This window comes from Rosa chinensis, chromosome 5, assembly GCF_002994745.2.
Source record: "Rosa chinensis cultivar Old Blush chromosome 5, RchiOBHm-V2, whole genome shotgun sequence".
NCBI classification, from domain to species: domain Eukaryota; kingdom Viridiplantae; phylum Streptophyta; class Magnoliopsida; order Rosales; family Rosaceae; genus Rosa; species Rosa chinensis.
This window is the reverse complement of record NC_037092.1, coordinates 60,737,552-60,809,640: the sequence shown is the minus strand read 5'-3', so window position 1 is coordinate 60,809,640 and position 72,089 is coordinate 60,737,552. Positions and strand designations below refer to the sequence as shown.

Below are 72,089 nucleotides of genomic sequence, written 5' to 3'. Positions count from 1 at the left end.
TTTGTTTCATAGATAGGACTACACATCGTTTCTTCTGTGGTAGAATCTGTGTTGATACTTGAGGTACAGTAAAATCAAGAGGTATTCTCTGCTTTCAAAATGCATGTAAGAATTGTGTTGGCTGCAATGATGTTGATGTTAGAGCCATATGTTTACTTGCTATATTTCCCTACCCTTGTTCAACCTGGGCATAGAAATATACCTAGTACATATCTGCTGCATATTCAGTTGACCTACCCACCAATAAACTGACAGATGCTAAACTCCAGTCACATGTCTTCTTTTTATTAATGAGATGAATACATTTGTAATGTTATTGCATTATTGTATTATTAGTTAAATATTTTCCAATTCTTTCCTTTTATTATGGATATATCACCTGATGCAATATTCCAAATGGGTACAATGTCCCAATTTTGCTTGCCTTTCAGTTCTTGGTATACTCATAGTACTTAAAAATTTCCGTCCAGGTTCTGGTCATCAAGGTCCAGCTCAAAATATTAGAGCGTGGATCAAATATGCAACTACTTCTTGTCAAGTGAGGTAAGCAACAACCAAAAAGTAGTTTGAAAACCGACAAGCAATTCATTTTCATGTTACAGTCATGGCTTGAACAGTTGATTTAGAGGTTGGTAGTGGTTATTGTTCTTAACATATACTATTGTTGAAGGCTGATTTGAGGCATTTAGCCTAAATTAACGTGTTAGCCTAAATAGGTCTAACTATACAGCTGATTACCAGAGCAATTTGTCCTGTAATTCAATATAAAGTCGTCTACTCCTTTCATTTAAATAGGCAATATAATGGATCTTCTTTTCCTAAAATTTTTCTTTTTGAGTTTGTAAGTAATATGTTGTTAAGCCTAACCCACCACCACCCAGACTACTGCGACCACATCACCACACAAAAGGAAAACTAGAAAAGATGGAGGGCAACTTCTTACATATTACTTTTCCACTGAATCCTCTTTCTCAGATCCCATCTGGATTCTTACCTACCTTAGATCACGTCTCTGTCCTTGGCTTGTTGTACTTCAGCCCCTTTGCGTCACCAAAAAGACGATTATGTCTTTATGTTTATGATAGTACTAGATTAAGGACCGAATTAATTTCAAATGGCCCAACCTGTCCAAGTATATCTAAAATTTTCTCATTTTTTTAACAGTATTTTGGTTTAAATATGATGGTTATCATTAGTATATTTTCAGCCATAAAGATGCTTTTGATTTTATCTGCAACAAGTGGGAGTTTCTTGATATCTGCTGTCCAGCTTGTGGGGATTGTCATTGATATAGGCTGATTATTCGTCATTTGGTCTAATGGTTGATTATAGGCACATGATGCTTAAATTTTGCTCTAATCTGTAGAGCTGATAACCAGATTGTAGAGCTCTAATCATTATCCATTTCAGTGAACTAAGGTCAGATAGTGATCTACATGCAGATCACTATTGATCACCAGATTGGATAGTGATTTGCGTGTATTTTATTAATGAAGTCTTAATAGAGTGAACTAAGGTTCTTAGTTTAAGTTAATGATGAAACTGCTTATGAGTAGTATGTTTGGTTGTTGTTGTTTTATAAGGTTGTTATGTTGCTTATTTATCAACAGGAGCAAAACAGCTATATATTTGACCTCGGAAGCAGAAGAGTTGATGGAAGTTATAATTTATCTGTTTTTAGACCGCCAGCTTCAAGGTCTGTTTGTGCTTTTGCATGAATGCTTGCAGGCAGCTATCAGTTACTTCACAGACAATGAATGGGAATCTAGCTGTGAGAAGATAGCAAAATCTCTTGCTCGCAGGTAATTGATTCTAGTGATTGATTTCTTTTGATTCACTATATGTAGTGTGATTTAATTTTGGCCAAGTGTAATGGTGCTAACTCGTTCTTCCTAGTTGAGCAAGAGTTCTTAATCAATTAATGGCTTTTTGCACCTTTTGTTAATGATCCACTATTATATCTTACACCTGCCCTGAATAGTGTTTATTGTCAAGTTTTCTCAGGGTATGTACAAAATTGGTTATGGGCATCAGTGACTGTAATTGGTGTCAATCAGTTTAACACTCTTATGGGAATTTTGTAGAAACTGTGGAGTGATGTAGTGAAGGGATTTGTTCAGACAGATAGCGTGCATACATATGATAAAATTTTATCTTCATATATCATGGTTGTTGGTTACTAGGCATTTTTGGACTATTTTAGAACGCCAAACTGGAAATATTTTTCAGGTTTTGGGTTGCTATTTTAGTACTTTGCTGAGATTACTATGCTATTTAAATCTGCATGTTCATCTTTGTGATGGTTAAAAATACAGAAATAAAAAACAAAAACACGAAGAAGGAAATAGAAGGAGAGTTAACATATGAGTTTTCCTGTCTCAATATTATCTCCCTTTTGCTGTTTACTTTTCTTCAGTTCCCCACCTATAGGGTTGCTGATTGTGTGATATGCAGAATCCCCAAGGATGTGAACTGCTTAAGAATTGTGGAATGCATTTCGGGAGCCAATTCTCGCAGCAAGCTGTTTAGAAGTGTGGTTGCCTATCAAATCCTTCATGGTTGTTTTGATTATAAGGTAGTGAACCTGACTACAATATTGTTGAATAATATTAGGCAATATACTTTTACTCCAAAGTTTACCAACTACTTGGTCCAACAAATCAAGTTGACCGCTAATAAAGAATAAAAGACACTTCTCAATGTTATAAGACTTATAGGTTAATGAAATATTAAAATTTCCTGTTTCTGGTTTATTACTTTCATGCACATATTTTTGTAATCTATTTGCAATGTCTTGAATTGTGGTATAGTCATATCCTACCCTCAACCTTTTAAACTCATTCAGATAGGAAGGTACTTTTCTTTATTTTTGTTCTTTTTATGAAAAAAGAGGTACTTTTTTTTTTTGTAACAAAAAAAAAAAGGTACTTAAAGATATCTGGAAACAGATCAAATTTATTGTTTTATCATAAAACCTCAGATAGGAAAATTTATGGTGTGTCATAGGTTGGCATATCTTGTAGACATTTTGGTTGATTTAAGAAATGTAATGTACTAGGATCCATATACGGAAGAGTATTTAGAGCCCAAGTATTAAAGCATATAATCCATTCAGCATAGTTTAAGCTTTTGGGTTATTGAATAGCTATAGAAGAGATTTGTGGTTCACATCTTCAGTAAATTGCTTTCAGATCAATTTGAGAGGTGAGAGAAGAAAGCAATAAATACATGTTGGCATGAACTATGAATAACAACTAGTGATGTACATGTATTAAAGTTCATTGTGTGCATGTGTGTTGCTTATTAAATATCGCTCTTTTAACTCCAAAAGACGTTATTACCAGCTTAAAATTACTGCAAATATGGTATATTGCATCTTAAGTGCATAACACACTGTTCCCTGATTTACTCCATCTCCTCAGGCCCAGGATGAAGTAGAGATCCTAAATTTGCTAGTCTCAATCAATGTGAAAGACAAAAACTGTGATTTCTTCAAGGTGTATGTATACTTGGTGTTGACCGAGAATTGGCTCTTGTCTAATCAACTGAGTGAAGACAAGCAAGTATTGAATGAAATGTGGCGCCTGTACTTACGAAACTGTTCTTGCCTGATCGCCAGTACAGATTTGAGATCTTTTGCCTCTAAGGTTTGAACTCACACTTAATTTGTTTCTCCTTAGACTTGGTGAGTGTATTGAAAGTATTTTTTTCTTGCAGGTCCGTAATAAGGCTGCATATCTCCTGCAAGGCACCATCACCCAATGAAATATCAGAAAGTTGAAAGTATGTATATCATCCACTGGAAACTAAAAACAAGAGTATAAGGAAGTCAAATAGATGCATGTACTATCATCCACTCTTTAGTGATGTCTGATGGTTAATCATTATGTTCTATGAATTTGTTCTCAGCAAAGGGCGGTGATAGGAAGAAGCAGGTAGAACATGCCCTTGATTTGTTGAAGTGTGTAGATTGCTAATGACTGGGAGCTGTATTCACGACTAGCTTTTTTCTGAGGATGTATTTTGAACCATAATGGGGCTTGCCTCTAGTAGTAGTTCCAAGGGAATGTTCTTTTTGTTATGTATTGGTCAATTTTGTAGATGTATGATACTTGTTTGGAGACAAATGCAGAGTAAGAAAGGCCTATTCCCTACTAAACATGAAATCGCCTTCAAACCCCTAAAGTATGTGGGATTTAAGTTTGCTAATCAAAAGGATATGAATCTAATTCAATTGCCTTTCTGGCGTTTCCAAGATTGATTTTATGTTTCAGAGTGTATTAAAAGTCAGAATCAAGACTATAGATTGATATTAGCGAATGTCTTTCTCGTTCTCCCCTCCACTTTCAGAAGGGTTTATGGTTCAGTTTATGTAACCTCTAAATTGAGTTAGTATGGGTCTCAGTTAATGTTTAATTACTCATAAGTTTTAACCATATTAAAAATGATGAGAAGTCCTGAGATCATTGATCTTGTTATATCTATTGCTGGGTTTTTCTAGTTGTTTGTATTACCAGTACGGCATTTATTTAGATTGTTACATCACTTAATTACGGTGCATCTTGTTGTGCTTCTACATGGTAAGTTTTATATTTGTTAATGAACTTGCCAATCTTTGTTCAAAAGCACAAAAAAAAAATGAAATTTTTACATTCAAATTGGAAAAAGAGCTTTTAGCATAGATATCAATATAACAACTTTGATAAATATTTGTACCGGTGACACAAATTAGAAATTTGTTTCTTCCATCATTTATCCTTAAGTAGTCTCTCTGGCCATACATCCAATCTTTATCCTAAATATAGTGTCTCTAGAACCTCCTAAATAATCCAATTGAACTTGGACTAGGTTGACCAAAAAAAAAAAAAAACAAGGCTCGGGACGTTGAGATATTCAAAATCAGGTATGGATAGCTATCCCCACTTTAGATTCGGAAAGCCGTTGGGAACCGAACCTCACTCCAAGCCTACATTACCACTTTGGTCTCATTTCTTTTTGGGTATCCCAGCCACAGTTCAAAATTAAAATTAGGGTTTTCCTTCTCCGAATTCACTCTCTCCTTCCCTTAATTTTCCCAATTCCGAATTGGGTCTCTCTCACACTCCTCCGAGTGCTTCTTCTTCTTTCTACCCAATTGAGATCCCTCAATTTCAATTCAGGGTTTGAGAGGCGCCAGAATGGGCACGAGATCGTCTTTCAGTACCGTAATGCGGCCGAAGCTCGCTGACGTCACCAACTTGCCGGCTCCTCCGAGAATTGAAAAGCCTCCCGAAGTTTCCATGGGTGATAAGGACCGTGTTGAACAGCTCATGAGGGTAAACTCTCTTTCTCACTTTTGGGTCCTCTTCAGTTGTTTGCGGTTTCGTTCAATTTTTCTCAGTTGGGTTTTTCTTTTTTTTTTTGTGCTGTGAATTTGTGTGACCAGGAAAGAATGGCTTTGATCAAACTCGTCAGCGAAAGGAAGTATCCTCTTTTTTTTTTTTTTTTTTTTTTTTGTGCTGTTTTGTATTACATTTTGCGGGTGGTATGTTCTGTTTGGTGAATGAGATTACTCCAATGAGAAAATATGAATTTACAGAGTGATGGGTTGAGATGTATAAGAACACCAATCAAATGGAGATACTGGGTTTTCCTTGATTCCTTTTTTTTGAATAGTAAAATCATTGAATTGAGTGGAGCTGAGTTGCAGAAACTGCGGGTTAGTGTTCAGAAATTGCAGCTGCAAAATTGGAATCTTGCTCGATCAAACAGCGTAATGTTAGCGGTATGGTTGTTGTTTGCATTGATTAGTGTCTTAAAAATCTTTTGTACGAGTAATGGTTTATGTGGTTGCCTATGGTATTTACTCTCTTTTGTTGATTTTGCAGGAGCTTAATTCAGGAAGAGACAAGGTGGGTTTGTCTATGACCGAAATACAGCACAGTCTCGCTTTGTGAAGTTCTGCCTTTTCATCATATCTGTCTTTTATTTATGTGCTTTCGGTTATACCAGGTAAAAACACTACAGCATGAACTTCTATGCAAGGAGGCTTTACTTAAGGCAAAGAATTTTGAAATGCAGGTCAGCCCTTAATTTGGATTGCACAGTTAGACTAAACCAACTGTCAACCTTGGACTTAAATGAACATCAGTAATTATATTTTACTTGTGTGCACCTTGCTTTGTTGCATGAGTAGTGTTTCTCCAGAAGAATATTTTATAAATCAAAACTCGTATCTAGGTTCTGGATCTGTTACTCGAGGAGCACTCTCACTGTTTACTCTATTAACCCAATGCTTCACTTTGTACAGTTTCTTATGCTCTTTTAATTGATTCGTTGTATGCTGCCACTCATAACTAGCTGCAATTATCACTGATAAGAAAGTAATTCAGTTCAAATTCCAAAACCTTTTGATAAACCTTTGATTTGGCCCAATAGCAGAATTGGAAACTGTCCCATGCATAATTTAGAGTTTGCGCATCAGTTCTAGAAGTAAGTATATGGTTGCATCATGCAAAGTGTGTTTGTCTTCTGGCACTGTGTTGTACTTCTCTTCTTAAAATACAATAAAACTGAAAAATAATCAGAAACATTCTGCAGTTTATGGCAAACAATGCAAATTGAGGAGAGTGAATGCCAATATTCTAACTTTCTGCACCTTTTGATAAAAAATTAAGAACTATACTTCTGCGTCCACGGTTATGATGTCAATAATACTCCTGCAAACATCCCTCACTCCTAGAAATGTAGAGCAACATGGATGACTTAAAAAAAAAAAAAAGTGTTAATTATTTAGTCGGGTATCTGATTTAAATGTTGCCATTCAGCAAACTTCTGTTTGATTTTTAGTAATACTCTCTCATCTTTCAGGGAAAATCAGAGATGAAATGTCAAAATGCTGGCTCTAAGGTACTTAAGTTAAACATTCAATTGCACATTTGTATGTTTTTAAAGCAACCTTAAGAGTTCCTTGCCCTTTTGTTACTGAATGCCATTTATTTTTTTATACTATAGTTCAAGGAAGCAGAGGAGGCAACTTTGCATGAAGCGGATAATGATGACAAACCACGTATTGGCAACAAGAGGCGTGCAACAAGAAGTCAATGTAGACTTTGCTGATGTGATTTTGTTATCTGTGTTGTTTGCCTTTTCCCTACCTTTTGCATTCTCCAGGTTAACATATGCACAATTTCTTGCAGCTCTGGGTGCTTCTACTAAATGCCAAAAGGTAGAACAATCCCTCACTTTACAGGGAAAAGAAGAGATGAAATGTCAAAATACTGGCCGTCAGGTATTTAAGATACTTGGTAGCAAATCTGGGGTTGTTAAAGCCTTCATAGTTACTTAGATTTATATTACTTACGACCATACATTTCTATTACTCACAACCTCCTTTTTTTTTTTTCTTTTTTTTTTTCAGCTCAAGGAAGGAGAGGAGCCAGCTTTGCAGGAAGCTACTAAGGATGACAAACCATGTGTTGGCAACAAAATGCGTGCTACAAGAAGTCAATGTAAACATTGATGATATAATTTACTCGTCTGAATATCTATAGCTTTTCTCACTTTCTTTTGCACCCTCCATGTTAACATATGTACTTGCTATCTCCTGCAGCTTTGGGCACTTCTACTACATGCCAAAACATTGAACAGAAAGACAAGGTTGAGAATAGAAGGTTAGTTGATATCTTGTGTTATGTGCAGCTCTCCGGATAGCATATATTGTTGAATGTAGATTCAGTTGTGTGCACTCATTCATATGCAGTCTGCCTATACACTACATCCCAAAAGAAATATTTGTGGGATGCACCTTTTGGTAGATAATCTTTGATTCTCTACTTCTCTACTCTTCAGATATTAACTATTTCATCACATCTCTAGAACATAATGTTTCTACACAAAAATCGTACTTTTTATCTCAAGTTATTATATTTTGATGTTTCTGCTCTTTAAGTATTAATTATTTTGTCACAGCTCTAGAACATAATGCTTCTACACAAAAACCGTACATTCTATCTCAAGTTATTATATACTCTCCCCAATGCATATTGTTTATTGTTCAGGCGGAGTTTGAGGAGGCAGTCTTCTAGATTTAAATCCCATGAGGAAGAACAGACAGAAAACTTGTTTGAGATAGAAGAAGCTAAATTTCCGGAAAATCCAATGCTTGAGGATGATCCCATTCCCTCCATTTCATCTACCAAGCAAGAAGAGAAAGAAGATAGCTGCGCTGCAAAGAGTGAAGGAGTATCACAAAGATCTTCAATTGGAAGACCATTGTGCAAGGCAGTTAAGAAGGATACCGAATTTCCCGAAAATTCAATCCCTAATGGCGATCCCACTCCCGTAATTTTATCTACCAAGAAAGAGAGAGAAGAAAGCGGTGCCCCAAAGAGTGAAGGAGTATCACAGAGATCTTCAATTGCAAGACCACTGCGGAAAGCAGTTGAGAAGGTTCAGTCCTACAAAGAACCTCCACTCCATGTCAAAATGCGGAGAACAGAATGACCAGGTCAGAGTCTAAATGCTGATTATTTATACCCTTCAGCTGAAAAGAGGTTGTACAAGTACAACTAGAACTCTTCTAATCGTTGCTTGTGGTCATGAAAGCATAATTAGATTAAATGAGAAAGCTGTGATTATAATATCTCGTATGGGAAACTCTGTAATGAACTAGACTGTATCAAAATCTAGGGTGTTCGTTAAAGTTTTACTCCTTGTAAGTTGCAACTACTATATGTCAACTGGCAGAGAAAAATAGCTATGTTAGAAAATTCTCGTAAGGAATGGAAACCACTTTCAACTTTCACGAATTAAGAGAACAAGTGGGATATATTGCAGCATATGAATTCTGGATTGTGCAATATTCAGGTATATTGGAACTCATGTACTTACCTCTATTGCTCTAAAACTCAAAATATCTATTTTGGAACTCACTTATTTCGTCTAAAAGAAAACGTCCATAGATATAGAACAAGCATTTTATTCTCCATGTGGTTGGTGGTCACAATACTTTTCTTTGGGACGATTTCTGCACCATTTGACCTCTAACTCAGAAACTGGAGCAGGCTAATAGAAGGATCAAACTGGAGTTTGCCTCCCTTGATATCTGATGTGGGGCTTGAATTTTCCTTGGCTAATATGGTTCCCAATTCCAGTTCTAGTGACAAGCTGCACTGGCTTCCAATTACATTTGGAACCTATAGCTTAGATATTCAAAGAATGAGTTTCATCCTTTACCGGCAATCAGAGGCAAATTGACCACTCTTGAAATAGTAATTTGTTACATCCTCCAGCTCGTTTCGTTTGCGTTATTTCAAGGGTTGCTATTAGTTTACTTTTTTACTCGCAGTTGGCAACTACATCAACTGTCCGAAGATAATCCAATATTAATATTAGTGTGTACGCAATTCTCTCATTGACTACGGAAACCAGTTCCAAGAGTTGGAAGAACAAGTTTGTATCCTTTACTCGATGATTGCAGCCTATACATTCAGGTCAATATTAAGATGAAGTGGAACTCATTCATTTCTTCTCAATAAAATCCTCTAAGACATGGAACATGCTACTTATTCTCCATTTGATTCTGGCACCATTTGTGGCTACTTATTCCCCATTTGATTCTGGCACCATTTGTGGCTCTAACTCAAAAATAAGAGTAGGATATCATTGAAGCTTTTGGCCGTGGAACTAGCCTTCCTTGGTTTCTGATGTGTTGCTTGAACTTTTCTGATCGATGAATTTCGGTTTTCATCATGATCCAGACTGTTTATCTTTTTATTCCCCAGAACAGTAAAAAATAAAATGCCGAAAACTAGTTCCATTGGAAGCCATACATTATTTTCAATTTAATGACATTGATTTAGCTAATTTTTTTTTACAAGAATCTTCCTCAAAGACATACGTAACAGATCTACAGATTTAGATTATGAGACTCATCTTAACATTAGTATATGCATCAGTATGTTTTATACCAAATAAAAGAAAACATGATGATGATAGCATGGTGATACAGACAAGATCAAAATGTGTGATAGACAAGTGAATCTTTAATCAGATTGCACTGCATTTTATAAAAGAGCTTCATTTTCAGAAGGGCTCGTGAGCTTGGAACTAAGCTAATGGAGTATAGACGAAGACGACATACGTGGAGCCCCTGTAATCCTAAACGCACAAACAAACATCTTTTTCCCTCGAGAAAATATTAGAAACGGGGGGGGGCGTCACATGCAACCAAAACGGAGTAACCGGGACAAACGGGGCCGTCATGTTGTCACATTTTCGAGACCTTAAAACCGCGTGAGATCACGGACTGTTAATGGTTTTAGATATTTGTAGGAATTAATTAATCAATAAGTTAAACATAATGCACCCAAAATTCTACACCTTTTTTAAAGTCACTTGAGCACTCAACCTTTTGAAGTGTACGTATGTTGATTCATTCAACTCCCTCTATTGTATTACTTAGTCCTATATTTTATTTTATTTTTGAATAAACCTAAATTGAGTGCCAATTTCATTCATCACATGCCAGAGCGGTCATTACATATCATTCTGCTGCTGCTTTCAACTAGACATATCAAGAAGTGTGGTGGTACCCACAGTGGTACATAGAAATAGGTCCACTCATTATACATCAAATTTGTAGATAATAGCGTAAATCCTCCTTCAGTATGACACATAAAGTGCCGCTGGAATAGATCCCTAAAAAATTTAGGAAATTATTGAAAGTAAATAAGCTACTAACATAGGATCCCTGAAAACTCTCTTGTTTTTATGGGCCTAGGGCAAAACCCAGCCCAAATCACAAAATTAGAGAACAACCAAAAGAATAGTGGACTCAAAGCCTAGCAGGCTGACTTAACTCAAGCCTGACCCCATTCCTTTGCACAGCAGCCAAACATGCCCTGCTCTAGCGCCGTGTCCGAAGCCAGCTCTACCAGAGCCTGTCATTGCCGATCGCGGGTGCCCTCACCGGAGCGCCTCCAACCACCCATGAACCCCAAATTGGAAAACCAAGCAAACCTGAAATGAGTTCACTTGAAAAACCAAATCGATGCGTCCATCAGAGGTCGGTGTCCCTACTTGGAAGGAAAGCATATTGAGATTCAGCCTCCTCCCACTCTAAGCTGCCGCACACAACCCATAAATTGAACAACCAACAACTAGTCACTGTGATCCAAAGAGAATGAACCAACCAATTGCCGAACCATCTGCCAATGCTTCGAGTAGCTGCGATCCCAAGAAAATTGTCCTGAGCCTTAGCCCTCATCACCCGTTCGGCAGCGAACCACAAACGACAGGAAGACCAGAGGCCAGCCCAGCCCCCGTGTGCTGCCGGACGAGTACGATCGAAATAGAATGACGCTTTAGAACCCTAGGGGCACGTGCAACGCGTTCCTTTCTTACGTTTTCTTCTGGTTAAAATACATTTAGTTACTCATATTGAGATTATGTTGAGTGGTATATATTCTTGGATTATAGAGGTGAAATAAAAAGGTGTACACCTCAATTTGTTTTGTTTGCTTAATTATATTTGTTCAAAGTAAATCTTCAAGAAAATGTAGGATAAAGACTATATTTATATATATGCTGAGTAATATCAAACCGGTGGGATGCATGAATGTTTGCATTGTGGTGTGTTTCGTGATTCAACTTTAGTCTCTTTAAGGCAATTTGTCGAGTATATTACTTTATTGATACTAAATAAAACATGGAAAAATACTATTAATTTTATGTGTCGATAAAACTCCAAAAGGAAGCAATCACCTTCATTAGAGCATCATTAGCAGACTCTATATTTTGGCTCCTAGCTATTTTAGAGAGCATGTTTAGTTTTGGGTGGTGCTATTCACACACCCATTTTCTCTATTCACACACCCCTCTATTTTTCTATTACTTTAATTCAATTCATTTTTACAAATTACCCTAATTACCCTCCCTTGCAATTCTGATTTTTTTTCTTTTTTCTTTTTTTCTTTTTTTTATTTGACAAGTCAATCATGAATCAATTATCATCTAAATTGCAAAGTTTGTCCTCATACGAGTAGGAGGGGTGAGACGCAGTCTGGGGTTCCAATATTGCACCTAACTTATTAAAATTTCTCGTCTCTTATAAATTGGCAATAAACCATTTTCAGATGCATTCTGCAAATTTGGAAAATTTCTAGGTACAAAAAAAAAAATGTAGTTAGTTCAAAATTAATTGAACAAAACTTACCTGAGGGGCTAGACAAATGCAGAAACACGCATAATCAATGGTATAAAACCTTTAATATAATGTATTTTAGATAACTGTATTGAAAGAACACTCACCCATAAATAAAAGTTCGACAGTAGGTTGAAAAAAACACTAGACTTTGGAACATTATTTTCAGTATGTAACAAGTAGATCCTATGCAATAAAATCTCAAATGTTTCAAAATAGCATCCAAAGAAAATACGATAGCAGTTCAGTCAAAAGATTGTTGTTACGTAATGGCACTACAAATCTACAACAAAACATAAACAGAAAGAGCACAATGTTAGTCAATGCAGAGTTTTATAATGGATATCAGTAGTCACAGAAACTTTCTTGATTGCTTCCTCATCACTCAAAACTTAACTTCTTCGTGCAAAATCTAAAGATCATGGTCAAAATTATGATGTAAGCAAAAAATTTGAATCATCAACCCTACATAAGATTTTAAGAACATTAGCTAATGACCTAGAAAAACAGTTTACCTCATTAAAATCGTCAACGTTCAGGAAGCAACAAAGGTGCTTCTCATTTCAGTTAATATTTTAGCTGCCCTACAAAAATAAATAAGACAAAACACTCAATTTTCTTGATTACTTCCTTATCACTCAAAACATAACTTGTTCATGCTAAATCTAAAGAGAAATTAGGAAATTTGATACTAATTTGTCACACCCCAAACCCAAGGTATGACTTAAGGGGTTCTCAAACAAGAGAAATTTAGAATAAGACCAAATTTAACACAATTTAAAGTGGAACCTTAAGGCAGAAACAGTTCAGTTTTGGAGATTTACTAAAAATTCATTTGTGCAGCAATGAACTTGAAATTTTCCAGAATCAAAGTAAACACATTAAGGTAGACCATGCTAAAATTTCATGGAGTATGGAGTTTGGGAAGTAAGGTAAAACTTGAACATAAACTGACTAGCAAAATAAGGGTTTTGATGTCTTCGTCTACGGGAAAATAAGAGTCTAGAATTTGGCGATGATTGACTTGCAAAATAAATAAATAAAGAAAAAAGAAAAATAATCATAATTTCAAGGGAGGGTAGTTAGGATAATTTGTAAAAATAAATTGAATTAAAGTAATAGAAAAATAGAGGGGGTGTGAGAATAGAGAAAATGGGTGTGTGAATAGCACCACCCTTAGTTTTTTTTTATCTATTTTAGCAACTGCATCAGATTCCTATGTGGCTCTTCATCATAACATTTGGCTATATCGCTTCAAAATATAGAGAGTGAGATGAGGCTCACATATAATTTAAAACATTCCTTTTAAGTTATTTTATGTAATTTATATATATATATATATATTTAATTAAACTATTTAATCTTCATTTAAAAAATAATATAAATTTAAGGAAAAAAGATGTGAACCATACCCGACCTTCTTTCCATTAGTAACTTTGGTACCTCAACTTAAAAAATTGTCATATTAGTACCTGACATTCACTCCCTGACCCAACATAAGTACTTGGACGGCGTTTGTCACTTGGAATATATCGAAGGGTATTTTTTTAATTAATTTTTTTTCCTCTATCTCTCTGCAACTTCCTCTCCATACGTCCCGAACATCCCAAATTCCTGGGATCACTCTCACAATCTGCAACTCCCAAACTCACATGATTCAAGAAGAAAGAAAGCTCATAACTAATGGGTTTCAATGGGTCTCAACTTGCTTCTCCTAATGGCCATGGTGGCCACCAACATTCTCTCTCTCCACCTCTCCTCCACCATCCAGTTCCCCAAACAAGCCACCCCTCCCAAAAACTCAGTCCCTGATCACCTCCTCCACTCCATACACGACATCATCAACAACCTCACGTGTATCCTCCTCCTCGGATCTCCTGCTCTACTCCCATCTCTCCCCAATAGCCTCCTCCTGCCACAACCACCCTGACCTCATCAACAAGTACATGGAAGGTATATAAATAAAAACAACTCCTTGGGATTTAATGGGTTTTGTCGAAACAGATGCGAACTTTGAGTACCTCTAATTTTTAGATCAGACTAGAAGCTTCGAGCTTCTTCTATCCGGATCGACGACCCGGCGACTAGGTCCGACTGGAACTCCTCCTTCGGGCCACTTCACAGCGGCGGACTAGCCCAGATCGAACTTTCTTCTCGTCCTCCTGGTCATCTTAGATCATCCATATGTCAAACGAGCAAGGAGAATCAAAGCCCAAAATCTTCAGTTTTTTCGGTGAAGTCTCAGCTTTTTCCGGCAATCTTCGGGGCTATTTGAGGTATGGAAATTCACAGAGTATGTTGCTGTAGTCAACGAGGACTTGAAATCTATGTTAGCTCCGACTGAGTTGTAATCCATTGCCAAAGGTAAATCTAAGTTCTTGGATTGAAATTGTCCTTTTCGAAATTTCTTGTTGAAAGTTTGGTTGGATGGAAATTGATTTATAAAAAAAAAAAAAAACAAGTACCTCTAATTCGTGTGAGAAGGCCAAGCAGGAACTGGATTATCGTCCTAGAAGCTTGAAGGAACGAATATATATAGTCCTTGAATCTGCAGATTGATCTAGAGAGAGTGAAGAAGAATATAAGAAAGTATAGAGAGAGGAAAAAATGCTTAAAGAAAAAAAAAATCAATTAAGATACAAAGAGACGAAAAACCCTTTGAAATATGACAGCTGGCAGTCTCCGTAATGGAGTTAATTGCAGTTAACGGTTTCTGGTACTTATGGTGGTTCGGGGAGTGAACGTCCGGTACCAATCTGACATTTTTTTAAAGTTGAGGTACCAAAGTTACTAATGGAAAGAAGGTTGGGTATGGTTCCTTTTTCCCCTAAATTCAAAACTAGCTAAAATAAAGAGCACTGATGCAGACATATTTCTAAAGTGGCTAGCTAAAATGACTAGCATTGCTAAAGATGTTGTTAGCCCCTATGGTCCATCCATTTGCTACTATATATATGTCATATATAATGTCATACAAGCAAATCCACACTATTACACATTTAATCTTGCTTGAACTTTTAAGCTGTTCCTCAACTAATTTATTAGGACTAAATTCAATTTAGTCCCTAGAACTTTAGGGCAATCTTCACTTTGGTCCCTCACCTTTTTTTTTTAATCACGGTCATTCTTGTTCTCTCAAATGTCATCAGCCTCGTCCAAATTTTAAATCTCCCTCCATTTGTGACGTCAGCTACCGTGCTAGAGTCGACACGGGGACCCACAATTCAGATTTTGAACCTCAGTTTTGACGAAATGTCCGAATTGGCCCTCGTTACAGTTTTCCCTCCATTACTGCCTCGATTAGGAGACCAGAAACTCAAAACCTAATCCCTAATCTCAAAAAGGACCTCTCGAAAACTAAACACACACTCTCTCACTCTCTATCTATCTCTCATCTTCAACCTCTCGAAACCCAGATTAAATTACCCAGATCAATCAGTGAGTGGATTAGAAATCGAACGCGGCGGTAAACGACATGGCCGAGGTGGACGATGACTGGATTCCTCGATTGGAAAATGGAGGCAAGGATATTCCCAATTACGGTAAGTTAGGGTTTTGTGAAGGTGAAATTTAGGGTTTTTGCTATTCATTACGGTGGTTTACTGTGTGTGGTTTTCAATTTTGATTTCTAGGTTTATAAATTTAGGGTTTTGTAGGATATGATTTAGGAAGTTTCTGATTTGGGGTTTTCGAGAATTAATGTTTATCTATTTCTCTTTCATATGAATAAGAAGATTTGAATAATAGAAGGTCCATAATAGAATATGCATGTGAAGCTTGTTGGGTAGCTAAAATAGAAGGTTTTAAAAGTGGTCCTCTAAAATGTTGTTGTGGTCCTACTGAAGAATTCATTTTTTTATGGTTAGAGTGGTTGGAAACCCTTGTGAACTGGGTTGATGAGGATTTATGACTTAGGTTTAGGGCAAAATTTTAGTCATTTGTGTTGTCGTGTACTGGTTTTTATAGTGTTGTACGTACTGACTGTTTTGCTAAGTCATTTGGTTAATTTAGTTTGTTTTTGGTCCTTTGTTTTGCAATACAGTACATCCAGATTATTTTACCATGAAGGTATATCATGGTGGATATGTAGATCACCTAGAAAATAAGTATGTTGGTGGAACCATATCTTATTACGATCATGTGGATAAGGACATGATGAACTTGACTGAGGTTGATGGGATGGTGAGGGGTATTAATCCTGATTATGTTGGGAGAAGGATAGACTATTGGTACTCAATAGGATCTGAGGATGATGCAATCACGAAGTTGAACACTGACAAGGATGTGATCACAATGTGCTACTGTGTGCTAGAGATAAGGGTGGTGATACTATATCTTGACCACAAGGATTTGCATGATGATCAAGAAGAAGAACTTTATGACTTATTTATGTATGAGGAACAAGTACCAGAGCGGGGGTTCAGTCAAGCTGCAACCAGTGGGGTTGTTATTGAGGAGCTTCTTGATTCACCAAGGAAGCCCAGAACATCTGTGAAGGTTGAAGAGTTGCCTCCTTCTCCTAAGAAGCAACCTAAGGTGGCCAATGCACAAAAGGGCAAAAGATTTAAAAGGTGTGCAACAAGGAAGAAGTTACCTCCTGTGATTATTAGGCAGCCTTAAGATGATGTTCCTACTCAACAGAGCAGAGCTCCAACCATTGATCCCAGTGATAAGGGAAAGAAGAAATTAGAGACTGAAGAACTTGAGGACTTTGAAGGTGGTTCTGATGCTGAGGGACAAGATGATGGATGGGTTGAAGAAGAAGAATCACAGGAAAATGATAAGTTTTCTGGAGAAAAGGATTCTGAGGATGTTGATTATAATCATGTTGCAGATGATGATCAGTATGCAGCATATGGAGTAGATGATGATTTTTTGTTTGATTGGTTAACAGAAGAGGAGGTATGTGTCAGGTCTGAAGAATAAGGATGTTCTATGGAGGATAAGACTGTTAGGGGGAGTAATGAGGAGGAGGGAGGGACAGGTGTTTGTGATTTTGATGACAATGAGGGAATGTATAGGGCTGTGGATTTAGACGAGGAAGGAATTGGTCATGAGTATAATTCTAATGATGTTAGAGAGGGAGATAGATTCTAGAGTTTAACCATAAGGTGGACATGAGAGACCCTCACTTCTGTAAGGGTATGAAGTTTTCTACCCCAAGATACTTAGGGCTGCTATCAGAGATAGGGCAATTCAGAATTGTTGGGAACCTCTTTTTTTTAAGAATGACAAGGTCAGATTGAGGGCTATATGCAAGGCAAATAACTGTCCTTTCGAGTTATTTGCATAAAAAATGTAGCATGAAGATATCCTTATGATTAAGACATACCATGGAGAGCACAATTATGCAAGAGTATATGAAAATGGGGCTGTGAAGACCCCCTACCTCGCTGATAAGTTTGCAGACCAAATAAAGCTAGATCCTTACATTTCAACAGGTATAAGTGTGCAATTTTGATCTGAGACTTGTGCATTTGGCTTATTATGTTTTTCAATGTATGCATTACTAGTACGATGATTTGGATGTTTTATGTTTCAGAAGCACTTGCACAGACCATGGCAGCTGGAGTGAGAGCTAGAGTTTCTTTTCAATAAGCTTACAGGACAAAGAAGGTAGCTCTGAGACTTGTTGAGAGGTCAATGAAAGAGAAATATGCTAGGCTACAAGACTATAAAGGAGCTTAAGAGGGTGGATCCTAACATAACAGTTGACATTATTTGTGACTACTAAAACCCTGAGTAGCTCCCTATTTTTAAGAGAATGTATGTGTGCTGAAGAGCTCTTAAGAGGGGTTTTAGGGCTGGTTGTAGACCAATTTTTGGATTAGATGGGTTCCACCTTAAGAGTGCATTTGGTGGTCAGTTGGTGGTAGTTGTAGGGTTGGATCTCAACAACACCACTTATGTTGTTGCATATGCTATGATAGAGATGGAGAGTAAAGATTCCTAAGATTGGTTTCTGAGGATTTTGGTGAATGACCTTGACATTATGGGAGAAGGAAATGGGTATACCATAATTTCTGACAAACAGATTGGCCTGCTTCCAGCTTGTGAAGCTATTCTCCCTCTAGTAGAACACAGGTTCTATGTCAGGCATCTTTGGACAAATTTCAACAAGTTGTTCTCAGGAAAAGTCATGAAAGACCAGCTTTGGGCAATTGCAAAATCAACTACAATGGCTTATTACTGGAAAGAGATGGTTTTGATGAAGCAGATTGACCCAAGAGCTTATGACTGGTTAACAGGTAAGTGTCATTCACCCAATTTTGATTGATATGATAGCATTAAGACTGTTAGGGTTAACAGTTAGTCTATTATTATGTGTAGATCCAGAAGACCACCTAAGCACTGGTGTAGAGCACACTTTAGCACTGTTCTGAAATGTGATGTGCTTCTGAACAACCTTTGTGAAAGCTTCAATGCCTTCATCCTACCTGCAAGGTCCAAGCCAGTCATATCATGCTTTGAGGATATTAGGGTCAAGATGATAAAGAGGATTGCCATGAGGAAAGAGAAGATAAGCAGAATTATAGACCCCATCTGCTCCAAGCCTAGAGAAATTCTAGAGAAGAACAAAGTGAAGTCTACAACAGATTGCATCCCATCTTGTATTGGCAGCCAACAAATTGAGGTAGAAAGCATTGGAGGATCCAAAATGTGATTGATTTGACTAGAAGAACTTGTGCCTGTAGGAGATGGGATCTCACTGGCATACCATGTAAGCATGCCATATCTGCAATCAATTTCATGAGGCAAAAACCTGAAGACTATGTAGATGTCTGCTACCAGAAAAGCACCTACCTGGCCATTTACTCTAACATTGTGAGGCCTGTTAATGGGATGAACTTGTGGCTCCCTTCTGATGAACCTGCCATCCTCCTACCACAGCACAATAGGCAAGATGATAGGCTAAGGACAAAAGATGCATCTGAGAAAGAGACTGATGGTCCTAAACTTGGAAGGTTTCAAAAATCACTAAAGTGTAGCAATTGTGGCATTTTAGACCATAATGTCAAGACTTGCCATAGGCATCTTCCTAAGGGTACCAAGAAGAAAAAGCTCAACAATGGAGATGCATCATCTACTCAACCTCAGGTTGCTTCTGCTCATGATTTTTGATTGGTTTTTGTCTTTGGATTTGTGCCTTTTTGTTATTAGCAGAAACTACCATGGAGAGTTTGTCATTATACTGATCACCTTACTTACTGCAGGAAAAGGGTAACGAAAGGCCCCTAAAGACAAAGAGTGAGCTCAAATCAAGGGCAAAGAAGAAAGTTGTGGAACATAAGGTAGTTTCAATGCAAATTTCTTGTGACTGTGATTATACTGAAATGTGATTTGTTTACAATTGTTATTTTTGGTTCTACCACTATAGAAAAAATACAATGAAAGAAAGCAGCAATAAGGGCATCAACAGCTAGACTTGGTGCAAGCAAAGGTACACCACCAAGAGCTTCTTCAAGCAAGGGTAAAGATGCTTCTGCACAAACTTCACAAGCTTCATCAAGGTCTTCTGTGTGGATCAAAGAAAATACAAAAGATGGTGGAAAATAGAGCAATGGGACAATCTGATTAGTAGCCAAGATTAGGAGATAGAGATGCATGTTACAATACTTTTGTGCAACCTTGTGCTGTGTCACATGGTTGCTAGGTCAAATCTTTTGAGTAGATGATTAGACCTACAATTTATGCAACTCATTCCAAACTGTTGTTTTTTTGTTAGTTTGGATGTAAAACAAAGCACATTATATGCATCTATTTGGTTGCTAATAAAGTAGGTACACTTTTCTGCAAATTATTTGATTTTGGTCATTTTATGGTGGTTTTCTCCTTTCACAAAGTTTATGGTATGCTTGCAAGATTACAACCCTCTATGTTTGGTTTTCCAGCAAATTTCAATATTTGGCAAGAACTCTGGTGTTTTTTATTAGTTTTGGTGCTTAATGTAGGTTGATTACCAATTTAAAGATTAGATTAGGATTAATTTCAATTTTGGAGGCAAAATATGTGAAAATGTCAATTTTGCCCTCCTCGCACTGTTCAAAACCTGAATTGTGGACCCCTGTGTCGGCTCTAGCTAGGCAGCTTATGTCACAAATGGAGAGAGATTTAAAAATTGGACGAGGCTGATGACATTTGAGAGAACAGGGATGACCGTGATTAAAAAAAAAGGTGAGGGACCAAAGTGAAGATTGACCTAAAGTTTGAGGGACTAAACTGAATTTAGTCCTTTATATTGTTATGTGCCTCACATTTCATTTCAATTGGCCGGATTGTTTAGGATTATAGAGTACAATAATAGTCATTTTCATCTCGAGTTGAAGTTTAAGACGGAAAGTTCTCATAGTTGTATGAAAAATACTAATAAGTTATATCAGTATTTTTCATACAATTTTGAGAACTTTTTGTCTTAAACTTCAACCCGAGATGAAAATGACTATCATTGTACTCTATAATACTAAACAATCCAGCCAATAGAGTATTGTTTAGTATTATAGAGTACAATAATAATCATTTTCATCTCGGGTTGAAATTTAAGACGGAAAGTTCTCATAGTTATATAAGTATTTTTCATACAACTATGAGAACTTTCCGTCTTAAACTTCAACACGAGATGAAAATGACTATTATTGTACTCTATAATACTAAACAATCCGGCTAATAGAGTAATGGAGTACAATAATAGTCATTTTCATCTCGGGTTGAAGTTTAAGACAGAAATTTCTCATAGTTGTATGAAAAAAACTTATATAACAGAAAAATACTGATATTTATGTTATATCAGTATTTTTTTCATACAACTATGAGAATTTTCCGTCTTAAACTTCAATATGATATGAAAATGACTATTATTGTACTCTATAATATTAAACAATCCGACCAATAGAAATGGAATATGAGGCACATAATAATATAATAAGAACTTAGTTGAGCTCTTTAGCTTTTGCATAACGACCGCTTGGGATTCCAAAGATCTGCGAAAAAAACATGATATGATTTGGGATGGACTTGACGACCCACCTAAAGACTAAAAAGGAGAAGAGAGTAACCTAGCTGTGCTATGCTACATATGACCCTTGATAATTCTAATCTTTAAACCTCTCTTTTGTATTAATGGACCCACGCGCTTAAACAAAGTTGGCATCCATAATTTTCTAGGGCTCCATCCGACAGGTATTAGCCGTTAAGACCCCACTTCTGGTGACTGAAGCTGACTTTCTGTTTGAGACCTAGATCAATTATCCAACTGAATCCAGGTAAGTCGATCTTGATGTAACCCTTAATTATATTTCTGAAATGAAATTGTCTAATCTTTTCTTACGTTAATTCAATGAAAGCAATTTGATTTGATTCGATGAAACTGGCTCTGAGCTGTTCTGAAATGAATTCTGATTAAGTCCCAGGTAACTACGTATTGATCTGATCGATTTTGTACTAAGCAGTCAATTTCTTGTGATACAAGGATGAATCAAGCTACAGCTCTTTTTGTGGGTCTGAGTAAAGTGAGAGTCAAAAAGATGATCTGTTGTTAACAAGGTGTGTATATATATATATATATTTTTTTTTTTTGATTTTTTTTTTTCAGGGTATCCTTATTTTTGCCTTTTACCAAACACATAATTCCCTCAACTGTCTAAAAAGAAATTCGTTAGTTCTTTTCGAATGCTTCTTTACTTTGGTTTCTTGAAGCTTTAGAATCACTTGATTCATTTGCCTGCAATTTATATATCTAGTACTACGATTCTGTGATTCTATATTAACTAGATTTTACAGTTAGCTGCTTTCCTGCTACCCCATGTACAATAGAATACTACTTTCAAAAGAGACAAGCTTTGTTCCTTATATATGATATCTATTAGATTTTTAGTGTTATGAACTCGCATGGCATGCATACTAACGGACTCAACGGATAAACCTGAAACTAAACCCTAGGTTAAAAGGAGATCGAACCGGTCAGAGACAATGTGACCATGTTCGAACTATACATTTTTCCTATATGCATATGTTAGTATGAGGCGATGTTCTTTTTTTAGATATTTGATCGATGTGACGTGGTATTAAATTAATCGACAATCTAATACCGTAATGAGAATAATCTGTATGAGTAACAAAATTTCTTATCCACTACAAATAAACATTCAACTAATGATGATCGAATAGAATTTTTGTCCAACAAGTATATGTGCTGCAAAAGTGCAAATGGTAGCTTAGATTCTAATTTAAACTGATTAATGCATGGAAAGCTCATCCACTACCTGTCTTTCTGGTTTGGAAATTGCAAGCATATACTGCAGGGCTTGTAGGCTTAGTAAGGGTTCAAACTCATTAGCAGTCACTACCATATAAACATTACAATTGTGCTCTCCATATTGCCAACCAGATCATATCCTTAATTTGGTTCAAGCTAATGCTTGTTTGTTTGATTTACAAGGCACTGCAAATAAGATAATGTGGGACCACTGTAAAATCTGGGATATGGATCCTACCAAAAATTTGTGTTGGAGATGATATATACTCTTACACTCACTATGCATCAATAATGTACTAACATATTGATTTATATTTTTGGTTTGAGTATTAAAATATTGATGGATTATAGTCTAATGTATGTTTATGTTGGTGAAAGTAATATTGTAATCATAATTCTTGTCTCCTCTTTTAGTATGAGAGGAAGACTTTCCCTAAAGATTTCTGCATTCTGCAGAAAAGAGAGCAACTACGAATATTTAGCTCTAATATTATATTCATTAATCAGCATTATTAGTTTAAGTATTACAATTATGACATGTCTATCATTGTTATCATTATTTCATAACATGCCTGCATGAGAGACATAGTGAAACAACACTCAAGTTTCGTGGCTTGACACTCTTTCTTTAATCTAGGGTTTTATGAATTTACATTTAATTTTTACCCAGATATATAAGCTTTAAAGGTTAGAAGGTGTTCATGGTCTTTTAGTAGGTCTGATGGCTTAGATATGCAGCTTCCTAGGGCATCGTACATGTATATATGCAACTAAAACATAATGCCAAAGAAAATGGCACCGCAGATGGGACATAAAGATTCGGCGCTCCATCTTATATTCTTTTGGAAATCTTGGGTTATAAAAATAATTTTTCATCTCCTTTATCGAAATTTTAAAACTTTGAATTTAAGAAAATATCTGATTAATTAAATCAAATCTATTAATCTAATTTCAAAACAAGTGTCCTTCTTTACCTTTTTGGAATGTTTAAAAAAGAAAATCTTAAAAACTTGTCCACTCGTAGTGAGACCCGACAATAATGAAGCTATTCATCACTCTCTACACATTATTTACAGAATTTTTCTCTATGGTGATTTTTTTTGTTTGATCCTCTTTTTTTTTTTTTAACTAATGCGTTATGCTCCTTCGGTTTTGCTTTGGTTGTGAAGACGACTTTTGATCTTTGTGTTTTTGGTGTTTTTTTTATCTTGGCTGGGTCGTGGGTGTTATTAGAGCAAATGCACTCATGAACCAAAGACAATTGCTGATTTGCCAACCAAATTAGTACTATCAATCCACTATTTATCTCAAATTGGCAATTGTCTCTAGTTTACACAATGCACCAATGAAAAGCAATTTGTCTGCCAATCCACTATTCACACTTCAAATTTGAATATACTATTAATTCAAAATAATGTTAAACTTATAATTTAATTAATTAAATAATTAATAATTAGAGGAGGTTATATATTTTCTAGTGATCGGGCAAACGGTCTTGTGCGCCCATGAATCGCGCAATTGAATTTATTCATCGACTTGCCAATTGGAACCTGAATCTCCCATTGTTGGATCATAATTGAAAAAAAAAATGAAGAATGAATTGATGGAGAAGTAAGATTTTGGTGTGAGAAGTTAAGGTGAAAGAACTAGTATTTATAGGATTTTAGAAAATAAATTTAAGATTTTTTCTAGCTTCTAGATTAATTTTTAAGATGAAAAAAAGTTACCGTTATCATTTAATTACAGCTGTTGATCATTTGATTGACTGTTATCATATAAGATCAGTAAAAAAAAAAAACTGTTGGCAGCAGGCCCGTGTGCCATGGAGCCCACCACCAATGGTCGGGCAAACCGATTGCTAATTATCGGTCATCCAATTGCCTGGGCATGTGGCCTCCTCCAATAGGTCGGGTAGCATTTTGCCGCTGCATTTGGGTATTTAGCTGATTGCTCCAATTGGTCCTTCAATTAGTCCACCACTGCATCTGCTCTTAGGTTGCTGTTGAGTTGTTTTGATCTTTTTTTTTTCGATTGGATTGTCAGCTATTGTTTATTGTGTGGGTAAGTTTTCGAACAACTGTGCATGAATCTGTGTTTGGACTGCTTATTTTAGCCATTTTTCTTATAGTTTTAATATTGCATACTGTCATTGAGCCAGAATGATGTTGTTGGAGAGAAAATATCTCACATTACAAAAGTGACAAATAAAATATAACTTATAAGTGGGTGACTTACACCTAATTGTACTGAAGCCTTTTGTGATTAAAACTCAACACCTGACAGGTGATTAAGTTGAGACAGTATCAGTATAATAGTGGGTTACGAGCCACGCTTGTCATTGTTTAACAAGTATATAATTTTTCTAACCCGTTTCCAACTCTAGGCTAGGGGCGGTCTTCTCTAGGCTCGATGTTGCAAGGATTATATTAAGTACATTGGCAAATTGCGTCAATTATTTCAAGTATCTTAGTTTGATTTTCATCCAAATTAGCTTCTATTTGCTTTCAGAAAATCAGATGTGATTATAAACTTGCTAATCACGAGCACCAGCTTCAACAAAATAACGTTTGGATAAGTAACTTTTGCATGCATCACAAGAATCTTCTTTATAATATTCTTCGATCATAAAAAAATAAATATAAATAAAAAAACTATTGTGACACGCCAAAGAGATTACCCATAGACCCATAGTACCTATGCAGATCAACTTGGCGAATAAAAAAAAAATGATCATCATTGCATCGTTGCTCGCCATGTTGTGCACCGCTACGCCTGCTTTTTATTCGAATACTGTGAATATTGATAATCCAAAATTTGTGATGTAATGTTATATGTACGTTGATGATCCCTATGTGATACAACAGCACTACCATAGTCACGATAATTTGTAAACCGTCGCTCTTTTATTTTTACATTCTACGCATATAAGATCAATTCATTGCTCTTTGTTTTTATTTATTACATATTTCTCTTATTCAAATTAGCCTTCTTCCACATATGTTTTGCATGTGAAAAGGATATATAAAGTATTTTTTTTTTGTTGGAAGAAGATAAAAAAGATAGAGTTGAATAAAAAGGTTATTGCATAGAGAAGATAGTGGAGAGAAAAATGGGTTGTGTGATTTTATTTTATTTTATTTTATTGGGGGAGGTTAGCGTTAGAAAGTTAGCAACACACACACCCTTCGGGGGGTATCCCAGCTGAGCCGGACTAATCCCTTCCGAACGCCACTGGGCAATAAGCACCTATATATATATATATATATATATATATATATACAGATCCTATCCAGAGTGAGTCATCGCTTTGAAATTTCAGAGCGAGGTTAGGGTTTAGGGTCATTTTTCGGTCGCATATCCACATATCAGTCGTTCAGTTTTTAGGTACTAATGTATAGATCATCTCTGCAAAATTTCAACGAAATTGATGGTCTTTAAGGTATCTAACTCGCTTAAACCAATGGACGGACTGAATCTGTCCAACCTGAACCGTACTAGCTTTAAGGCAGTTATCAATGCCTTAACGACCATCAATTTGGCTGAAATTTTGGAGAGATGATCTATACATTAGTACCTAGAAACTGAACGGTTGAGATGTGGATATGCGACCGAAAAGTGACCCTAAACCCTAACCTCGCTCTGAAATTTCAAAGCGATGCCTCGCTCTGGATAGGATCTGTATATATATATATATATATATATATATATATATATATCTATTTTTCTTAATAAAAATTTATTTTGATATTGCATGTCATATTTGCTCTTGTAATTTAATTATAATTAGTTTTAAGTCTAAAAACCATGACCTATTTTGATTGTAATCCGGACGAAAAGTTTTGTTAATTGCGGTCCAGTGACTAAACATCTACATTAGCTTACTTTCTTATATTAGCATGATGAGTCAACTTCTACTTTTTCACATACAAAATTTACTCATAACAATATTACTCAAAACAATCAATAATTTATCCAAAAATTTTAATCCTCTAGGGTCTAATCTGTCAAAATTTTTGATTTTCACTAACAAAACCTCTTTTTTTAATAATAGTATAGATTATCATAACGGAAATTTAATGACTTCAAGCTTTTAAGCCGTACACGCGTCCCATGTTCGAAAAGAGTAATGTAGAAATGGTAGGTTTAAAGGCTGAGGTTGAGGCTTAATTTTTCGTTATGTGTTTTCCATGCAAGTCTTGAATTAGTCAAAATGGAAGCCTCTCATCTTTTGCTTCAAGGACTTTATATCGTGCAAAATGGGTCCTTTGCCTTTTTCTTTGGGCAAATGCCAAATTTTGGTGGGAAAGTTTGGTTACCAGCTCCTTTTTCTGACCAATGAATCTATGAAAGCTGCTTACAATGAGTCCTATTGCCTATGATCAAACCAAGTACACCAACATAGGAGACAAGTTAGGAATATATGAGAAATATATATATATGCCTATGTATGTTTAGGTCTTTAGGGTTCACTATGTATGCTTAGCTAATGCACATGGGTGATTGCGATTGGCAACCCTAAGTCAAAGATGTTAATCAATACATTGATCATTCCTAGCAATACAAATTTAGGTTTGTCAAATAAAGCATACCGGATTCTTTCCTTATTTCTTCTATTTGAGATTATACCGTAGATATATAAGAATATTTTTAATGAAGATGTAAAATGTGTATGTCAAATTTTAATTTAAAATCTCATTGGAGATATAGTAGACTTATATCTCCAGTGTAGACATTTAAGAACATTTTTAATGGAGATCTCTAACAACCCTCGAGTCTCTTTAAGATATATTGTCGAACTTTATATCATTGTAAACAATATCAAGATTATTTATGATTCAGTCAAAGATCGAGATACAACCATACATGTCAATCCTCATATCTAGCTAAATCACTTAAGCTGTTCTAGAATAATAGATCCAGAATACTTGTAAATTAATATTCCTTCTTTTTAGCATTAGACTCGTCAGTTGAGTTGGAGAGCAAGTAGAAAGTATTCCATAGACAAAAGAAAATAGATGAAGCAAGAAACGACCACAACTTGAAATCTTATTTTAAAACCCCATAAAAACAAAAATTCTCTCGATTTTCCAAGTAAAAGTTAAAGAATCCTACCTAATATTGGCTTTAAAATTACTTCAAGACGACTTCGTATTAAAAAACACAAATCTGAACCAAACTTTAACCAAAGACTAGTCTGTTTCTAGATTCTTATGTTGATACTGTACAGACAAAACCTCATTATGAAAGTCTAGACTTTATGGCCTTCAGACAATCATAAGCTTCCACGTGGCATGCATTAGCCAATAAACATTTTGGAGCGTGGTAATTATTTCTTAATGCTCATATACTGTTCTATTTTTATTTTTATTTTTAAGAATTCTTAAGCATGTATAGTAAGAAAGGAAAAATCAATACAAGCATTCAAAGATCAATAGAGAATTTAAGGATCACAAAAAGTTAAAAAAAATAATAATAATAAAAAAAAAACCTAGGCATCCCACGTGCAAGAGAAAAGTAAAAATGTTTTGAGAGAATTTTGATGCACACAGTTTTTTTTTTTTTTTTTTTGAAACATTAGGACAGATAATCATTACTATTACGATCTTAAAATCAGCATTCTGGCCATCAGTTGAATCGAAAATTAACTAATACGTTTAATTAACATGATAATATATAGATCAAGGCATGAGATGTACTATACCAATCAATCGGATCATTAGAAAAATAAAAAATGAGATCACTTCTTGAAATCAAAAATACGAAACATCAAAACATCTATAATATGACAAAAAAATAACATGTCTTAAACGTGAATTTAATTAAAAACTCATCTTCTTCATACATACTTTGCATGTGTAACAAATTTTTTTTTTAAAGAAAATAAAAACAATAAATGAAATAAAACAGTTAGCAGAGAGAAAATAGTGGGAGAGAAAAGTAGGGGTTGTGGGATCATTTCTTTTTAATTTTCTTAATAAAAATATATTTTATAATTGTCATATTTACCATTGTGATTTAATTTATTCTCAAATATTTTTTAATCTTTTAAGGTTAAATGTGTCGAAAATTTCAATTTTAGCTAACAAAGCATATTCTCTTAATAATAGTATAAATAGATAAGTGATACAGAGTTTTTTTTTTCAAAAAAAAAAAAAAAAAAAAAAAATATGTGGCCAAATCAATGTAGAGCCCAAAGTCGTCTGCTCTTCCTGAGTCATGACGAATCTCACACTCAAACACCAGAGCCGCAAATCTCCTCTAAGCCAAGGGAAGGTCTTAAACTCTTAATTCAGACAAATCCCAATTGATCTCATTTGATGTTGCAAATCACCCATGCATTACAGTATCGCCACAGCAACAATCATCTCAATAAGGCTGAGCATCACCATGGGAAGTAAACAAATCCAACTGTAGAAAGAATATGACTATTAGATTGATCTAAGAAACCCAGATCATGTAATTGCTCAAAGATGATGCGAAGATAGCTAATTAAGATAGAACAAAAAAATGTACCACTAGATGACAACATAGGAGTTACATCGCTTGGCTAAGTTCGGTTAAGGCTCGAAGAGAGAAGAAAGAAAATAAGAGATTTGATGTGCATATTAAAATAAGACACGTGAAATTTTTTTTTAACAATTTTCAAGAATTTATACATTGAGGGTTTGAGTTTAATACGGAAGGTTCAAATTATTAATTGGAAGTTTGAACCAAACTAATTATTATTATTATTTTTTTTCCATCATTAAGCCTAGTTTAACCTAAGAGGAAAATAGAAGTTAAACCTAACTAAAAACAGGATATTAATATACATGCTAATTCCCAGCATTGTGGCTGATGCTGTTTTATATAAGGCATATTAGGTTATAAGATGATCATTTTGGTTGAAAATGACTATAGCGCGTCTCAAAACACATAATTGTATGAGCCCAACACGAAATGTTCAAATTATTAGTTGGAACCCACAAATTAACATTAGATGAGTCATTAAGTTATAGGACAATAATTTTAATTGAAGAGGGCTACATCACTTGTCAAAATAAGACACAAACTTGTTTTTTTTTTTTTTTTTTTTAAATGTCTTTAATAATTTTTCAAGAAAGTATTGAGAGTTCGAATTCAAGACGGAAAGTTAATATTATTGGTCGGAATCACAATACAACTGTTTTCTTTTGATTTGTCCTTTTTTTTTCCTTTTTTGTCATGGAGCCTAGTCTAATCTAAGAGGGAAACCTAAGTTAAACCGGACTAAAAACCTAAAAAAATCCTAGATCTTGTTCGATCAACCGAACAGGTTCATCGTTTGAAATCTATCTCTTCCAATACGTGAAAGTGACCCAAAATTTTTTAAAAACAATACAAAATAAAAGAAAATGATCACGGTTGCTCCAAGTCCGGGCCATCTTTACACTATTCAAGCGTCATGCATTACAGTAGAAGCTGGAAATGGAATACTCATAAGCTAGGAGGCTTAGGGTGTCTTATCCACCGCCTTTTACTATTCCAAGCTTCAATTTTACTTCAAAACAATTTAAGGTTTAAAGGCTTCTTCTCGGAAAATTTCAATGTGACTTTCTGGTTTTCTCACTCCCGCTATCTTCGCTGAATTACGATTCCCCGCGCCTCTCTGCCTCTCTGTTACAATACAGAGCCATAGGCATCAGGCTCAGACAGTACAAAAAGACTGACTCTGTGACTCACTCACTGACTGACTACCAGAGAGAGAGGTAGAGAGAGAGGGTCATATAGGAATTGGCCTTGCTACTGCTAGCCAGGCTTTTGGCCTTTTATGCTTTTGTCCAAGGCAGAAAAAAGCAACAAAGAAACAACAGAAGAAAACAGTGACTTGAGCCTCCTTATAATAAGACCTTACAATAACCACTCAAAAACCCCAACCTCTCACTTTCCCTTCCATTTCATTTCTTTCTCTCTCTCTCTCTCTCTCTCTCTCTCTCTCAATTTCTCACTTTGTTTCCAGTTTTCACACAAGAGTAGAAAACTATATGGACAATCAATGCAGCCCTTTACTTAGCAGCTGGGCATACTACTGCCAAGGAAAGGTAAGCAATTTACTTCATGTTTAGAGCTTCATATGAGCTCTGTTTCTACTTGGGTCCTGTAAATTGCTCCAATTTGAGAGACTGGTCTCATCCTAATTCATAAAGTTGATTACTTTCTTTCTGGGTTTGCAAAATTTTGGTGCTAAAATGTTTCATGATACAGAGCATGGATGATTTGAGGCATTCCCTTTTGTATGCAACTGTGGAGCTTGAACAAACAAGGGCTGCAGCACAAGAAGAGCTGAGGAAGAGAGATGAGCAACTGTGCCACCTGAAAGATCTGCTCAACAATGCTATCAGAGAAAAAGATGAGGCCCAAGAGAAATGCCAAAGACTCTTCCTTGAGAAATTCCTCCTCCAACAACAACACAATCACACAGCTCCTCTGTCTGGAATTTCAAGCATAGAAGATGAGCCCAGGAGAGGAGGGATTGACTCCAACAATGGTGGAGGGTTTTCTTCCTCAGATTGTGAAGAGAGCATTGTGTCTTCACCAGTAATTGACACAATTCCACCAACCCAGTTGCCATTACCATCATCGCTTCAAAACCAAATTGGGGAATTGGTGCCTGACAAGCCATTGCCTGAAAAAGGCAAGCTTTTACAGGCAGTGAGGAATGCTGGTCCATTGCTCCAGACCCTTCTTTTGGCTGGACCACTCCCTCAATGGAGACACCCACCTCCTCCTCTCGAGTCCTTTGAGATCCCACCTGTCACTATTACTTCACCACCAATACCACTGCCAAAGCCACTGCTCATCCACCAAGACTCCTTAATTAGTGTTAATGGCTGCAACAGGAAGAGGGTTCTTTGTGAAGGCTCTGATTCCCCTAATTCAGAGACCAAGTACCAAAGAGTAGTCCACCACTGACTGCTGCTAGAGCTGCCTCAGATTAATCCCCTGATTTCTTAGCTTTTTATATCTATAACTATAATTTGATACCAACTAAAGGGTTAGTGAGGATGAGATATCAAGTGGGTATGTGACTGATTTAGCATTTTGTACAGAGGAAGGTTTGATCTAGAAAGAGAGCTTGTTTTTAGTCTTTTATGCCAGAGTTTTTGCTTGGGGGTTTAAATTGTCTCTATTTTCTTGTACCTTTCACATTTTACATGTTGTGAAAGAGGGACCTGATTTTTCCATATTGTATTGCGGGAAGTGAAATGTAACTCTGATGCTAGTTTAGTAAGAGTTTCATTCTGTTTGTGTGAGTGAGCATGAGAGAGTAAGAGAGAGATCACATCAAACATTAAGATTATAGGTGTGGAGTTGTTGAAGGTTAGAGGAAGATGGGTGTGGCCAACAACCATAAAAGGTTAAAGAGAGCTCTGCTTGTCGGTTTGAGTGGAACCCAAAAATCAGAATCAGGATCTGGTACTGGTGTGTGATGTATGATTATATCTATAAATATTTGAGGGAAGCATCATTTCTTTAACTTCCCTCTTCTCTGGTTTAATTCTAAATCTAATTAACTAATAAAGCCTCTTTCTCCAATCTGCCCCCACCTCCTTGTTTATTCTTAAGTTGAGCTTAAACCTTTATCTCTCAAAAGTGGAGCAAATTATTGCAGGTTAATCCAACTTCCCAATAACATTTCAGTACTCCAAGTTGACTTTCGAGTCCCCGATTCATCTGCAATGAGAAATGAGTGTATGAGAATGTGCATTATTAGCCTATTTTTAACTGCTTAGATAGGTCAAGTAGTGTTATCAAGCAGTTTGATTCCCAACTGAACGAACCGAACTGAAAAATGAACTAGTACATTACATAACTACATTGTAGGAGAGGATTCAGAGCACCAACATGTACTTACACCAACATGAATGAAAGTTTTCAGTTGTTAAAAAAAAAGTTAATTATAAATATAAGAGTTGATATCATTTTATAAGTGTTGGGTCACTTGTATTGTGGGTGCATAAAAGAAGAATTTCCACTATATTTGATAAACTTTTTTTTTAGGATTTTATTAGGATTTGATTATGAGCAATTAAAAATCAATGACATTGATGTAATTGGCAGTTAATTTCGAAAAATTGAACCAGCTCCACCCCTACGCTACCACTCTTTGTTTTTCCTAGCTCCAAATAGTTACAAAGACAAAGTGACAGGTTAGCAAAGCCAACATTACTATAGCTGCACATGGGTGAAAAAAAAGAACGTTTTAGTTCTATTCTAACCGAAGTGTTAGTTCAACCTTCCGAATCATCAACCAACTTCAAAACAACTTCATAGGCTTTCCATTCTACATCAATGACGTGACCTACATTTTATGATGAACTCTTGTCTGTAGAAATTTGATAACGTGTGTTTCCCATGTTCAGTTTTATATTTACAACAGTGAGCCGCATCAATATAGTGATAACCCAAATTAGTCATTTACTACCACAAAGAAAAAAAAAAAACCTAAATGACTACCACCAACGTTCAATCTATATAAATACGGTTTTATAAATTCGTGTATATACATCAATGATTGATAATTAATAAAGCGACGAGTGAGTAGAAATCTAATCAAGTAATCCAAGAATTTGACAGCGAGAAGGGACTTAACATCCAATTGAAGTGGTTATCAATAAATAACAATCCAATTACCATTTCAGGAGGCAATTAGAAACCATAAACCAATTAGCATATAAAGCATACCCAAAACCCAATAGAGATGGCTACTGATTGTTTGTTCAACACGGCATAGGAATAATAGTGATCATTCAGATCTTGGATTGTGACTCCTTGACCAAATTTCTTTGTTCAAAGGATTAAGACAAGACTGCTCATCCCTTCAAGCAAGAAACGTGTTGTCCTTCTTCTCTTCGTTATCATTTTCCACTCGACCAAGTGTCTTCCAGACCATTTTATACAGTTCATCGTGCCTCTGCTGAGCTGATGCAGCAAGGTAACATGGAGGACTTGCGCGTCATTAGTTAGGCAGAGGTTCGTGAAAAGGATGTAACATGTCAACCAATACAAATTTTATGTATGAAAATACGAAATGCAGACAAAATGGTAAACAGATTCAAGGAGGCATGATAAAGAGTTCATCTGTTGACTCATTGTTGTAATTGAGCACATTCTGCGGACTGCTTGAGTTCATACCAATAGAATAGCGGACATTCATACGTGACATGTCCTCGACTTGTGGAAAGGATCAGCATCTAACTAAAATAAGAAAACTCTCGATACATCAATTTAAACAAACAGCTGCTACAGGCTTTTCAATCTATACAGAATACTCGGTTAAAAGTAAAAACAACAATATCTCTATAATTTTTTGTCCTGTGGCTCAACTAAGGGTACGTGTGTTAATGATGAAATCAATATTAGATTGTAACGTTTATATTTCTCAGAGTATACTGTGCCTCAGCTCTTCTAAAAAGGAAAAATGAGAGCACAAATCAACAATCAAGTAGATAATTCTCACATATGATCTCTGTGGTAGCCGAGACAACAAAGTTTTGGTAATTAGTATCTGTTATAGATGCAGAAATATTCTGCTGAGATAAAAGAAATAGAAAAAGAAAGCTCAAATCAGCTACATGTAAGCACCGATAATCTCAAAGTTTGGCACCATTTTATCAGTGAAACACGTCCAAGGATTGTAATTGTGCCTCTCTTGTATTGGTTCAATCCTACAGGTATACATTGAGATATCCACTGCCGGTCTTTACAGAGAACTCTTGTTCCTAGTCTTCATCTTCCTTGTCATCTTGGTGATTAGAACTTTTGTTGGATTGAGCAGAATACATATCAGCAACCTGAAGTTCAGAATTGTGAGAGGATGAATATTACTCTGACTCAAACAGTTAATTAATAATCAGATAATCAGCGCTTTTTCACCTGCTCAGATGATGAAGCTTCCTCTGGTTTTTTATCTTCCCTAACACGAACAAGACGTGGAAATCGAAGAGAAATACCCTAATCATGGAAGCAGATGAAGAAAATACACCATTCAAATTTCATTCCACAAAGTAAAAGTAATATGCCAAAAAGTAAAATAATACACACTTAAATTCAAATAAAACTCGTTCAACCTTGTTAGAATCCACTATGCCTACTGCAGCACGATACACAGGACTAATAGTCAAGTCAGCAGCTTTCACCTCCCAAACCTGGAGGAAAACGAAACAGGCATATGATGAGAAGACTCAACTAGTCTCCCTCCTACAAAAAGGTTGAGACTTACCAATGTAATTTCCTTAATATAATCATTTTTGATAAATCGACAACAGACCTATGTGACTTCTACACATTAGCCTTCTAATTCTAAATGAGACAATCTCCCATTGTCATTAAAGATTGAAGAAGGGAACCCTAACCTGATAGAATTATCCCACAATAGATTTCAATCATTTCTTAGATGCTTTCCATAATTTGTGCAAGTGCTCAAGAATGAGACTATGAGCACCAGGAAAATTGGCTTTGCTAATTTGTTTGTATGCTGGTTGTCTATTCTATTTGATTGTGAAAAGTAAAAAAAAAAAATATCCAAATGCATCTGTAGGTTACACACACACAACTGTACATAAATATCTTACGAACCATTGCATATAAATATCTACTTTTACAAGCATGCACTAGAAATGTTCCCAACTGTACTATGCTCTATTTGCATATCTCCGATGGATGTCATTTTTTTTTAAATAGCAAAATTTATCTCACCATTCAAAGATAAAAAAATACTAAACTGGCAATATGCCAAAAAAATAAATAAATAAATAAATAAATAATAATAATAATAAAATAAAAAATGGAAGAAGAAGAAAGAGACAGAACTGGGCAACGAAAACAAAGTGCAGAGGTGTTATATTTAAAACAAAATGTCAATGTTTAATACCTGAGTGGGTTCAAACCATACATCTGGAGTATTTGCATTACTTGTTTCTGCATAGCTATAGTATGTCTGCAATTGACAAGAATGTAAGAATTAGCGAGTAAGAGAATCAATAGAACCAAATACAGCAACAGTTTCAGTGGAAACACAAATTGGAAGAGAGAAACACAGACCTTAGGTTTAGGTATCACTGTTTCACGCAGGCTGGCAGAACGCTCTTCAAGCACTGCTTCAGAAAATCCAGTGCCTGTATTGGGCAGAATGATCAGTAATAGTTAAAAGGGACTTGGCAAACTCACTGAAAAGGTAATGAATGTATAGACAACTTGCAGTTACCTATTTTACATATGCTTTGAAACTCTTCATTATTGCTATCGTAGCAAGCAAGGAGAAAAGCACCATAGACACCTAAGGAAGGCCAGATCATCATTATCAGCACCACCTCGTCTTTAAACTTAAGGATACGTTGTGACAGTTTACAGAAAAAAATACCAAAGCCTATACAGTGACGACAGGCATGAAGGGTGCAAATGACCGAGGAACTAAGAATTCCATCATTACATTATAGAGAAAGGGATGAGTTTTTAACTATTCAATTCCAGAAAAGAGAACATTTGTCGGGATGGTACCACTTCATCCAACTAAAAATGCTATTTAATTACAGTTACCTGTACGTTTTCCCCGGCCATGGAAAGCAGCAATAGGTACCAAGTCCAGTGAGTCCCCGAAACTGCAGGGCAGAGCGAACAAAATAAGCCGAAATTCTCAAAAATCAGGATAGTAACAAGACAAATTTTATTATACCATTTACCTATCCATGTAATCTTTCTTCAATTTCAGCCAGTTAAGTGACCGCTTCGAAGGCTCGTATGTGGCATCTTTGCTTAATGTTTTGATTATTAAACCCTCAGAACTGCATACCAGGATGAAGAAATAACATGAGAGATTGATATAAAAATGTGTGTTTGCAGATAAAAATAAACTGGAAAAGAATTTGGCCAATGAAAAAGAAATAATGATATACTTCAGCAAAACTAATGTAAGGAACCTTGATGGATCTGTACAGAAGTCTATTACTATTATTATTTTCCACCATGAAATGCATTTGCCCAATCTCACCCCTATATAAGCCAATGCAACACGAACACATTTCCAGTTCATATCCACTTGCCGACTGAAATATCAAAAGCACAAAGTAAATACCTTGAATTAACGGCGGCATCAAGAAATGTTTGTATTTCATCAATATCCTTTGAGGTTATTGCTGTGGCAAACTGAAAAATTCCAGCTTCTTCCTCAAAAGAGTCATAAAGATACTGCACAAGGCCACAGACCCATGTGTAAGAATATACGCCTTTTAGCATTATGGCATAACAAGTATGGAAAAAGGAAAGATGACATTATAAATCCAAATTCTATAGTCTAGATCTAGAATACTAAGAAATGTAATTTGAAACATGTTAAATGAGACTTTAGTAATGGATCCCTTCTAATTTCATTATCATCAACATAACAAGTTAATGATACTATCCAGCATTGGCTTACTTATTACTCCCATTAAAAATTAACGTTTCCTATCTGAAGGCATCATCCTCTACAACTCATAAACTACTAAAACAGCAAAAGGAAACAGGGAGCTGGTACTTTATATAAGAAACAAGATTTTATTGACAAAAACAAAAAAACAAAAAATCAAAAACAAAAACAAAAGAACAATTTCATAGAAGCGAACAAGTATCCACCAAAAAGAGCTCCTAAAACACCAACACCAACTCAAACAAGAAACCCCTAACAGAGAAGAAAATGAAACCCTATAGCAAGTCGGCACTCTTAAGGAACTTCTAGAGCTTCTAGAATAGAGCTTTTTATATTTTCTTAAAACCTAATAACTTATATTATAGAACTTTCAGCAGTATATTCCTAAGGAAATTAGGCATGGCATTGCATGTCTTATCATCCACATTAAAAAGGTACCAATCCAAATATATCCCTGCTGTTAAAATTCGGGGTATATATCAACATTGTGCTCTACAATTAGAACATATGATAATTTCACCACTGTAAGTCACTTTGTGATTAAACATGACAAATATAAACCCTCACAGAAACCAATAACCTCCAATACATCTTATATTGCACAAGGTAGTGAATTTTGACATCAATTCTTCTACTCTACAGTAACAATGAAAAAGATATGCAACTCAATATGCATGACTTGGCATGATGATGATAATTCCTATAAAAACACACCTACTCCCAGAGTTGAAAAGTAACCATAAATTATACATGTTAATTGAGATTAGAGATAAATCCATACCTCTCTGCGAACTTTGAGCTGTTCTTGAGTAAGTGGTCGACCATTAAGAAACAACATATCAAAAGCAAATATGCAGACCTCAATCTTAATATCGCTCATGCTCACATTTTTACGGGCTCGGGTGCTAAGTACCTGCAATGCCACTTACTCGTAAAGATACTTTCCAGCTTAATTCAGCAATTATCAAGAGTAAATACTGTTGTTCTTGTAAACTAGAACCATTTATAAAAATAAATAAATAAATAATTGAAATTCTCCGAAATTTCTTCCACAATTTGTGTGTGTGTGGTTAAGAGGGAAGTTATGATGAGACATGTATGGGTGTATATATACATAATACACTGTTTCCGTCTTAAAAGAGTTTTCCACTCTTCATAGCTCAAGCTTTTTTTAGACATATATATAATCATTCTGTAGGTGTTCTTCACAAAGGTATCTAATATATTCATAAAATCGTCCGCTTCTAAAATGTAATTACATAAAACATAAAATAATACTCAGACCAAAAAAACTATCTATAAATATTTATATATATATATATATACATATATATATATATATATATTAATGCAATCATAAAACATTTGAGATGCGTTGTGAGATGAGAAAAATCGGGAGTTTAATGTGGAAATATTTTACCTGGAAGGGCAGAATTTTGTTATTTGCACGGTCATAGGCAACCAATTCACAATCTAAAACAAATGATTTTACAGACGACTTCTTTAACCTGCAAGCTGACATACAACATTAGCAACTGAAAAGTTGAGGCAAAAAGTTGAGGCACAATTAATGTTCCGAATAACATGACGCTGACACCACTGAGGTCCCTCAAGATAAATAAATTACTTTTAAAGAACCTAACTTCTACACAGGTTAGAAGAAAAATTCTAAACATGGATCACCAGATTGCAAACACCAAGTCAGGCACTCATTGGTTAACAATAAAATTACCCATTCAGAGTCTTTTCATAAATATCAGACATTTTTCTTTAATTGGTGTGTTGATGTTTTATATGGAGTTAATTACATTAGCAGTGTCGAAGTAAAAGAAAAAAGAGCCAAAAAACCATTTTTTTAAACATTGATCACCTAATTCTACACATGCTTTTGGGTTCACACACCAACAAATGCAATTGGTATTCAGTTAATACCATATGGAGATGTCAAACTAAAGAATTCTATACTAGAGCCAACTTCCTCTAGTGTTCCTCTCGCACATGAATTGAATATGAAATAGCATAGGACCAAGCAAAGAGCCTACCTTGACACTGCAATCGCAACATCAGGGAACTTTCCGGTGTTTCGTTCAGCATTTCGACTGTATATCTCAACAATACCATCCTCCATGTAATGTATCTGTGCAGTAGCAAGTTATGGAACACGATATATCACTAGGAGAACAAACTACAAGTTGCAGTTAATTATAAAGTGTTACCTGGGCACGCTCTCCATCATACTTGTATTCACAGGTGTATTCTGTATCTTGAAACTTTTGGACAATCTCAGATACCCCTTTACTTGGCTTTGCAAGCATAGGTCCAACTGGGATACCCAAAGTAAAGCTACACGTTTTTGGAAGATTCCAAACACCACCACTCAGAAGGGCAGGGATGATCTTATCGTAAACAGGAAGCAGAGAGTACACTTGTTTAACAATCTTTGCAGCCTAATCAATAACAATTGCAAAACTTTTAAGAAGAGAAATGTGAAATATTTGATGAAAATCCAGTTCAGCTCCTAATTAGTCCAAAATTTCAAACTTCCTATATGATCACAAGAATCTATCCTAATGACACTTAGCCAAAAGTGTTATCTAAAAGAGAAACCTACAAGAAACAACGAATCTAAATTTGTTAAACATGCCAAGTCAGCTATAGATTATAAGTTCATTAAAAAAAATAATAGAATACATGAATCTGTCATTACAAGAACACAAACTCACCTCTTCTAAAGGAGACTGAATTTCAGGAGGTGGTTTAGAATGTTCTTCAGTATAGACTGCAGCTTGTCCCAGTGCAGCCAAAAGAGTCTGCTCTGCCAATCCAATTCGCAACTTCGACTACAAGAAAGAGCCCTCGATGCTTACAATAGGCTAAAAGGAATTAACAAGTCAGATCTAGTGTATATGACCAAATTGCAACCTGAAGCAAACGGATCAAATACAGAGGTTCACAGTCAGTGGCAGCAACAAGAAGTGCCTTCATATGGTTCTTTTTCTTCTCCTGGCTATCCTTCCCAGATTCCTATGAATTTCAAGAGCAAGGAAAAGCTAATTACAAACACAGTATTCTGCTATTTCAATTTTTAGATCCTCAACAAATCTTCATATATCCTTCCACCAGTAAGTTGAGAGCCAAATGACCTAAGAGAAAACATTTCATAGGATAACTACCTTAACATAAAAGTTAATCTAATCAGTTGCTAAGAATTCTTCGTATTTCAAAATGTTTTCACAGAGCAACAATAAGTCTTCATTCATAAACTATGTGAAGAAACAACACTATATCTTGTGATCAGTAACCCCACTTTAGCTTTCATAAGCCATAAATTCCAATGAGGTTTTGTTTCCAGTTTTAGCAAGAAAGCAAAACATCTTCCAATACAAAATTATTTTTTGACAAGAAAAGAAACTGAAAAGCGTGGTGTTGAGGGAAATAACAGAAGTCTTGAAGGCAATTAACAAGCAGCTCTTATAAAAGGGTTGACACTCCCAGCTTATATTGCACTTCGAAGTTTCGAACATATCCCAACAATGCATACTTAAAGAGATAAATATAAAGGCAAAAGTAATATATCACGGTGCAGCAAAAGGTTACAGCACTAGTAAAAATCAAAAAACAGAATTTGTCTTTCCATTTCCAGTTTATAACATAAACCAACGCATTAGAAAAGAAGAAGGGGTATCCAAATCAATGTATCAACATTAATATTTCAGAATTAAGCTATAAAAGTAGGAAAATAGATCACCTTAGCAAGGGTGCGAAATGTGTTGAAAACCTTGCTGACAGTCAATGGCTCAGGCTTGCGCATCATCGTTTGGGATGAACGGCTTTTCTGTGCAACAATACCCAAGTCCCCTTCTGCCTATCAAGTTGAAGGCCATTGATTATTAAAAGATACAAATTACAGCTGAACAATAATCAAGCGAAGTCCCTGAAGCATCTGAAATGCAGAATGCATGTAAGGGGCCATCAAACTCGAAGAAAAGCACTAGCACCCGTAATATAAGGATTTCAATGCAACTCAACTGGATATAAATCAAATGACTTAAACTTATATCTTGGATCATCTTCCTACATTATATAATGTCATGGAGAATGTGAACAATAAACAAGCTAATGAGAAATGGGCATACATCATAGCGCTTCTTAACGTCCTTTTCACTCCTCCCACAAGCCTGCGAAAGCGCCTTGATAATTGAAGAGTCCCCAATGCCAAGCTCCAATCCCTCATGTGCCGGAGCAATCTTATTGGCCGAGAGATAAACCACCGGGAGCAAATCCTCCGGCGTGGTGTAGATTACAGTCCTAAGCATATTACACACTATATCCGTAATCACAATCCGCCCAGACTCTTTGGAAATCAAATTGAAAACCAAAGAAAGAAACATAAACGGAACCCTTTCGCCCTTGTCCCAATTCGCCATCAGCTTCGGGTCAAAATCAAGGGCCTTCTTCTTCAACAGCTCAATTCTACCCGCCAATTGAGCCGTCCGCTCCTCCACTCCGGCCGCCGCGCACACTTTCTTCGCCGTCGGTGCCAGCTCGGCGCCATTGCCAGACTGGTCTTGACCTTCTTCCTCCATTTCTGGTTTGGATTCCGCGGCCGGGCTCGGAGCAGCGTCTTCTGGTTTGGATAGCAATTGGGGATTTTCCTTGGGCGCGGAATTGGAGCTAGGGCTGGGGTTTAGGGTTTTGCGCTTCTTGGGGGAGGAAGAGGAAGAGGGTTGGGGCTTTTTCTTGGCGGCGGCGGCGCGTGCGCCGGACATGAGAGCGTCGAAGGCGGAGGGGCGATTGGAGGACATGGCGCGATTAGGGTTTGGCGAAATCGGAATGGGGAAGAGAGAGGAGTGACGGAGAGAGCGGAGAGCAGAGTGTAGGCGAAGACAAGTAGAGCAAGAACGCAGTGGGTGTGAGAGTGAGAGCATAAGGGAAGTGTTTGTGTTTTTTTTTTGGACAAAGACCGAGTCTTGAGAGAGCAAGACTCCTAGGGCTTGGTGAAGAAACCATATGGCGGGAACTTCCCAAGTATTTATAGCCCTGCAATTTTTTTTGTTTTTTCTTTTTCTTTTGCGAAGGGATACACCAATACAGGTAAAAGAAATTACAAATTAAAACCTTAGGAGCCGACGCCAAATTGGTGCAAGTTGAAAAAGTAACTAAGTTGAAGACTAACAAAATACTTGGAGAAAGATTTTCAGTTGAGTAACTGAATACCAAGGACTTTACCAATACCATAAAATTCACTTCGTGCAAGATGTGAATAAAAATTATGTTTGAAATGAGAGTCTTAAGTTTCACAGAATTGTTACTATTTCTAATCAGTAGTGGAACTACATGAAAGGTTGTTTGGGCTATAGCCGAGCTCAAAATTATTGTGATAATTGATGTAGTATAAGTGTGCCTCTCTAATTGTTGTCTAACATTGGTTCAGTTGGCAAATTGTGGAGTTGTTATCTTTCTTCCTAAGGTCTCACCTTGGTTCGAGTTAAGTTCCAATTTCCTTCTCCTTTATTGTCCTTTTTTCCCCTTCAGTTCCTGTTTTTTTTTTTTTTTTTGTCCTTTTCCCATTTTCTTCTCCCTTTCTCTTTTCTTTTCTTTTCTTTTGTTTTCTTACAACATTTTGTATTCCTAGTTTCTTAAAAATTTCTTCTCTTAGGCAAATCTTGCCTGTTTATTTTTTTGGCTCTTCCCCTTCTTTTTTTTTTTTTTTTTTCTTTAGTTCCAACATGCTCCATTAGTATTTCTTCTAAACTTAGGTCTCAAATTGATGATCGTTAAGGTATTGAGAGATATTAAATCAATGGACGAACATAATTTGTCCAACCTAAACCGTTCATGTTCATAATTGTAAATCGTAGTTATGAATGCCTTATGATTATTAATTTAGCTGAAAATTTGCAGAGATGATATACTTATATATACCTAAAAACTGAATGGTTAAGATGTAATTATGTCATCGAAAAGTAGGTCTAATGAGCGATCCCTTGAAATGACAAAAAAAAATGATGCCTCACTAGAAGAACAATGTATTTATGTGTGTGTGTGTGTGTGTGTGTGTGTGAACTCTCGACTATCTATATGATGATGGTTTCGTCAAGGATTAAAATGTCAGTCATACATATCTATCAAAACTTTAAAAAAATGGAGACATCAAAGATATTATGAAAATGAATTTTTTTTCTTTTTCAAATATTCAATTTATTGGATTTACATATAAATAGATATAAATGTTAACTTTATCTACATCCAAAAAGAGGATTTAGATGATTAAAAAGACGCTCGCTGGTCTATGAAAATACAATTATTAGACCAAGATATATTAGCCATATAGTATGAATTATAGTAATGAACATGATAGTCATATATCTCCTTAGAGCTACCAAATAAGAGAATATTAAAGATGAATCCATCTGGATGACTGCTCAAATACTTCTCTATATTGATTATATCCATAATCATTATAGCCAAATTAATTTTTGCCTGCATGTGATTCATTTGAGGTCTCACTGCGCCCTATGCATAAACTGATAATGTTTAAACTTAAGGCAACTAAAGCAACATCAGATGTGGTACTTTGATAATCAGTTTCACCCAAGGTTTCAAATTTCTACGAAATTACCAAAATTTCCATAATTTGGAAGTACTGAAACGAAATTTTATATGCTATATCATTTCCGTCAGGAGTTTCCTGAAATTTTTAAAAAATTTCCGTATATTTCCACAAAATTTTGAATTTCCAAAATATCTATACACAAAATATATTTAAAAAATTCACACGGAAATTATGTCCTAAATTTCTGTGAAATTTGTATGCCACCGACAACAAAGTTTTTTACTCATATTTTCATAGAGAAAATATGATTTTTTTTTTCAATCAAGTTGAATACAACTAAAAACCTTTTTTCTTTTATCTGCTACTAAAATCATTTCCAAAATTCATGTAATTAGGAGCAGTATTGTATGATATTAAATGGAAACAGTACAACCATATGGATTGAACCACATCGTAATAGGTCTTATATTAATACTTTATATTGCTTTTGTTGTACTTGTTCATTTTCATTCATGGATTTTTGGTATTATGTCCCCCAACGGTTGTATTTTTCTAATGTTAGTGAAAAAGGCGTGATGACTAAGCCTCCCATAGGGTTCCAGCCATAAAAATAAAAAGTAAATCACATTCACATTATCAATATATAGCATATTTATAATAATATATAGATAAAAACACTAGTTTAGCAACATAGCTACTACAGTACTGGTTAATTACTCGTCCATATTAAATATCACACTTGTATTATAAATGTATCATTTTAGAGAGGCTACATTGTAAATACGTTTATTATAGGTTAGTTTAGTCTATATAAAAGTCTCGTTCAAAAATATATCATTTTATAAATGCAATTAATGTGATTTCTTATTTTAACCGAACTTTTCACCAAAATCGAAACTTTCTCCGAAATTTTCTTAAATTTGAAGTATCGAAATCAAAACCGAACCGAAATTTGAAACCTTGGTTGTACTTGCACCTCTAATCATCCTCCTATAAACAATCTTCTCTTAAGCACCATGACCAACTGTTCTAGCTTCGTGGTTTTCATCTTGGGTGGCATGATCAAATTCGCCTTAGTAGGATTCTGCTCACCCAAATTCCCCTTGACTCCTCACCCATATTCACTTCGAGGGAATTTCTCCTCACCTAGATTTCCTTTAAGGGGATTACTCCTCACCCTGATTAGCCATGAGATGATTTCTTCTCACACAGTTTCAACTTGAGAGGATTTATGCTCACCTAGATTCCCCTTGAGTGAATTTTTCACCTCACCCAAATATGCCTTTAGAGGTTTCACCTCGAGGTATTTTTCTCAAACAGGTTGGGTTGCCTCTCTATTAGGTCATTTCCTAACTAGATGCCATTCTTAAAATTTTACACCCCACCTAACCTCCATGTTCCATAATGTATGGTTTTCTTAGAATAATTGAATTACTTTTTAATCTTTTTTGTTCTCTTGTCAAATTTTACAAATAATTTTTCATTTTATCGGAATATATCTAAAATATATGATATATTGAGAATATTATCAATATTAGAGAAATTTCAGCGAAAATGGGAAGATAAGATATTTTCCATCTATGAAATATCGGTCATTCCAAAAAGAAATTATATCCGATAGTATATCAACATATTGACAAATATTTCAGTCCTTATTTGGAGCTACTAAATAAGGGAATATTAAAGATGAATCCATCTGGATGACTGCTCAAGTACTTCTCCATATTAATTATATCCATAAGCATTATAGCCAAATTGATTTTTGCCTGCATGATATTCATTTGAGGTCTCACTCGCCGTATGCGTAAATTGACAGAGTTGAAATTTAAGGCAACTAAAGCAACATCAGATGTGGTACTTTGATAATCAGTTGCACCTCTAATCCTCCTCCCATAAACAATCTTCTCTTGAGCACCATGACCAACTGTTCTAGCTTCATGGTCTTCATCTTGGGTGGCATGATCAAATTTGCCTCAATAGGATTTCTTCTCACCCAAATTACCTTAACTCCTCACCTAGATTCACTTCGAGGGGATTTCTCCTCCCCTTAAGATTGGCCTTAAGGGGGATTACTCCTCACCCTGATTCGCCATGAGAGGATTTCTTCTCACACAAGTTTGCCTTGAGAGGATTTATGCTTTCCTAGATTCCCCTTGAGGGGATTTCACTTGACCTAAATCTGCCTTTAGAGGTTTCACCTCGAGGTATTTTTTCTCAAATAGGTTGGGTTGCCTCTCTATTAGGTCATTTCCTAACTAGACTCTGTTCTTAAAATTTTACACCCCACCTAACCTCCATGTTCCATAATGTATGTTTTTTTTTAGAATAATTGAGTTTTTTTTTTTTTTTTTGCTCTTATCAGATTTTACAGATATTTCTTCATTTTATCAAGATATATACAAAATATCTGATAAATCGAGAATATTTGACGATATTAGAGAAATTTCAGCGAAAAGGAGAAGATAAAATATTTTTCATCTATGAAATATCAATCAATCCAAAAAGAAATTATATCGGAAAGTATATCGACATATCGACTAATATTTCAATCCTTAATTGGGTTTCGATGCGTACAAGGAGAAGATAAGAAGATGCAAATGAAGGAGAATTGAAGAAAAAGAAGAGGAGAGAAGGGTCCATCACTACAAAAGGAAAATGTTACGCCCTGCATCCTAGAGTTACTTGGTTACTAGTCATTTAGACGGCCAACGATACAATTATTCTCTTTTCACTTTCGTAAAACTATTTTGGAATTTTAAAATTGACTTTTTATTCAGTTCAATTTTTGAAGAAGTTTCTTCATAAAAGTTGTAGCACCCATTAAAATGAGTCCGTAGACACGTGACACGTTACGAAAGTGGAATCTCTATGTCGAAATTTTCGAAGACTTTTCAGGGGCAACACTGACATTTCACATCATTACTTAAATAGAGGTAACCCTAAATCTTTAGGGGGTGGGGGACATATTTTCTCAGGCTGTACCATAAAAAGGGAGAGTGACGACTCGTTTTCCCCCGACGGGACCCGACCCGACCCGAAATCCTAGCATACGACTACTGTAAATCTGTAATGTTTTGCCTAAGAGAAATACTTCATACAGAGCCTTAACTTGTGACTCTGTGAGAGCATAAATTGCCATTTCTTGCGGACAAAAGAAATCTAGAGCAAGATTGCTGAGCAGAATCAGCAGCAAAGTATTAATGATTTGTAAGTCCATTGAGATCTGTAAGTCGATTGAGATTTGTAAGTCCTTTATGTACTTGACCGTTTAATGATTTGCTTTGATAGCTTTTTCTCATCTATCAATGTGTTTGGGTGGAAAATATTACAATGGGTTCCTAATCAAGAATGGGTTAGAGGAGAAGCAGCCCAACCTGTTCGGAAAATTCCCTCGAGGAACGAGGATGCATGCGATCAAGGGAAATCTTGACAAGAACTGGTCAGCTTAATTCATCTGCAACGGGCAGGAGACTTCCCCATGTCACCCCAGGAGTCGGGTCATGGACCCACTAACACATGAAAAAACTTAGCTTAATTCTATGCCCTTGAATTTTGTTGCTCATTAACCTTTGTGGAATGGTCTAGGTTTTGTAGGTCAAGTTAGTCTCAGTTAGGACCAAATGATTGTTTGGATGCTGAATGTTAAATTAGGTTAAAATGCAGCATAGTTAATAGTAACCAGCCTTTCGGTACAGTCTTCCGACGGCCAATTTCTGCACCATTCTATCAACTTCATCGATCTCCCTTTGCTATAAGAAACTAATGTAACCTGATCCTTTCTTCTGCATCAATTTCTTTTCCTTGAGGAAAATTATGCTGGTGGCTAATTGGTTATCCATGTTGGAGTAGAGATATGGAAACTTGGAGAACGATTTGAGGTATGACTTTAACACAAGTGTACTACGTAATTGTGACTCTTTCTAAAACCAAAGAGCCCCGTCTGTTTGGCAAAGTTCAACCATCACTTTGCCCGGGCCACATGCATGCACATTGTTTTATATAGTCATATGTCATATCCTCTTGTTTTGATCAGGTCCTTGATCTAAAGCACTAAAATTGCTAAAATTATTCCACTTATCCCAACAACACATTTTTATTCCCCCTGCCCAATTTAAGCTAAATTGACATTTTTACCCTTAACCTAATTAAAAAATTACATCGATGCCATGCTTCTCTCTCTCTCTCTCTCTCTCTCTCTCTCTCTCTCTCTCTCTCTCTCTCTCTCTCTCTCTCTCTCTAGTACGACCCTGTCCTATCTCTCTCTCCAGCAAAAGACTGCCGGCAATGCACTCTCTCTCTCTTTGATGCAAGAGCTCGCCGAGAAAGCTTATGTGTCGAGGACCAACTCGCCGGTGATGCCATTCCCTGATCTCCACCTCTGGTGTGGAGTCGAGTTCTTGCCCAGATTCTGGCGTTTGATCCACTCCGCTGTCTCCTTGGCTCAAGGAGCGTTCGATCCTCTCTGTTACGCATTATCGGCGTTCGATCCACTTCGCCGTCTCCTTGGCCTCACTGAGCAACATCATCAACGTTGTCGTATCCTCCGGTGCTCGACCCAAGCAGGCGGCAGAGGAGAGAGGGGAAAGATGATTTGGTGCCCAGAGCTTTTCTCTAGGTGCCCAAATCAATTTATCTCTTTCGTTTGTTCCACTCCGGTGCGCATCACCGACATTTGATCCACTCCGCCGTCTTCTTGGCCTCACTGAGTAACATCATCAATGTTGTCGTATCCTCTGGTGCTCAACCCAGGCCGGTGGTAGAGGAGAAAGGAGAAAGATGATTTGGTGCCCAGAGCTTTTCTCTGGGTGCCCAAATAAATTTCTCTCTTTTGTTTGTTTTTTTCTTTCTTTTTGTTTTTTTGGTAAAATTTTCTCTGGGTGCCCAAATCAATTTCTCTCTTTTATTTGTTTTTTTTCTTTCTTTTTATTTTTTTGGTAAAATTTTCTTTGGGTGCCCAAATCAATTTCTCTCTTTTGTTTGTTTTTTTCTTTCTTTTTATTTTTTTGGTAAAATGGGGGCAGAAGGTCCAGAAGGAAAGAAAAATGGAAAAAAAAAAATCTATTAGGGCAATAGAGGTATGTTAAAGGTTTATTGTGAGAAAATAGACATCTATTGTGGGGCAATAGACGTATAGATGTTTTGAATTGATGTAATCTCCTTATTTTTTTCTTTAATTAAAGTTTTATTTATCTAAATTTAGAGAGATTAGTTCCCATTCCGGCGACTGAAAATTCTATTGGGGGGCAATAGATGTAATCTCCTCGTTTTTTTTTTCTTTAATCAAAGTTTTATTTGTTTAAAATTAGGAAAAGTAGTTCCTATTCCAGCGACTGAAAGTTCTATTGATGGGCAATAAACGTCTATTAGGTGGCAATAGATGTTTATTGTCCTTCTCCTGGGGGGGCAATACAGGTCTATTTGGGGGCAATAAATCTTTTCGGCGACCTATGACTTCTCCGACAACCTCTTTGGACCTCCGGCGAGATTTTTAGTGAAGTCTAGTGGGCGGCGGCCAGTGACCGGATTCTGGTGTTGGGTGACCGAAATCCCACGACCGGTGACCGGAATCCGACGGCCGATGACTGGACTCCGGCGAAGTCTCCTATGGCTTCTTTCTCTTCCATTCTCTCTCTCTCTCTCTCTCTCTCTAAGTGATAAAGGGGTGAGGGTAAAATAGCAAAAAAAAAAACTTAATGGGGTATTAGGAAAGATCTTGTTAGAGTGTTCTGGGTAAGAGTGAATTAAAAAAACTTAATAGTAAGTGGGAAAAAAAAATCCCTAGAAATGAGGTAAATGGACAAAAACTCTATAAATAATATACATATCGCTTCAATTCTTCTAGTGCTTAATACCAGAATTTCGATCTTAATGAAACTCTAAACTAGTACTTAAGCACCACTATGATCTAGTACTTCATATCTAGCTTCATGCAGTGAGGAAATATATAAAACAAACTCAAATTTTGGTAGAATTAACGACACACTTCTTGTGGTCGATTGTATAGGTAAAATATCAAATTAGCTTAATATTGATGATTTGTTGGCATGGTTTGGTATTCCACTTTTATCTACTTCAAAATGGAATCAAGTGTAAATATATTGAAATATGGAAATTTCTAAATCACCGCTCTTAATAAGTATCATATTATCGATTAGAACAAGCTTACATTCATGCATCTACATACTAATCAATAGGGCTAATAACAGGTGACTGGAGCTCTTGTACATTACATACAACTAACATCGCTGGTTACAGACAAGATACTTTTGATGCTCAGATAGCTTCTACGCTTTACCCTACTTTATATTGAATTTCTTTAGCCTCCCAAAGAACATGACAAGAATGAGGATGAACTTTCCTTCTGTACTAAACCTTCCAACCAATCCGTAGCATGCGTCCTTACAATCACCCTCAGAATTCAGTCGACGTTTACAACTGTAGCCAGTCGAAAACCCAACATTTCCATATGCTCTGCAAATTATGCACAGGTTCCAAAATCTTTCTAAGTTAAGGTCGTCAACGTTGAGTAAAATCTTATTTTGACCAAGGTAATATTGAATGTCAATAAGCAATCAAAACCTCATAAAAGAAGAGAGTTGCTGAATGGAATAACTTAAAAGGCATGCAGACATGCAGTAATGTATGTTCGCACCTTATCACTTCTACTACAACATTCAACACATTGAAGTTGAGGGGGTCTTCCTTCATCTTTTGTCTCTCTGTGATGCAAATGAGTATGACAAATATGGTTAAATAAGACAGCTGTGAGAATATCAGAGACTCCACCAAAGTCTTTCTCGGATTTCGAATATCTTCTTTTTCTGAAGTATCACCTTGTTGACAACCACCATTAATTGCTGGACCAAATGTAGTATACGGTGGAAGATACCTGAATTTAAGAAGCACATCAATCTAGTATCAGATTCTCTCGATATGATGAGCTACACAATAAGAGCTTCAAGGTAGTGATCGGTTTAGCTAGCGTTTGAGAAATGATACCATAACTTAATTATTGTCTTACTGTGCTGATATTTTAACTCACACACACACGCATACATATAGACACATACACACAAACATATATATATATATATATATATATATATATATAGTCTTACTGTGCTGATATTTTAACTCACACACACACATGTATATACACACACGCATACATATAGACACATACACACATACATATATATATATATATATATATAGGAAAATTCTACAATGTGTTATCGTATGACATGCATACAAGTGCCTTAAAAGTGGTAAAATGAGTCATCAAAATAGTAATATTAGTCCTCAAAGTGGTAACATGAGTCCTTAAAGTGGTAAAAATAGTTGATGTATGAGAAATGTTAACATACCATAGCTTTACCCTACTAGGAAAATTCTACAATGACTCATGTTACTACTTTGAGGACTAATATTCCTATTTTAAGGACTCATATGGTAAACTAAGAAAATTTGACACTTTAAGGACTCATGTTATCACTTTGAGGACTAATATTACTATGTTGAGGACTCATGTGGTAACTAAGAAAATTTACCACTTTAAGGACTCATGTTTGCTTATCCTTAGATAATTTCATAATTATCAACAAGTCAAGAAAAAGTTAAACTCAACGCAACTAACGGGCGGACGTATGCCGTCGCCCGTCGGCATTCCCGCCACTGCGTTCCGGTCCGGGAGAGGAAGTTTGTGTTGTACGCTAGCCGTTTGACTTCATCTTTAGTTTCAATTAATGGTTTGGTGGTTATTGTATAGGTTGGAGTGGTGAGGGTTTGTTGTTTAGGATAAATGGCTATGGTTTCGTTTGACGCGTCTCTGGTGATGAGTGGCAGAGCTGGAAGGTGAGTGGGTTTGGCCTTGTATTGGCCCTGGACTGGGCAGCTGCACTGGTTTTTTTCCTGTTTTTCCGCTTCGGCCTACAGTAGAATAAGTCTGACCCGTTGTGTTCATTGTGTTGTTTCAATTGTAAAACACACTTGCGATCATAGTGATGACAAGTTGAACTAGATTACGAACTACAATTTAGTTCTGAGTCCATAGGTTGAAGAGGAACCAAAATAGAGAGAAGATAGAGAAATTGACAAACGTGGAACCCGATTTGGAGTGCAGTTTTTGTAGAAGAATAAATATTATTTAGTAAAATGAGTTTCTGGATGTTTACCATACACTCATTTACAGATTTAACAACAATTTTGTTGTCATTGTGGTAAATAGAGTTATTTTTTTGGTAATTTTAGTTCTATTAGAGGTAATTACTTCACCTATGATATTTTTACAAGTTTATGAACAAATTGTTGTCGATGTGGTAACTTTGTTCAATTATATGTAAATGTGTAAAACAAATGTGATAATTTTGTTGTCAATGTTGTAAATTTGGTTCAACTAAACTGTAATTTTGCTTCAATTAGATGTAAATGAGTGTATGGTAAACATCCAGGTACTGTAGAAAACCCCTTTTAATTACGTATAGTTTGAACTTTGATCGTCGAAACATGCCCATTTATGAAAGAATTTGAAAAAGTGTTCATAAAAGTCTTGGTACGCTTAGAAATTCTGATTTTTTATTTTTATTTTTTTTACATTTGTGTTGTTATTTCATTATATGTCTTAGTGGTACCAACTAAAGTCCGAGAAGAGCGGGTGCAGTCAAAATTAAATCATGGCGGTGGTTGCATGCTAAACAACATATAGAATAATTTTAGATAAAAAATGTTTTTGGATTCTACTTGCATCTCACCTGCCACATCATTTAATAAAATGCTCTGATAAGTTGACTTTATATTACATCAACTGTCACATAAAGTGAGATGCAAGTGGTATAAATAAAGGTGTCCTGCACAAAGGTAATAGAGCCTCATATAAGAGGCTTATAATTACCTTTGCACAATCCTTTTAAGAAAAGCAAACAAAAAAGAAAAAGAAAAAAGATAAGATAATCGAAGAGACAAGTTAAAACTCTAGAAGGGTATGTCTCTTATCAAAAGCGATATCAAATATTTCCCTAAAACGCCATAAACAAATCCCTTATCAACATCTTATCACTATCTTATTACAGTTAATTAATTAAGCACCAAGAGTCCAAGACTAGTGATCCTGCGCACGCCAATCACTTCTTGTGGCTATCAATTTTCCAGAGCATGAGGTACTATATTTCACCCTTAGCTTTAAAAATAAGTGCGTGTTTTGTCAGTAAGTTATTCCATTGACTGTAAAGGAAGTCTCTAGCTACCAATACTTTCCTAGGGTTTCCCAGGGATGCATGGTGGTCGGCAATTCTTCGACTCCTGCTTGGTCGCGGTGTAATCAATTAGTGTCTACTGTCTAACATTGGTGTTTTAGGGTTTTCTCTTTCCAAGCAAAGGGACCTTGGGGGGGTTTGTTGGTCGTGTCCGGCAGTACCGAATTTAAACCTCTTGGACTTAAAAGCTGCTAATCTTGGGCTTACACACTCAGTGTTTTGGAGGTGGTGTTGGGCAATGCTTAAGCGCCAAGGTTGGGATAGTCGACTGTGGCACTGGTGACTTGCCTTTTGTTTCGGCTTTGGGTTCGAATCTCCTAGCTAGGGTGTCACCTGGTGTCTTCGTTGGTCGATCATAGCGTCTAATGGATCCTTTTTGTGGATTGTGTTTGGCTGGTGGTGGTGTCTTGGTGCTTTTCAACGTTATTTATGGTGTCCCTAGGTTTGATTTGCTCTTGGCATGGCTTGATTGGATGGTGCTAGGGTGATGTGGAGGCGAGCAGCTTTGGTGGACATATTAGTAGGGGTAGTACATATCGGAGGTCTAAATGTGTTCTGACATGGCTTAAACGTTCTCAAAAGCCTAGATAGATTTAGTTGGGGTTTCCCATCCTGGCGAGGTCAAGGACTCCCTTGATTCGGTGGCACCAACTAGGCCTGATCGATTGAATTTGGGCTGGTTATTAAATTAATAAATATACCACAACCTTATCTTAGCTAGTGATTTTAAAATATTTGCTTTAAAAGATGCCACACATTATTTTTACTTACAATATAAAAGTTTTGGATTAATTTCAGTTTACCCCCTTGAGGTTTGGGGGTGTCATCATTTCACCCCTTTTACTTTCAATTTTGAATTTTTACCCCCTAAACTTTCCAATTTCAATCAGCCGTGTCCAATTTCTACTATTCCGTCCAAATTGAACGTTAAGTTTGACCCTTGAGGGCTAAAATGGTCTTTTCAACATAAAAAAATATTAAAAAAATAAATAAAATATATTTTTTTTCTTTCTGTTTTTTAGTTTTTTTTTTCTTCTGTTTCTTCGTTTTTATTTTTTTATTTTGTCTTCAACCTATACACTACAAGTTATAATAGGTTTATAAAAAAAAAAAATACTCTAGGTGGTTGAAAGCTGCTCACTGGTCTACGATATTTGTGACATATCCCCGATAAAGTGAAGAATTTAGGATATATCCCCAATAAAGTGAAGAAATATCTGTAAAAAATAATTTTATGTTGTAGAGAAACTGAAATTGAGAGAAATTCGCTGTGTATTCTCATTGATAATAGGGGCCTCTTTATATAGAGGATTACAATGCATAGAATCTCAATCATACAAGGAAAGTAATTCTACATTGATTAGGATTCTAGATCCTTCTAATTAAATCCTATTACCACTAGGTCAAGTAACCTAGAGTTTGGGCCAAACACAAATTTGGGTTTACTTGAACACTCCCCCTTGTGTTGCCCAAACGCGGTGTTTCTCTCGTTGCCTCTTTAAAAACGAGCAGCATTATCCTAAATGCTTGTAGGCTCATCTGTGGTAGACTTCAAACCACAATTGCTTCGAACATGCGTAATTATGGATCCAATCCTTATACATTCACTAATTACTTCGTGAAGAGCAATGATCTCTGCATTGTTCGAAGATATAGCGACGGTTTATTCTGTAGACTTCCAAGATATCATGGTCTTTTCCCATGGTGAACACTTAACCAGTTTGGGAGTGACCATTGTGTGGGTCAGAGAGATACCCAACATCAGCAAAACCTTCCAAAACACATATCGTTTTGGGATGGGGACGATGGACTCAGGCCAGTGTTGGCGGCGTACCTGGTGTGTGATGGGTCTGAATCCATCATCTCTTTGTAGGGATAGAACAAGCCCATATCACTCATACATCTCAAGTATCGAAAGATATCTTTTACACCAATCCAATGGCGTCGTGTTGGCGCAGAGCTATATCTAGCTAACAAGTTCACAACATATGAGATGTCCGGTCTTGTGCATTGAGATAAGTACAATAATGCGCATATTGTACTAAGTAAGCCACTTCTGCCTCTAGCACATCTTCGTCATCATCCTTTCGACGAAGAGGATCCTTTTCAGGATCAAGACTACGGACGATCATGGGGGTGCTTGAAGGCTTGACCTTGTCAAAAATGCCTAAGCATCTATCGACACAATGCTCAAGTTCCAAACCGAGACATAATCGTGTTCTCCCAAAATCCTTCATCTCAAACTCGGATTTTAAGCGTTCAGCGGTTTCCCTTAACTCTTTAAGGGCTTCTAATGAAGATCATGTCCAACATGAACCGCGATAGAATCCGAAACTTGTTATAGAAACGCGTGGGCATATCCCTTCCCAATCAAGTAGTCACTTTAGTTAGCGTTTCAACTTCTTTGTAAACGCGCTCCATGGTCTAGAGCCACTTGACTTGGGTAAATGAAGTTCGCCATGAACCTTCATGTATATTTCGTATCTAGATCCCTATAGAGATACGTAGTGACCATATTTGTAAGCTGCATGTTCAGTTATTCAGAAACTACCAAACTGACAGGGTAGTGGAGTGCAATGACATCCATTACGAGAGAATATGTCTCATCGTAGTCTATTCCAGGGCGTTTTGTGAGAAGCCTTGCGCCATAAGGCGAGATTACCATCTCTTTTTCTCACTACGCTTTCTAACGAAGACCCATTAGTCAACAGGTTCTATGTTAGGAGGTGTTGGCATCTCTAGCTCGAAAACCTTCCTCTTCGTTAGAGAATCCATCTTAACCTGGATCGCATCTTTCCATTTAGGCCAAATTTCTCTACGTTGGCATTCATTCATCAACGGAGCGTGGTTCGATATCATCGGACTCAACAAACTCATGCGCATGCGCAACTACATCATCATTATGATGGAGTTTCTATCCCACGTCTCATGTACACTAGTGTAAGTTTCATAGAGCTCTATATTCTCAGGAATAGGTTCTGATGTTGAGGCGTCCCCCAACGGTAACCATAACCCGGAAGATACTCATGAGACGGATTATGAGTCTTGATGATCAAAGGATTGGAATGTGCCAAAGTATCCTTCGAACCCACGGGCCTCCCACGCATCCTAGCTGGGGCCATGGCCTGTAATGCCATAGTGCCACTCTCTTTGGCATTAGCGCCATGCCTACCTCCTTGTAGGGTGGCGCTACGTCCTCTCGTAGGGACGTCCTTCCTTGTAGGCATGTTTGCAGCATATTTGTGTGATTTTGTCACTTTAATAGGGATCAAGATGAGACATAGTGGGGACATACCACGACAAATCCTGTCGTTCCTGTTGAACATCTGTGTTCTTATCTCCCCCTAACGACGGGAAGACTATCTCATCAAAGTGACAACCCTCAAATCTAGCGGTAATGAGATCGCCTTGCAAGGGCATTAAGTGGCGGACGATTGTTGGAGTCTCAAATCCAACGTAGTTGCCCATTTGTCTGTAAGGACCCATCATAGAGCGCTATGGCGGCTCAATTAGCACAAAAATGGCTCACTCAAATGTGCGTAAGTACAAAAGACGTGTACCTAGTCACTAGCTTTAACGCAGAGGGACATTGAGTGGAGGTAGGTCGTAGACGAATTAGCATAGCTGCATGCGATATTGCATCACCCCAAGCAGATGTAAGAAGATTGGTGCGCATTACCAATGTTCGGACTACCATCATAGTCGTTTCTGTGAGACCAATTGGGTGTGTACATGGGAATGTGATGTCCAACATCAAGCCCATTGCAATATCCATCGAAAGTCTTTCGATGTAAACTCTCTAGCATAGTCAGATCCAATTGACTAAATAGGATGATTCGGGGAGTGAGCCCATTGTTGTATGATATGTGCTAGGAGTGCAGCGTAAGCAGCATTTATAGGTGGACAATGGCACAACACGTGACCGGCGTGTTTGCGTGTCAACCAACATCATAAAATATTTAAGCGTCCGCAAGTTGGTTGAATCAATCCACAAGATCCCTACGGATTCTTTGTAAGAACAGAATGAGTATTGTCATATCCTTTGCATAGGACGGTCTCAGTCCTAATTTCCCTAAGGAATGGGCTTTGTAAAACGAGCGAGCGGCTTTAGAAGCAACCATTGAGTATTTTGGTTAGGCCTGAGCGTCTAAAACGCTATGTGAAGCAAGTTGGTGATAGCAATATCACTTGGGGAGCCATCACCATGATGGACGCTATCCATGGCGTCATGGATAGGGACTGCACCAGCCCTAGGCTGGTGGTGGACGCAGGCAGTGCCCTAGGCAGCTGCGTCGGTCACACTTAGTCCGGAAATCAATTTTTGATTCATGCTTCGTTTCACTCGAGAGAAAGGATGTTCGTGTGAAGTCATTGTAGACGGATCATCATATCATGACCAAGATGATCTATCCTGTCGTGACAAAGCCAATATGTGTCTAAATCCAAGAGATCTTCTCGCATAACTTTATTGGATTAATAGCTCGAATAGTGACATAGAATCCACTAGAAAGACATATAAACTTCTCTAAGATGCGTTTTTGTTCGCAATCATTAGAGGTAATGCAAAGGAACTCATTTCCGTTCTCTACATGCATTTTCGCATGGAATTCGTTGGCTATTCATAGGGTACGATTTGCCCTAAGAGAGTAGAGAGTTTCTGTGACAACTGTAATCAAGGTGCCATTTGGCAAGTGGAACTTGGGCTATTCCATGTCCTTGAATTAATATTGATGGCCTAGCCATCGTAGTCACAAAGTAATATGCTTAGAATCAAAATTGAGTCATAATGAAAAGAACTCGAAATTTTATTCACAAGCCAATGGAGTACATCATTGTTTCTTTGATCAAAGAAAATCTAATCCAATAAAAATAATATGGCAATCGCCTACATCACTTGGAAAATAAAGACTTAAATAGAATTGGCGATCTATTGATCCCAGCCAGATTTGTAGTCTTCAACCCTTCACTCTAGATCATCTTCTTGATCTTCTTGTTCCACATAGTGAGCTTCTCTTGCTTCACAATATGCTTTGTAGGCGGTGACAAGTTCTTCACGAGCTCTACAAATGTGTGCCCAATGATTGGATACTCCATATCGAGAACATACATCTCTTTGCTCAGACTCCATTGATTGAGGTGCTTTGAAAGCGTCATTTAGATGGCTCTTAGTGTTGGTGGCGCCACCAACATGGCCAGAGGCGTTGCCTCCCTCTCTCTTTCCACGTTGACCTCTTCGGTTCCGTGTTCGCCTATTTTGGCGGTTACCTTCCCAAGTAGAGCGATTATATGGACCAGAACGTCCAGAAGTATCCCTAAGATTAGGTTTTCGCTCTTGGCACCCTCTCTTAGGGGCGCGGCTATAATTGGATTCCGGAATATACTCTGTTTCCACGGATCTCGAATTATAGTTCTTCACAAGGGTGTTGTCATGCTTTTCAACGACATTCATAGCTCCAATGAGCTCATGAAACCTTGTGATTCGTTCTGCAATAACATCGATTCGATAGTTCTTAGCAACCATCAATGCAGAGAAGGGGAAGGTAGAGAGAGTTTTCTCAATCAACATCGCATCTGTGATCACTTTACCACAGAATTCCATTAAGGATTTAATGCGAAGTGCTTCTGAGTTGTAGTCAAGAACTGACTTGAAATCACAAAAGCGGAGGCTATGCCATCTCACTTCTAGGTCAGGAAGTAGGGAGTCACGGACGTTGCCAAATCTTTCTTCGAGTGAGACCCACAGCCTTCTGGGGTCTTCTTCATTTATACACTCGTACTGGAGCGAATCATCCATATGACGAATCATTAGGGTGATGGCTTTCGCCTTATTTGCCTATAAGGCTGCTCTATTTGCTTCCAAAGCTTGAGCTTGCTCAACAGTTAACATGTCCTGGCTAGGCTCGAGAATCGTATCCAGGATTCCATCGGCCTTGAGATGCTGGCAGACATCACGAACCCACCTGTGATATTCAGAGCCAGTTGTTCCCAATGGAGCAAAGTCCAATTTATTCAGGTTACTCATCCTGAAAGAGAACAAGAAATTAGGGTTAGTTTCGGAGCGAAAAAAGCTACCACGAAAACAAATAAAATTTCTGAGCGTAGTCGCTTCCAAGAAATTCGATTCCAAGAGAGGTTAGATTAGATCGAAACAATGATGTTTGTGGTCGATCGTTTCTTCTCAACAAACTCTAAGTTTGGAGGACTCTACAAGCTCCAAGCTTGGAGTGAGCACGAACCCCCAAAGTTCGGCTTAATTAGGTCTCCCCTATGATGAAGAAAGGGGGGTAGAAGAAGGGAGGTTGCAAGTCCCCGAGAAAAAGAAGCGAAAAAGAATAAAAAAAACTTCAAAAACGGGAACTTTTAGTAAACCATACCTCTTAGGATTGCAAAGCGTATTCGATCATCATTGTAGGATTGTAGAGCGTATTCGATCCTTGTTGTAGGATTGCAGACGAGCTTCAGTCCTAGGCGAATCAAACTTGTTGAAATTCGGAGCAGATTCGCTTCTGAACAGCTCCCACTCCGATTGGTGTACAGGTTACAAAATGTCTCCAATAGGCTTAAATTTGGAGGTCAGATAGAAAAGACAGAGGTGAACAACTTTGATGAAGGAAGAATTTTTATCTGAAGTACTGAACTAGACGTTTCGGGGCTTGCAAACTGACTGATATGCACAGGAACAAGCATGCTGAACATCTCCCACCTCGAATGGTGTACAGGTCTCAAAAAGACTCAAATATGGCTGAAATTTGGAGATCATATAGAAGAGACATAGATGAACAACTTTGATGAAGAAAGGATTTTGATCAGAGGTCCCAAACAAGATGTTTCGGGGCGTGCCAGCAGCTTGATCTGCACAGGAACGAGCGTGCTGCTGTGCTGCAGGGGGCAGCAGGCGTGCGGCAATGCTGCAAGGGCAGTAGGAGGCACACGGGTGCGCAAGGGCTGCAGGGGCAGCGTACGGCATGGCTAGCAAGGGCTAGGAGCTTGCGGTAGTTTTGGTGAGAAGAGTTTTGGTTTTTAGGGCTAGGGTTAGGGCTCGTGCTGATAACGTGTTGTAGAGAAACTGAAATTGAGAGAAATTCGCTGTGTATTCTCATTGATAATAGGGGCCTCTTTATATAGAGGATTACAATGCATAGAATCTCAATCATACAAGAAAAGTAATTCTACATTGATTAGGATTCTAGATCCTTCTAATTAAATCCTATTACCACTAGGTCAAGTAACCTAGAGTTTGGGCCAAACACAAATTAGGGTTTACTTGAACATTTTACACTTTATCTGTAAATAAATATCTATAAAAAATGATTTTACACAGATATTTCTTCACTTTATTGGGGATATACAGATATTTACAGATAAAGTATAAAATCATTTTTTACAGATATTTCTTCACTTTATTGGGGATATATCCTAAAATTCTTCAATTTATTGGAGATATATCACAAATATCGTAGACCAAAAATGATTTTACACAGATATTTATTTACAGATAAAGTGTAAAATTATTTTTACAAATATTTCTTCACTTTATTGGGGATATATCCTAAAGTTCTTCACTTTATCGGAGATATATCACAAATATCGTAGACCAGCGAGCGGTTTTCAATCACCTAGAGTATTTTTTTTTTTATAAACCTATTATAACTTGTGGTATATAGGTTGAAGACAAAATAAAATAAAATAAAAATGAAAAAAAAAACGAAGAAACAAACAAAAACAAAACAAAAAAACAGAAAGAAAGAAAAAATTTATTTTTTTTATTTTTTTATGTTGAAATGACCATTTTAGCCCTCAAGGGTCAAACTTAACATCTAATTTGGACGGAATAGTAGAAATTGGACACGGCTGATTGAAATTGGAATCTTAGGGGGTAAAAATTCAAAATTGAAAGTAAAGGGGGTGAAATGATGACACCCCCAAACCTCAGAGGGGTAAATTGAAATTAATCCAAAAGTTTTTCTTAATATTCAACTCCAAACAGATCATCAGAATCCCTAAAATTCTTTGTTTCATTACCTATTTCTACACCAAATGAGAGAAATATAATAGTGCCCTTAATGAAGCCTACGTTTTCTTTTCTCTCTCTCTGAGAAAACCCTAAGGAGGCTTCAAGACCTTGAAAATATTCTAGTCCAACGGCGCCCGGACGCCGGGGTGGTCTCCAGCCACACCGCCACCGTGGGTTTGCTGCCGGACGGGGGGTCTAATGCTCATGGGATTGTCAGAGGGAATTTGCTCGGGTTTTGTCAAAAAGTTCGGCTGGGTTGGTTCGATAGGGTGTTCGTGGCTTTACGATCCGACCGTCGATCCTCGCTGCTAGGTTCTTTGATCGACGGTTCCCTGGATTCCGATTCGACGGCTGGGTACTGTCGTGGGCCTCGAACAGTGATAGGTTTCTGTGCTGGATGCATCTCGCGGCGGCGTTGGCTTAGGACGGCTTGGAGGCAAGGTGGAGAGGGGCAACGCGGGTCGGGCGATATGGGTCATACAGAGCACGGCCGGTCGGTGGAGGTATGACGGGATTGTGGGAGGACAAGGTGGACTGGCCCGGACTGGCCCGATCCAGAGTGATGGGCCTGGAGCAAGTTTTTCTTAGTGGACTTCCTATTGGGCCGCTAACTGTTGGGCTGGGGTTTAGGCCTTTGGCCCAACCCTATGTTTTTAGCTTATGTCTAATTACAATAATGTTTCTTGTATTAGGAACCTAGATCTCTAGCGCCTCCGACGTAGTACCAATAGAGGATCTCTGCTACCTCTACGTATTTGATTGTCTAATGGGTAGGTCTATTTGTATGTATCACTGTGGGTACTACCACTATCTTCTTGTCTGCCTATGTCCTTAAATGGCAGCGGAAGGATATGTAACGGCCTATTCTGGCTTGTGATGAATGATATTATTGCCCCTCGGGCCGATTCAAAAAAAAAACAGAGAGAGAGAAAGATAAGTAATATTAATAGCCAATATAATTGTGACATATAATAAGCTACTTCTCTTTTAATCGTAAATACAATTAATTAAGGGTGCTTCTATTCAAACTTCCAAGATTAGCATTTAAATTCAAATAATAGTTGATTTTGTCAACTCATGTCAAATGACCAATAAGAACACAAAAGAGAGAGAAGGAAAAAAAAAAAATCTCTTCTTCGACTTGGAGAAACCTTGTCCTCCAACATAAACCCTAAAATATACATTAGTAAAGGGCTTTGACATTGAGTTCTTGAAAATCCCCTGCTCCTCTCTTTTTGTTAGCAGTTTAGGGATGGTCTTCCCTTTCCATTTTTGTTATGGTCTTTGTCCATTTTGGGCCCTTCTGTTGTCTGCCTCTAGGCCTCGTTTGGTTGCTGGAAAGGAAATTGGTTCCTTGGTCTTTCCCATGAGCATAGGAAAGTAAAATTCTCACTGATTTCTCTACCAATTTTGGAAACACCGGGAAAGTAATCGCAAAATGTATTTTACTTTCCTTTCCGATGTTTGGTCTGTGCATGAATAGGAAAGTAGGAAACATCAATTTTCCAATAATATCCTTATTATCAAAACATAAACAATTCAAGATTCAAAAGTTTCTTGGATAATTTGGCAATAACAACTATTAAAATAATATTTAGAGTAGGTAATTAATGTACAATTAATGCAAGGAAAGTATGAGGGAAGGAAAGTATGAGGGAAAATGAATCCCCCCCCCCTTTTTTCCTTTATGCAGGAAAGTTGTTCATTTCCTTGGGTGTGCCAAACACAGAAAAAGATCAACTTTCCTTTCCCAACCTTTCCATTCAGTGAACAAACGAGTCCTTATTGCAAGAAAAAATCATAGTGCAGGGGTGGATGCCCTCTTGTTCTTCGGGTTTCTTGGAAATGATATTTAGTTTGGTTTAATCAATATTTAGGTACTTGTCATGAGCGTTCTCTGACCATTATATCGTACTTATCCTATTAATTTCCGCTTCCCATCATGCATCGTACTTTCTAGCATAAAATTACAAGTAGAAAATTATCTCAATCATGGAAGAAACAATTAAGGAATTGAAGGGAGTCTCATCAAGGAATTAGAAAGAGAAAAAGACTTGCAAATGCACAATAAGGTAAATTATTGAAATTTTCAACTTTGAGAATTATCGATCTACAGTTTTTACATCTATTCTCTTTCGAACTTTATTGCACAAAGTCTTTTGCACCCTTTGCCTATCTATCTCCGAACTCAATCCATCCTCTAATATGCTGTGCAACTTTGGCCATTCTCCTCCACATTCCCATCAACTATCTCCTTGTTTATGTGCTTGGTCTTGGAATCAAAGGTGTAACATTAAGCGGGGTTTGGACCAATGTTAACCTGGTAGGATCATTGATCGTACCATGAAAAACTAGAAACCATGCCCTTCTGCAAAGAAAGACAAAAGAAAATACATTTTGATAATTCACTAAACTGATTTGGGAAATTGATTCTTTTCTTTTTGTTTGTATATACCACCAATTCCATTTAATTTCTTTTTTCGTAGTTAGTCGATTGTTGGATTTCTTTGTTTCCACTTCAATTCTCTTGTATTGTAGTTTCAAAGACTCGAGAAGATGGTGGACTTTGGAGAATAGAATTTTGGATAATTAAAATGTTTTACAAACGTGCCTGTGTATCAGATTGAAGTCCTGTGGTCTTACAAATATTGTTACGAGCTGCCAAATCTAACCCAAGTTAGGAGTTATTATGTAGTGCTTTTGAGCACTGATACCTAACTAAAAAATATGCATGAACTTTGAAGAATCCAACTAGGATAGTTAGAATTTTATAGGTACCATAGCCAACCCAAATAGTTAGAATTTGCATACTAGCATTCTGATATACTGATATCAAATTGTGAAAAATGAAAACAAAGAATTATTTGGTCATTCATTCTTCTCCTCTTTGACAATTTCATTGACTTGAAAATCGTAGGATGAATGGAAAATGCTTGTGACATTATGAATATCATTTTCTATTGAACAAGTGTTACATTTCAATATATTGTTTAATTTTAACCTTGTGGTGCTGCTTTGTTATTAAGGACACCTTAGAGGGTACTATTAAGCAATTGCAGAACGAAAAAGTTGTACAGAAAGAGACACTTTGTTTTGCTCTGAACTTTAAGTATTTGAATGAGACACGGTATTCATTACCTATTCGCATGCTTTACGCGCTGTAATACTCATTTTTGAAATTTGAATACCATCAAACTAGAATGCAGCGAATCTACCTATCTCATTACTTTATATATCATGCCCTAGTACTGATGCATTGTTACCTTCTAGGCAATGATCAAAGTTCATTTAGTTTCAGGAACAGCAACAAGAAGACAATGAATTTAATTAAAGTGCGGTTAGATTGGAGTCTACAAAACACTATACTAACCAATTTACAACTAATCAAGTGAGTATTGAATATTATTAAGAGTTGTATATTGAAAGGTGTAAATTACACACACACACACACAAGCCTTTTATGCTAAGGAGATCCTTAACTTAGCTTAAGGTACGAATTTCTATATTTTGACCACTTTTTAATCACATATTCGCATCTTAATCGTTCAGTTTTTAGATAGGATTAAATTTTGTTTAATCCCTGTACTCTGACTCTTTTCTCGTTTCAGTCCCTGACATTCTCATTTCAGTCCCTGACATTCTCATTTAATCTAAAAAGTCTCTAACGTCACAATTTTTGTCCGATCGGTACACTCCGTCCAATTGCTCCGTTTGTAGGCTGACGTGGCATTAAAGTCAACGCCACGTAAGCCTTTCTAATTGCGAAATGTCCATACTATCCCTGCCCTTTATTATGGGTGTTTAGGCCCTTTCTCCGGCCATTTCTTGAGGAGCATCAGATCGAGCGACACGACCCAGCTCTCTCTCCACTTTCCAGCTACCTCTCGACCTCAGACCAGTGTTGTTCGACTCCTCTTGGCGCCGCAAACAGGAGCCCGGTCTTCCTTGCTCCGAATAAGCGACGATGGTGGCCGAGCGAAGCTTGAAAGTTTCACGCGTTTCCGGCGAGGTTTTCTGATTCCTGCCAAATCGTCGTGGCTCACAGGTGTCAAAAGCTTTCTCTCGTCCTCGCTGACCTATCCACGGTGTTGGTTTGTCCAAATGATAAGGCATGAGAGAGAATCAAAGCTGAGAAGCTTCGGTGCTTCCTGCGACTCCGGTCACTGTTGATGGTAAGTGATGTATGAAACTTGATCAACTCTTCCAGATCTACATGTCTATATATTTGGTTTTGATTTTAGTTAAGATTTGTTGATTTAGGTAGTACCCAGTTCGGGAGAGATCGAGAATTTCATCGCCGTAAAAGATGATCATGGTGTTTCGGAAGACATTGATTCTCGGATTTCGGGTGAAACTGATGCGGGAAGTTCTGAAACTGTTGTTGAGGAATCGAGCTGTGGTAGCTGTAGAGATTTGAATTCGGTTTTTGTGGCAGTGCCAAAGGTGTTTGCTGTGGTGGTTTTGGCTCTGTGCACCACCAAGATTGCTATTGGGATCACGCTGTCTGCTTTTTTGCTTTTGTTTCTGGAATGTGTGGGTAAGCACTTTTCTTGTTTAGTGAAACCTTGCTCGAATGCGAAATTGGCTTTGCAATATATGGCTAAAAGGATTGGTTATGCAATATTGGTTTTGAGGAGTAATGTGATTGTGAAAGAAAAGAGTGATGGTGCTGTCTTTGAATTGGTTGAACCTAGGGTTGAAGCAGACTCTTCAATTGAAGAGATTGAGGTTGTGGAGCTTAAGAGTAGTGGTAGTGTGTGTATTGATGAAGGTATTAGTCAGAAGAGTTTGATTGAGTAATTGATTATGGATGATGAGAAAAGGGAGAAGATTGAAAAGGGTGATCATACAGATGACTTATCTGTTTCAGTTTGTAAGAAGAGTAAGAGAGAACATGTTTGCAGATTGATGCACTTCCATGAACTTGGTCGAAGGTGAATTCAACATCTCAAACTAAAATTTTATTCTTGGTAATGTGTTTGGAAAAGTTGTTGCTGCAGGTGTGGAGTTTGGAGTGACAAATTCAAGCACTTTGGAGTTATTTTTTGGTCAAGAATGGGGGAAAAGGCAGGGGGTATATTGGACAATTTGCATATTTACATGGCATGCAAACTGCTGAGCTAGTGTGCCTTTGAGTGCCACATCAGCAACTTAACGGTTTGATTTGACGGAATGTTAACGGTGAGGACTAATCGGACCGAAATTGTAACATTAGGGACTTTTCAGATTACATGAGACTGTCAGGGACTGAAACGAAAAAAGAGTCAGAGTACAAGGACTAAACATAATTTAATCCTTTTAGATATATATGAGTATATCACTTCTGCTAATTTTCAGTCAAATTGATGATCGTTAAGGCATCCAAAACTATAATTTACACAAACAGTTCAGGTTGGACAGATTTGGTTCGTTCATGTAAATTGCAGTTTTGGATGTCTTAACGATCACCAATTTGACTAAAAATTTGCAGAGATGATCTACTCATATATACCTAAAAACTGAACAGTTAAGATGTGAATATGTGATCGAAAAGTGGTCAAAATATGGAAATCTGTACCTTAATCCAAGTTAAGGACCTCCTTAGCAGAGCAAGATTCTATATATATATATATATATATAGGGCCCTTTCACTAAGGAATCCCTTTTTTGGCCATTTAAACTTCTGCAGATTTTCAGCCAGATTGATGATCGTTAAGGCATTCATAATCGTGATTTACGTTTCTAAACACGAACAGTTCAGGTTGGACATAATCAATTTATCCATTGATTTGATCTAGTTCAGTACCATAACGATCATCAATTTGGTTTAAAAGTTGCAGAAGTAACTACCCATAGGGATCTAAAAACTAAATAGTCGAGATGCCGATATGTGATCAAAAAACAGATCTAAAAAATGATCCCTTAAAATGGTAAAAAAAGAGAGAGATCCCTGCTCTCTCTCTCTCTCTCTCTCTCTCTCTCTCTCTATATATATATATATATATATATATATATATATATATATATATATATACAGATCCTATCCAGAGCGAGACATCGCTTTGAAATTTCAGAGCGAGGTTAGGGTTTAGGGTCACTTTTCGGTCACATATCCACATCTCAACCGTTCAGTTTCTAGGTACTAATGTATAGATCATCTCTACAAAATTTCAGCCAAATTGATGGTCGTTAAGGCATTGATAACTGCCTTAAAGCTAGTACGGTTCAGGTTGGACAGATTCAGTTCGTCCATTGGTTTAAGCGAGTTAGATACCTTAAAGACCATCAATTTGGTTGAAATTTTGCAGAGATGATCTATACATTAATAGCTAAAAACTGAACGGTCGAGATGTGGAAATGCGACCTAAAAGAGACCCTAAACCCTAACCTCGCTCTGAAATTTCAGAGCGAGACATCGCTCTGGATAGGATATATATATATATATATATAGACACACACACACACAGCACTTGGGGGAAGAGTTGTATGCGAAAGTCCAAATAATATACATGTGGTTTGTGCAGAATTTTAAAACTAAAGGTGCATTACTTTAATGGGTCTGTTCTGTTGGAAGGAAGAATAATATGTGATTCTCATTCAGAGATCTAATATAGGTACTGGATGTATTTTCCGAAAATGGGGCATTTGATTGCAACATGTTCTAGTGTAGTGGTAATATTTCTATCAGAAGGGCAATGCATAATATTCCTCCCTCTAGTGGAACACAAGGTTGGGTAGTAACAATGAGTTCAAACATATTGAAATTGGCCATGGGAACAAAACCATTTTGTGTTGGTATGTCATATTTCATTACTCTACATTTTCTTTTTTGTCCAACTTCTTTTGTGTTTTCACCCGCTCACTATCTACTGTTTTTTTTTTCCCTAGCTAAAATTGTCTCTTAGACATTCATTACCATATGTTGTACCAAATCAGGAAAGAAATGCTGACGTCAAAGTCTGACATTTGTGCTTTATATATCGGGACCGCTTAGATCATTTCAAAGAGTGTTGTCCAAGAATCGTAAATATAGAAACATTTACAATCGATGATTGATTAGCATTTTATGTAAGGGCTAAATACTAGTTACTATCCTGTGGTTTAGGTCCAAAATCAATTCAGTCCTTAGATTTCTAATTTTATCAAAAACACCCCATCAGTTTCAATTTTGATCTAATAGGTCCAATCTGTTAGTCTTCCGATAATTGAGTCATTTAACTTGTTGACGTGACTCATATATGGCCTATGTTTTATGATGTGGTGTTGACGTAACATGCATAGTCAATTTAGGAGTGGGTCTCACTATTAGAAATCTATCAAATAAAAAGTTTTTCATCAAATAATCCAACTATAAGTTGAACTCATAGCAGAATATTAACGAATTGGATTTATTAGATCAAAATCGAAAGTACATGGGTGTTTTTGATGAAATTAGAAGTCTAGGGACTGAATTGATTTTAGTCCTAAACTACAGGATAATAACCAGTATTTAGCCCTAAATTTAATATTACTATTTAAAATTTTAAAACATTTGAAATTATAAACGGGTCGGATTAGCGGATCGGGTATCCAGTTAATCCGGCGGATACGGATTTGGATCAAGATATCAATGATCCGCCGGGTTAACGAAGCGGGTTTGGATCAAATTTTTTTTTAAGTAAACGGATTTGGATTTAGGTCGATCCGATCCAAATCCGATCAATTTACAAGTCTATTGGTAGGGCAGGAAAGCTTGTGTCAGGAAAGCTAGGCTTAAACAATTATGCAGGCTATGACAATTAATGCAATGGTGGTATAAAGTTGTCCCCACTTGATGTAGCTATGACAATTATGCAGGCTGTGGCTTTCAAGGCTGTCCGTGGCAAATTTAAGGTAGGTTTGTGAATTGTGATGGTGGAAAAATAACTTTGATCGGGTGGTTCGTAAAGTTCTTCAAGATTCGGGTTTCGGGTTTCAGAGGAGTACGGTGCTGGAAAGCCTGCTCTGATACCAAGTAGAAAATAAGAATTCAATGTGTTTTGGAATGCTTCAATAATATTCGCCTCCAAATAATAGGGTTTATAAAGGCATACAAGAGTAATCCTAATAGGAAACGATCTCCTACAAATATACAGAGAGATGTAATCTATACGTACAAGGAAAGTAAATATTTACAGAATATTCTACACAGCAAACACCATCAACTGGTCATGTGTAGTACACTTGGAATACTCTTCAAAATTTCCAGTAAGGTTACTATTTTCGCAATTGCTTGATACCTATATAATTTGTCTCTTCTTTATAATCAAGTAGGACTACTTAAAACAGATAGGCTGCAAATAAACAACATTAAGAGGCTTTTGGCTTTCCCACAACAACCTGCTCTAAACTAGCTCCTTCAAACTTACCATGATATTTAAGGCTATGGGAGCAAGGTGAAAAAAGTAGCAGTTGAAGTCTACTTCCAATACAAGGCTAAGCAAAAACTTCCAATAAAAATCATGTTCTCATCTTGCCTTTTATCTCTCTAATCAATTCTAGTGCCATCAAAATTTCTTCATGGTTTCTTGATTTGCAACAATTTCTCAGTGAGTTCACGCTATGTGAAGGCTTGACCTTAGACTTTACACCTCCTTTGAAAGTAATTAAGTCGGCTCAATTGATCTATGAATCATTTTTTGTGCATATTTTGAACATGTAATTGTTTTTATAGCATATAGAATTTACCTCACAATTCTCTCTCTCTCTCTCTCTCTCTCTCTCTCTCTCTCTCAATTTTTTGATGGATAGATTACTTTGGTCTTGTCATTTAAGCACCCTAACTCTTGATCAGACTCTGTTTCACCTCACAGCCAAGTGAGCCAACGTCTGACAATGGCAGTTTAGTGTGATTTTATTTTTTCCATACTTCAAGAGCATAGATATGTATGATTTTACTTTCAAAAATATACATCGTAAATTTGGAAAAATTCTATATATAGTACTCCAACGTATTGAAACTCTTGAGATGGGAATCGTTAGATCACAAATTATTTGTAATGTGCCCCACTCAATGAGTTAATCTAATTGGGTCATATTATACCTACTTTACCTGCTAATCTGCTATGCCTATCTGTCGATGATTTTGCATTTGGTCAGGAGATATTGGAGAAGTTACTGTCTAAAGAGAGTGAGAAACCATTCTGTTGCAGAGAAACCACATCAAATGTTGGCAGCATTACGTAAAGTGTATTAAGCTTCAACGCGTTGATGAGAATCATATATAGCAAACATTATGCAAATCAGTTTTGTGTTGCACTGGCGGGAGACAGCTGCTTCGTATGGAGTCTAATGCAATTCCCATCACCCATTTGTTTGTACAAAGAGATGTTTCAATTTGGCAATTCAACCCCACATAGATAAATAAATCCAACATTAACACCAAACCTATCACTTTAATGATGTTACTAACGAAGCTACGAAAATACAACCCGTGGTAAATATAGGTGGCATCGACAAATTTTGGAAGTTTGGTATGAGGGAAATGCATTAACTTAAGTGTCAAAATTGATGTAGCCCATTTTTCTCTCTAGCAAAGGCCTAGGGTTTTGAGCAGTGTGCGGCGGCGGCGGCGGAAAATTTCCGGTTGTTGTTTGTTGTTAGTACCGGCGAGGTGCCTCGTCGTGGCTGGGAAACCTTGGGCGTCTTGCTTCACAGTGGTTTGGTGGCGCCTGACGATCGAATCGCCTCCGATTTGCAGATAAACTAGATCGGCGTTGGCTTGGTAGCGGAAGCTTGGTGCGTCTCGGCTGCCGGTGTCGAGGAGAGTATAGTAATTTGGGGAGTCGGAGATTGCTTCTGCTGGTGCTTGATAGATCGGCGTCAGGATCGACGGTTGAATTCAGGTTTCTCCCGATCTGTGTTGCAATCGAGTGGTGTCGCTTCTAATCGAAGAACTGGTTTTGATTGGAAGGGGAATGGATACAGGGATGACTGTTTGGGTTGGACGTCCACCGAACGGGGCGGCTGTAGGCTGGCAACAGGGGAGTAGAGCTCTGGCTAGTGGTTTTGTCTGGGGTTGGGCCTCTGGGTCTGGGCCTGGACGATGTAGGCTTCATCTCTTTTGGGCCCAGTTGAGTTGGTTGAATTCTCTTCAGAGTTGGGCCAGGTTGGAGGGTGCCTTGACACCCTCATTCATTACCTAGTGCTTGGGCTAGCCTAGCTCGAGAGATGGACCTCGTTGGGCGATGTTGGGCCTTTATGGTCTCTAAAGTGCCAGTCATAACTTAGATCATGGTTCTCCGGAATTGGTAATTATCTCGAGTTGGACTGGAGAAAGTGGCTTATAGATTAGGAATTTGCTCCTATTTGTTTGTTGGGAAGTAGCTTTCTATTTCGTACCACAATTGCGTGATTGGCGGATGGTTGGCTAGAAGATGATTTTGCCTCAGAAGACATGGAGTTGTTCTTTGTTTATGAGTCCGCTTTAAAAGTGGGCTCCATTTGACTTGTAATGAGTTTGTAGTACTTAGATAGGAGTTTGATTGTTACCCCGCCATTTTTCTATCTTGTAAGGGTATGTAGACCCTGGCTTTTTAGCTGGTCATCTATGAAATGAACCTTCTATTTCAAAAAAAAAATGAAGAGGGAAATGTTTGTTATGTATATGGCTAAAACACTGCAATTAGGAGGCACCGAAAGAATTTAAATTAGGATTAGATTAGATCAAGGCTCCGATATTGTAACAAATATTTTTCTTTTCAAAAAAAAAAAAAAATCTCCTAATTAACGCATAAAAAAATACTTGCCCAAGGTAACGTATCAGATGTCATGTGCGATCATTTAGCTAAATGATATTAGTCTCTTTTTTGTAAGTGGAAAGTCATGAGTTCTAGAGTATCAAACTTCAAAGAGCTTGAGGACCCATGTGCGGCAAAAGATGGCCAATTAGGTTTGTTTTGAACGATATTGTGGAGGTACGAGATTGCCTTGGGGTAGGCCTGGCAACGTGTGGGTGCGGTGCGGGTTCTTAACGGGCCGACCCGATAAGAACCCGTTAGCTTAACTAGTTTCGCGGGCCAAACCCGGCGGGTTTGCGGGTTTTCCGTTAGAACCCGTTAAAACCCGTAAACATTTTTTTTAATTTTTTTTGAAAACTTTTTATCAAAGCAATTAAAACCAATTAAGACTTATATATATATAACCCCTCATTTGCCATTTTCTCTATATGAACTTTTTTGGTTTTCTATTTTGAAATTTTTTATTTTCTATCTTTTAAGATTTTTTTTCCTTTCCTTTTTGACAAAAAATAATTCACAAATCACAATTATATGACGATCCAACGGTCGGATCCTCACAGATCACCTAGAGGATCATCTTTACAGATTTATACGATGATCCAACGGTTGGATCACCTAGAAGACCATCTTTACATATTTATACGATGATCCAACGGTCAGATCGTCACGGA

General features: G+C 36.9%; 4 protein-coding genes across 7 annotated transcripts in view; 3 read left to right on the top strand and 1 right to left on the bottom strand.

Annotated features, from left to right (window-relative positions):
* LOC112201674 overlaps positions 1-4,077 on the top strand; it is a 5,919-nt gene extending 1,842 nt beyond the window's left edge. For 2 of the 3 annotated variants that reach the window (XM_024342586.2, XM_024342584.2), the window contains exons 8-12: positions 471-543; positions 1,611-1,802; positions 2,455-2,575; positions 3,423-3,647; positions 3,718-4,077. In XM_024342586.2, the coding sequence (XP_024198354.1) occupies positions 471-543; positions 1,611-1,802; positions 2,455-2,575; positions 3,423-3,647; positions 3,718-3,765 (659 nt within the window). In that variant the 3' untranslated portion in view covers positions 3,766-4,077. The remainder of the gene's footprint in view (positions 1-470; positions 544-1,610; positions 1,803-2,454; positions 2,576-3,422; positions 3,648-3,717) is intronic. The other variant, XM_024342585.2, reaches the window with a different exon arrangement.
* Positions 4,078-4,931: 854 nt separating this feature from the next.
* Positions 4,932-8,850, top strand: LOC112165765 (SHUGOSHIN 2). 2 transcript variants are annotated; one of them, XM_024302404.2, is made up of 11 exons: positions 4,937-5,315; positions 5,426-5,463; positions 5,656-5,764; positions 5,868-5,891; positions 5,992-6,060; positions 6,850-6,888; positions 6,994-7,084; positions 7,179-7,270; positions 7,400-7,490; positions 7,592-7,652; positions 8,040-8,850. In XM_024302404.2, exons 1-11 carry the CDS (start codon positions 5,178-5,180, stop codon positions 8,482-8,484), a joined length of 1,197 nt encoding a protein of 398 aa, XP_024158172.1. In that variant the 5' UTR covers positions 4,937-5,177; the 3' UTR covers positions 8,485-8,850. The 2 variants fall into 2 exon arrangements, with proteins under 2 accessions (XP_024158174.1, XP_024158172.1); XM_024302406.2 differs by lacking the exons at positions 7,179-7,270; positions 7,400-7,490 and having other exon boundaries at positions 4,932-5,315.
* A 21,012-nt stretch (positions 8,851-29,862) lies between these two features.
* On the top strand, positions 29,863-31,953 carry LOC112167925. Its single transcript, XM_024305030.2, has 2 exons — positions 29,863-30,496; positions 30,660-31,953. Exons 1-2 carry the CDS (start codon positions 30,440-30,442, stop codon positions 31,365-31,367), a joined length of 765 nt encoding a protein of 254 aa, XP_024160798.1. The 5' UTR covers positions 29,863-30,439; the 3' UTR covers positions 31,368-31,953.
* A 1,936-nt stretch (positions 31,954-33,889) lies between these two features.
* On the bottom strand, positions 33,890-41,853 carry LOC112168234 (DNA ligase 1). Its single transcript, XM_024305357.2, has 17 exons — positions 40,998-41,853; positions 40,610-40,726; positions 39,784-39,885; positions 39,585-39,701; positions 39,078-39,308; positions 38,904-38,998; positions 38,282-38,369; positions 37,643-37,774; positions 36,529-36,641; positions 36,137-36,238; positions 35,994-36,055; positions 35,662-35,733; positions 35,499-35,572; positions 35,329-35,394; positions 34,526-34,603; positions 34,332-34,409; positions 33,890-34,249 (listed from the first exon to the last, which is right to left on the bottom strand). The coding sequence occupies exons 1-17, from the start codon at positions 41,787-41,789 to the stop codon at positions 34,178-34,180; spliced, it is 2,391 nt and encodes a 796-aa protein (XP_024161125.1). The 5' UTR covers positions 41,790-41,853; the 3' UTR covers positions 33,890-34,177.
* Between the last annotated feature and the right edge of the window lie 30,236 nt (positions 41,854-72,089).

Coding starts and splice junctions, on each gene's coding strand:
- LOC112165765 (XM_024302404.2), top strand. CDS start 5,178: ATGGGCACGAGATCGTCTTTCAGTACCGTAATGCGGCCGAAGCTCGCT. Junction 5,316..5,425: donor GTGTTGAACAGCTCATGAGG/GTAAACTCTCTT, acceptor TTGTGTGACCAG/GAAAGAATGGCTTTGATCAA. Junction 5,892..5,991: donor TTAATTCAGGAAGAGACAAG/GTGGGTTTGTCT, acceptor CGGTTATACCAG/GTAAAAACACTACAGCATGA.
- LOC112167925 (XM_024305030.2), top strand. CDS start 30,440: ATGGACAATCAATGCAGCCCTTTACTTAGCAGCTGGGCATACTACTGC. Junction 30,497..30,659: donor CATACTACTGCCAAGGAAAG/GTAAGCAATTTA, acceptor TTCATGATACAG/AGCATGGATGATTTGAGGCA.
- LOC112168234 (XM_024305357.2), bottom strand. CDS start 41,789: ATGCTCTCACTCTCACACCCACTGCGTTCTTGCTCTACTTGTCTTCGC. Junction 37,775..38,281: donor ACAAAATTCTGCCCTTCCAG/GTAAAATATTTC, acceptor GTGGCATTGCAG/GTACTTAGCACCCGAGCCCG. Junction 35,573..35,661: donor TCAAAGCATATGTAAAATAG/GTAACTGCAAGT, acceptor TGCCCAATACAG/GCACTGGATTTTCTGAAGCA.